Raw genomic sequence first — 72,089 nt, forward strand, 5'->3', positions numbered from 1 at the left:
TTCAAGATACTATTGATCAGAAATCTATGTTAGAACCAAGAATTCCTATTCCTGATTTGTTTTTTGGAGATAGAACTAAGTTTCTAAGTTTCAAAAATAATTGTAAGCTATTTCTGGCCTTGAAACCTCATTCTTCTGGTAATCCTATTCAACAGGTTTTGATTATTATTTCTTTTTTGCACGGCGACCCTCAAGACTGGGCATTTTCTCTTGCGCCAGGAGACCCTGCATTGAGTAGTGTCGATGCGTTTTTCCTGGCGCTCGGATTGCTGTACGATGAGCCTAATTCAGTGGATCAGGCTGAGAAAAATTTGCTGGCTTTGTGCCAGGGTCAGGATGATATAGAAGTATATTGTCAGAAATTTAGGAAATGGTCAGTACTCACTCAGTGGAATGAATCTGCGCTGGCAGCTTTGTTCAGAAAGGGTCTCTCTGAGGCTCTTAAGGATGTCATGGTGGGATTTCCTATGCCTGCTGGTTTGAATGAGTCTTTGTCTTTGGCCATTCAGATCGGTCGACGCTTGCGCGAGCGTAAATCTGTGCACCATTTGGCGGTATTGCCTGAGGTTAAACCTGAGCCTATGCAGTGCGATAGGACTATGACTAGAGTTGAACGGCAGGAATACAGACGTCTGAATGGTCTGTGTTTCTACTGTGGTGATTCCACTCATGCTATTTCTGATTGTCCTAAGCGCACTAAGCGGTCCGCTAGGTCTGCCGTCATTGGTACTGTACAGTCCAAATTCCTTCTGTCCATTACCTTGATATGCTCTTTGTCGTCGTTTTCTGTCATGGCGTTTGTGGATTCGGGCGCTGCCCTGAATCTGATGGATTTGGATTATGCTAAACGTTGTGGGTTTTTCTTGGAACCTTTGCGGTGTCCTATTCCATTGAGAGGAATTGATGCTACACCTTTGGCCAAGAATAAACCTCAGTACTGGGCCCAGCTGACCATGTGCATGGCTCCTGCACATCAGGAAGTTATTCGCTTTCTGGTGTTGCATAATCTGCATGATGTGGTCGTGTTGGGGTTGCCATGGCTACAAACCCATAATCCAGTATTTTATTGGAATTTCATGTCGGTATCCAGCTGGGGTTGTCAGGGGTTACATGGTGATGTTCCATTTTTGTCGATTTCGTCATCCACCCCTTCTGAGGTCCCAGAGTTCTTGTCTGATTATCAGGATGTATTTGAAGAGCCCAAGTCCGATGCCCTACCTCCGCATAGGGATTGTGATTGTGCTATCAATTTGATTCCTGGTAGTAAATTCCCTAAAGGTCGATTATTTAATTTATCCGTGCCCGAACACGCCGCTATGCGCAGTTATGTGAAGGAATCCCTGGAGAAGGGACATATTCGCCCATCGTCATCACCACTGGGAGCAGGGTTCTTCTTTGTAGCCAAGAAGGATGGTTCGCTGAGACCGTGTATTGATTACCGCCTTCTTAATAAGATCACTGTTAAATTTCAGTATCCCTTGCCATTGTTATCTGACTTGTTTGCTCGGATTAAGGGGGCTAGTTGGTTCACTAAGATAGATCTTCGTGGTGCGTATAATCTGGTGAAAATCAGGCAAGGAGATGAATGGAAAACTGCATTCAATACGCCCGAGGGTCATTTTGAGTATCTAGTGATGCCGTTCGGACTTGCCAATGCTCCATCTGTGTTTCAGTCTTTTATGCATGACATCTTCCGTGAGTATCTGGATAAATTCCTGATTGTTTACTTGGATGACATTTTGATCTTCTCAGATGATTGGGAGTCTCATGTGAAGCAGGTCAGAATGGTTTTTCAGGTCCTGCGTGCTAATTCTTTGTTTGTGAAGGGATCAAAGTGTCTCTTCGGTGTGCAGAAAGTTTCATTTTTGGGGTTCATCTTTTCCCCTTCTACTGTCGAGATGGATCCAGTTAAGGTCCAGGCCATCCAGGATTGGATTCAGCCGACATCTCTGAAAAGTCTGCAAAAGTTCCTGGGCTTTGCTAATTTTTATCGTCGCTTCATCTGTAATTTTTCTAGCATTGCCAAACCATTGACCGATTTGACCAAGAAGGGTGCTGATTTGGTTAATTGGTCTTCTGCTGCTGTGGAAGCTTTTCAGGAGTTGAAGCATCGTTTTTGTTCTGCCCCTGTGTTGTGTCAGCCAGATGTTTCTCTTCCGTTCCAGGTCGAGGTTGATGCTTCTGAGATTGGAGCAGGGGCGGTTTTGTCACAGAGAGGTTCTGATTGCTCAGTGATGAAACCATGTGCTTTCTTTTCCAGGAAGTTTTCGCCCGCTGAGCGTAATTATGATGTGGGCAATCGAGAGTTGCTGGCCATGAAGTGGGCATTCGAGGAGTGGCGTCATTGGCTTGAAGGAGCTAAGCATCGCGTGGTGGTATTGACTGATCATAAGAACTTGACTTCTCTCGAGTCTGCCAAGCGCTTGAATCCTAGACAGGCCCGTTGGTCGTTATTTTTTGCCCGCTTCGACTTTGTGATTTCGTACCTTCCGGGCTCTAAAAATGTGAAGGCGGATGCTCTGTCTAGGAGTTTTGTGCCCGACTCTCCGGGTTTATCTGAGCCAGCGGGTATCCTCAAGGAAGGAGTCATTGTGTCTGCCATCTCCCCTGATTTGCGGCGGGTGCTGCAAAAATTTCAGGCGAATAAACCTGATCGTTGTCCAGCGGAGAAACTGTTCGTCCCTGATAGGTGGACTAATAAACTTATCTCTGAACTTCATTGTTCGATGTTGGCTGGTCATCCTGGAATCTTTGGTACCAGAGAGTTAGTGGCTAGATCCTTTTGGTGGCCATCTCTGTCGCGGGATGTGCGTTCTTTTGTGCAGTCCTGTGGGATTTGTGCTAGGGCTAAGCCCTGCTGTTCTCGTGCCAGTGGGTTGCTTTTGCCCTTGCCGGTCCCAAAGAGGCCTTGGACACATATTTCGATGGATTTCATTCCTGACCTTCCCGTTTCTCAAAAGATGTCAGTCATTTGGGTGGTCTGTGATCGCTTTTCTAAAATGGTCCATCTGGTGCCCTTGGCTAAATTGCCTTCCTCCTCTGATTTGGTACCTTTGTTCTTTCAAAATGTGGTTCGGTTGCATGGCATTCCTGAGAATATTGTTTCTGACAGAGGTTCCCAGTTTGTTTCAAGGTTTTGGCGAGCCTTTTGTGGTAGGATGGGCATTGACCTATCCTTTTCCTCGGCTTTCCATCCTCAGACTAATGGCCAGACCGAACGAACCAATCAGACCTTGGAAACATATCTGAGATGTTTTGTTTCTGCAGACCAGGATGATTGGGTGTCCTTTTTGCCGTTGGCTGAGTTCGCCCTTAATAATCGGGCCAGCTCGGCTACCTTGGTTTCTCCATTTTTTTGCAATTCTGGGTTCCATCCTCGTTTCTCTTCAGGACAGGTTGAGTCTTCGGACTGTCCTGGTGTGGATTCTGTGGTGGATAGGTTGCAGCAGATCTGGACTCAGGTAGTGGACAATTTGACCTTGTCCCAGGAGAAAGCTCAACTTTTCGCTAATCGCAGACGCCGTGTGGGTCCCCAACTTCGTGTTGGGGATCTGGTTTGGTTATCTTCTCGTCATATTCCTATGAAGGTTTCCTCTCCTAAATTTAAACCTTGTTTTATTGGTCCGTATAGGATTTCTGAGGTTCTCAATCCTGTGTCTTTTCGTTTGACCCTCCCAGACTCCTTTTCCATACATAATGTATTCCATAGGTCGTTGTTGCGGAGATACGTGGCACCTATGGTTCCATCTGTTGAGCCTCCTGCCCCGGTATTGGTGAAGGGGGAATTGGAGTATATTGTGGAGAAGATTTTGGATTCTCGTGTTTCTAGATGGAAACTCCAGTATCTGGTTAAATGGAAGGGTTATGCTCAGGAAGATAATTCCTGGGTTTTTGCCTCTGATGTTCATGCTTCCGATCTTGTTCGTGCCTTTCATGCGGCTCATCCTGGTCGGCCTGGGGGCTCTGGTGAGGGTTCGGTGACCCCTCCTCAAGGGGGGGGTACTGTTGTGAATTCTGTGGCTGAATTCACTCCTGTGGTCACAAGTGGTACTGCAGCTTCTGAGCTTCCTCCCTCAGGTGTTCTGGTGAGCTCGTTAATTGCTTCATTACTTAACTCCGCCTGATGCTGCTATCCTTGCTCCTTGTCAATGTTTCAGTGTTGGATCTGAGCTTCTCCTGATTGTTCCTGTGACCTGCTGCTCTGTATAGCTAAGTGCTTTTTGCTATTTTGTTGCTTTTTTTCTGTCCAGCTTGTCTTTTGTTCTGCTGGAAGCTCTGAGACGCAAAGGGTGTACCGCCGTGCCGTTAGTTCGGCACGGTGGGTCTTTTTTGCCCCCTTTGCGTGGTTTTTGCTTTAGGGTTTTTGGTAGACTGCAAAGTTCGCTTTACTGTCCTCGCTCTGTCCTAGAATATCGGGCCCCACTTTGCTGAATCTATTTCATCCCTACGTTTTGTCTTTTCATCTTACTCACAGTCATTATATGTGGGGGGCTGCCTTTTCCTTTGGGGAATTTCTCTGGGGCAAGTCAGGCCTATTTTTCTATCTTCAGGCTAGCTAGTTTCTTAGGCTGTGCCGAGTTGCCTAGGTAGTTGTTAGGCGCAATCCACAGCCGCTTTTAGTTGTGTTTAGGATAGGATCAGGTGTGCAGTCTACAGAGTTTCCACGTCTCAGAGCTCGTTCTTGTGTTTTTGGGTATTTGTCAGATCACTGTGTGCGCTCTGATCGCTAAGCACACTGTGTCTCTGGATTGCCTTCATAACACTTGTCATTAGCAAACATAACAGGTACCGCATAGATAGAAACCTTTACAATCTAACCAGGTATTAGACTTAGATCCAGTTTTGGGCTGAAGTGAATTTGGGGCAATTATGTCACCAATCGTTTGAGCCCTCCTTGCAACTATATTTACTCCATCCTGTAGCAAATTTAGCAATGTGTCATCTTCATAAAGAATAGGTAATCTTTTATTAATGATTTTTTTAATCAAATTAAATTGAGGGGGAAATTGTAGACATAGATGTAAATTATTTGCATGTTTTTTATTTTTATTTTTATTATTTACGCAAGTACTATTTTTAATAGGGACTAATAAGTCCTCTCTTTGTTTTTTTTTTCACTATGTTCATAGCCCTATCTACTGTCCAATTCGGATAATTCCTAGCTTTAAATTTATTTTTCAATTCATGGAGTTCTTTCAATTTGTCCTCTTCTTTCCTACAATTTCGTTTCAGCCTAGTGAACTCCCCTACTGGTATGGATTTTATAGTGTCGGCTGGGTGACTACTGTCAGCGTGTAAAATTGTGTTGCCACTAATTGGTTTTATATGAGTTCGACTAGTGATTTCTTCACCAGCAATACCACTCAATTCTAGGTCTAAGAAAGAAATAGATTTTTGGTCCTGAACATATGTACATTTTATACCAAATTTATTAGAGTTAATGTATTCCACAAATCCCGGTATGGCAGACACATCACTCCCCCAAATAATGAGGGTATCATCTATGTATCTGCCATACCAGGAGATACCAGAACAGCCAAAGAAGATTGCAGTCACTGAATCCACTAAAAGTATCTTTATTACAAAACAATTTAAAATTACATACAGAAAACAAAACAAATAGTGCAAATGGGACCAGCAGATGACAAAGTACATGCCACAGGCAACATAAAGAAGCAGTCACCCAAGGTACGGTGACCCCGGCAACGGCCCAGAACCACCCAGCTAGCATAGTAAAGCACACATCGCCTCATACCAACCACCTACTGCTCATACAGTTATCAGCAGTGCTGCCATAAGAGGCTAAATAATGCTGCCAAAAAAGGCTAGATATTGTCATGGGTAGTATATAAGAATATAAACAGAGGCATGTGGACACAGTGGTCCACTATGCATATTACCTGCTGCAATGGGTCCGGACCAGCGCGGGGAACACCGAGACACCCCGACGCGCGTTTCAGTAGATGTACCTTCCTCAGGGGGCGCATGGTGTCAAATGGGCAAGGACCGGTCATTTATAGCAGACCGCAGTAAACATCGTGCCATGCAGCGCACCTCCGTCCGCCCCCAGCGTCCAGCCAGCACAACCGGAAGCACGTGGGGCCCCACGTCATCCGGAAGTGCATGACTATTGGCCGGGGCGGCAAGAATGGAGCGGCGCATGCGCACGTATCCAAAGAATATACGGCGGCCAATAGTGAAGTGGGCAAAAAGAAGGGCAAGGACATGGAGAGGCCAGACGGGCGCCAGAAAAGGTACAAGGGCGCAAATACGGCCGCCAGATTGAAGGCATGCCACAGATCAAGGATTATCCAAGGTACATAAAAAAGTACATCGCTAATGCCTAAACATATGCATATTGCTGAAAAGTGGCCTAATAGACACGAAACAACCCCTCCTCATGCTAAAGAACCTAAAGAGCCCTAATAGTGGAGTACATATAACATGCCAATTACAATGCCCCCAATACAGCCAAAAACATATAATATCAAGTAAGCGCAATATTAGTCATAACACACCCAATGGTAAGATATAATATTGGCAACATAATCACAACAAGAACAGGCATGTAGGAAGAAGACAGAATATAAGTACAAAAAAGTACGGGCATCCAATTTAATTGTGCCCAAGGGTTACAAGTTTCTGTAGAATTTTTCATGTCCACTTGTAGTGCCGTACTTCTTTCTTCATACTGCCGGTATAAAGTGAGCCACCAATATTCAGGGTAACAATAAATGAAACTACGGATCCTAAATAACAGAGAACAAAGAAATATTAAAATCAAATATAAAAACAAGATGCGGAGAGGCAAGACAATGTGCAGCAGTGCGACGACTACAGATAAGGGGCATAACTAATATTCTCGTTCAAGCCTGATAGGCACACTGTATTTAGTAGCCAAATCCAGCGTGTTTCTAATTGGCCGAGGCGCTTAAATAGATTCCCCCCGCGGATATTGACATTCAGTATGTCAATACCGCGGACCCTAAGGAGCGAACTATTGCTTTGATGTAGGGCTAAGAAATGCCTAGGGATGGTCTTCAATAAAGATGTATCGTTCAGGGTAGCAGCTGCCTCGATCCCTAGGACATGCTCCCTGATTCTGAACTTCAGCTGCCTGGTGGTCATCCCGACATAAATCAATCCGCACGGGCAGGTAGCATAGTAAATTACATATCGGGAGGTGCATGTAATGCGTCTCCTGATGGTATATTCTTTGGACCCATTAGAGTTTAAGAATTTGTCACATCTGTCCATGTTCGGGCACGCAACGCAACGGCCACATGGTACAGAGCCCCCCGGGGCCGGTATGTCGTCTAGGAAAGTTCTAGGACCCTGCCCGTCGTAGTGACTCCTAGTTAAAAGGTCTCTTAGATTCCTTGCTCGCCTATAAGTGAGAAGAGGTCTCTTTGGAAGGAATTTACCAATGATGGGGTCGGTTTGCAAAATAGGCCAAGCTTTGGTCAATGCCGATCTTACTCTGTCAGCCTGAGGATTATAGGTTGTAATAAACCGAAGTTGGTTACCACTAGTGTTGAGCGATACCGTCCGATACTTGAAAGTATCGGTATCGGATAGTATCGGCCGATACCCGAAAAATATCGGATATCGCCGATACCGATATCCGATGCCAATACAAGTCAATGGGACATCAAGTATCGGAAGGTATTCTCATGGTTCCCAGGGTCTGAAGGAGAGGAAACTCTCCTTCAGGCCCTGGGATCCATAGGGATGTGTAAAATAAAGAATTAAAATAAAAAATATTGATATATTTACCTCTCCGGCGGCCCCTGAACTCAGCGCGGGTAACCGGCAGGCTTCTTTGTTCAAAATCAGCGCTTTTAGGACCTGAGAATCACGTCCCGGCTTCTGATTGGTCGCGGGCCGCCCATGTGACCGCCACGCGACCAATCACAAGCCGTGACGTCATTCGCAGGTCCTTAACGCGCTCATTTTTTAAAAATGAGCGCGGTAATGACTTTCAAAGACGTAGCGGCTTGTGATTGGTCGCGGCCACGCGACCAATCACAAGCCGCGACGTCACCGCAAGCTATTAACGCGCTCATTTTTAAAAATGAGCACGTTAATGACTTTCAAAGACGTCGCGGCTTGTGATTGGTCGCGGCCACGCGACCAATCACAGGCCGCTACATCTTTGAAAGCCATTAACGCGCTCATTTTTAAAAATTAGCGCTTTAATAGCTTGCGGTGACGTCGCGGCTTGTGATTGGTCGCGTGGCCGCGACCAATCACAAGCCGCTACGTCTTTGAAAGTCATTAACGCGCTCATTTTTAAAAATGAGCGCGTTAATAGTTTGCGGTGACGTCGCGGCTTTTGATTGGTCGCGGCCACGCGACCAATCACAAGCCGCTACGTCTTTGAAAGCCATTAACGCGCTCATTTTTTAAAAATGAGCGCGTTAAGGACCTGCGAATGACGTCGCGGCTTGTGATTGGTCGCGTGGCGGTCACATGGGCGGCCCGCGACCAATCAGAAGCCGGGACGTGATTCTCAGGTCCTAAAAGCGCTGATTTTGAACAAGAAGCCTGCCGGTTACCCGCGCTGAGTCCAGGGGCCGCCGGAGAGGTAAATATATCAATATTTTTTATTTTAATTCTTTATTTTACACATCTCTATGTATCCGATACCGATACCTGATACCACAAAAGTATCGGATCTCGGTATCGGCATGCTCAACACTAGTCACCACAATTGGTTCTCTCCTCACCCTGGGGTTTATACAGTAGACGATTACGCGTGGAGTATTTAGCCCTATGATAGGCTTTTTTTATATTCCGTCTACTATAGCCCCGTTCACTAAATCGAGCGGACTGTTCCATAGCACGTTTCTCAAAATCAGAGTCTGTTGAACAGATCCTCCGCAAGCGGAGGAACTGACCCACCGGTATAGAGGACACCATATGTCTGGGGTGGCAAGATGATGCATGCAACACCATATTAGTTGATGTAGCTTTACGAAATATGTCAGTATGTATAGCCCCAGACTCGTCCCTATTGACCATTACATCAAGAAAGCTAATGCTGGACTTATCCCAGACACACGTGAGTCTGATATTCAGGTCATTGCTGCTGAGACGCTCGATGAACTGTCCCAGGTCGATGGCCTCACACTGCCAGACAAAAAGGATGTCATCGATCTACCGCACCCAAAAGGGGATACGGTCCATCGATGACAGCCTGTCTGACAGGAAGAGGTCCCTCTCCCACAGCCCCAGGAACAGATTCGCATAGGCCGGCGCAAAGGCCGCACCCATGGCTGTCCCCTGGAGCTGTAGGTAGAAGGACCCCTTAAACACAAAGAAATTGTGTGAGAGGGTGAACTCCAGTAGTCTCAGCAGGAGTCCCCTAAGTCCAATAGACATAGTAGATGTTTCTAAAAAGAACTTAACCGCAGCAATACCATCCTTGTGTCTAATGCTAGTGTACAGGGACTCAACATCTCCTGAGACTAGTAGAGATTCACCCTCAAAATGGAGGCCATCGACCCGACGGAGCAGCTCACCAGTATCCCTAAGATAGGACGGAAGAACCGTCACAAGGGGCTGGAGGTGGAAATCAATCCATGAGTTGACGTGCTCAAGATAGTTTCCCCTCCCTGAAACTATAGGACGACCGGGTGGTAACTTCAGGTCCTTATGGATTTTCGGGAGGAGGTAGAATGTGGCTATGGTGGGGTCATTCATGAGAAGGGAGGAAGCGAGTTCCTTTGTGATAATGTCATTATCCAAGGCTTCCTTAATAATAGATACCAACTGACCCAAATAGGCACTCAGCGGATTATAGGTCAGTTTTTTATAACAGGTGGAATTGTTGAGTTGCCTAAAAGCCTCCTTCTCATAAAGCCCCACCGGCCACAGAACCACATTCCCTCCCTTATCGGCAGGTTTTATTACCACATCAGGGAGTTTTTTAAGATGTTCCAAACGTTCACGCTCACTCCTTGAAAGATTGTCCGAACGAGAAAATCTCGGGATCTGATATAGGTCCTGAGTCACCACCCGGACGAAAAGATCAATAGAAGGACAAATAGCTAGAGGGGGAAACTTGGTAGACCGTGAGCGAATAGAGGGAGGGATCTTACCCCCCTCATGGACATGTTCCACCGCCAGCTCCTCCAGTATCCTCAGCGTAGGTCGTTGCTGCTGAGACGCTACTATTTTAATAATGAGAGTAACTCTCTTTTCCCTACAGAAAAAGAACAAGCTACGCTGAGGATACTGGAGGAGCTGGCGGTGGAACATGTCCATGAGGGGGGTAAGATCCCTCCTTCTATTCGCCCGGGTGGTGACTCAGGACCTATATCAGATCCCGAGATTTTCTCGTTCGGACAATCTTTCAAGGAGTGAGCGTGAACATTTGGAACATCTTAAAAAACTCCCTGATGTGGTAATAAAACCTGCCGATAAAGGAGGGAATGTGGTTCTGTGGCCGGTGGGGCTTTATGAGAAGGAGGCTTTTAGGCAACTCAACAATTCCACCTGTTATAAAAAACTGACCTATAATCCGCTGAGTGCCTATTCGGGTCAGTTGGTATCCATTATTAAGGAAGTCTTGGATAATGACATTATCACAAAGGAACTTGCTTCCTCCCTTCTCATGAATGACTCCACCATAGTCACATTCTACCTCCTCCCGAAAATCCATAAGGACCTGAAGTCACCAACCGGTCGTCCTATAGTTTCAGGGAGGGGAAACTATCTTGAGCACGTCAACTCTTGGATTGATTTCCACCTCCAGCCCCTTGTGACGGTTCTTCCGTCCTATCTTAGGGATACTGGTGAGCTGCTCCGTCGGGTCGATGGCCTCCATTTTGAGGGTGAATCTCTACTAGTCTCAGCAGATGTTGAGTCCCTGTACACTAGCATTAGACACAAGGATGGTATTGCTGCGGTTAAGTTCTTTTTAGAAACATCTACTATGTCTATTGGACTTAGGGGACTCCTGCTGAGACTACTGGAGTCCTCTCACACAATTTCTTTGTGTTGAAGGGGTCCTTCTACCTACAGCTCCAGGGGACAGCCATTCGTGCGGCCTTTGCGCCGGCCTATGCGAATCTGTTCCTGGCGCTGTGGGAGAGGGACCTCTTCCTGTCAGACAGGCTGTCATCGATGGACCGTATCCCCTTTTGGGTGCGGTACATCAATGACATCCTTTTTGTCTGGCAGGGTGAGGCCATCGACCTGGGACAGTTCATCGAGCGTCTCAGCAGCAATGACCTGAATATCATACTCACTTGTGTCTGGGATAAGTCCAGCATTAGCTTTCTTGATGTAATGGTCAGTAGGGACGAGTCTGGGGCTATACATACTGACATATTTCGTAAAGCTACATCAACTAATATGGTGTTGCATGCATCATCTTGCCACCCCAGACATATGGTGTCCTCTATACCGGTTGGTCAGTTCCTCCGCTTGCGGAGGATCTGTTCAACAAACTCTGATTTTGAGAAACGTGCTATTGAACTGTCCGCTCGATTTAGTGAATGGGGCTATAGTAGATGGAATATAAAAAAAGCCTATCATAGGGCTAAATACTCCACGCGTAATCGTCTACTGTATAAACCCCAAGGTGAGGAGAGAACCAATGGTGGTGACCAACTTCGGTTTATTACAAACTATAATCCTCAGGCTGACAGAGTAAGATCGGCATTGACCAAAGCTTGGCCTATTTTGCAAACCGACCCCATCATTGGTAAATTCCTTCCAAAGAGACCTCTTCTCACTTATAGGCGAGCAAGGAATCTAAGAGACCTTTTAACTAGGAGTCACTACGACGGGCAGGGTCCTAGAACTTTCCTAGACGACATACCGGCCCCGGGGGGCTCTGTACCATGTGGCCGTTGCGTTGCGTGCCCGAACATGGACAGATGTGACAAATTCTTAAACTCTAATGGGTCCAAAGAATATACCATCAGGAGACGCATTACATGCACCTCCCGATATGTAATTTACTATGCTACCTGCCCGTGCGGATTGATTTATGTCGGGATGACCACCAGGCAGCTGAAGTTCAGAATCAGGGAGCATGTCCTAGGGATCGAGGCAGCTGCTACCCTGAACGATACATCTTTATTGAAGACCATCCCTAGGCATTTCTTAGCCCTACATCAAAGCAATAGTTCGCTCCTTAGGGTCCGCGGTATTGACATACTGAATGTCAATATCCGCGGGGGGAATCTATTTAAGCGCCTCGGCCAATTAGAGACACGCTGGATTTGGCTACTAAATACAGTGTGCCCATCAGGCTTGAACGAGAATATTAGTTATGCCCCTTATCTGTAGTCGTCGCACTGCTGCACATTGTCTGGCCTCTCCGCATCTTGTTTTTATATTTGATTTTAATATTTCTTTGTTCTCTGTTATTTAGGATCCGTAGTTTCATTTATTGATACCCTGAATATTGGTGGCTCACTTTATACCGGCAGTATGAAGAAAGAAGTACGGCACTACAAGTGGACATGAAAAATTCTACAAAAACTTGTACCCCTTGGGCACAATTAAATTGGATGCCCGTACTTTTTTTTTTACTTATATTCTGTCTTGTTCCTACATGCCTGTTCTTGTTGTGATTATGTTGCCAGTATTATATCTTACCATTGGGTGTGTTATGACTAATATTGTGCTTACTTGATATTATATGTTTTTGGCTGTATTGGGGGCATTGTAATTGGCATGTTATATGTACTCCACTATTAGGGCTCTTTAGGTTCTTTAGCATGAGGAGGGGTTGTTTCGTGTCTATTAGGCCACTTTTCAGCAATATGCATATGTTTAGGCATTAGCGATGTACTTTTTTTTATGTACCTTGGATAATCCTTGATCTGTGGCGTGCCTTCACTCTGGCGACCGTATTTGCGCCCTTGTACCTTTTCTGGCGCCCGTCTGGCCTCTCCATGTCCTTGCCCTTCTTTTTGCCCACTTCACTATTGGCCGCCGTATATTCTTTGGATACGTGCGCATGCGCCGCTCCATTCTTGCCGCCCCGGCCAATAGTCATGCACTTCCGGATGACGTGGGGCCCCTCGTGCATCCGGTTGTGCTGGCTGGACGCTGGGGGTGGACAGAGGTGCGCTGCATGGCCCGATGTTTACTGCGGTCCGCTATAAATGACCGGTACTTGCCCATTTGACACCATGCGTCCCCTGAGGAAGGTACATCTACCGAAACGCGCATCGGGGTGTCTCGGTGTTCCCCGCACTGGTCCGGACCCATTGCAGCAGGTAATATGCATAGTGGACCACTGTGTCCACATGCCTCTGTTTATATTCTTATATACTACCCATGACAATATCTAGCCTTTTTTGGCAGCATTATTTAGCCTCTTATGGCAGCACTGCTGATAACTATATGTGCAGTAGGTGGTTGGTATGAGGCGATGTGTGCTTTACTATGCTAGCTGGGTGGTTCTGGGCCGTTGCCGGGGTCACCGTGCCTTGGGTGACTGCTTCTTTATGTTGCCTGTGGCATGTACTTTGTCATCTGCTGGTCACATTTGCACTATTTGTTTGGTTTTCTGTATTTAATTTTAAATTGTTTTGTAATAAAGATACTTTTAGTGGATTCAGTGACTGCAATCTTCTTTGGCTGTTCTGGTATAGTATTGGCAGTTATCCATATTGTCCATGGGTGGTGGGTGCATGTTGAGTGACATATACCATCATTTATATCGCAGCATTTTTTTGCACCAGCAATGATGCTTATTAGAATATTGTTGCATACCAGGAGATGTGGTCAACATATGGATTCTCAACAGAATAAATAAATTCTTGTTCCCAATACGCCATTGTCAGATTAGCTAGAGACGGCGAGTACTTCGCCGCCATTGGGACTCCCGACTTCTGAGAATACACTTCACATCAAATGAGAAAATATTATGTTTCATTAGAAAGAATATTACTTTTAATAAGAAATCTATCATATCTTGAGAATATTGACCATAGTCTTTTAAATGGAATTCTAGCGCTTTTATGGCTATATCATGGGGTATGCTTGTGTATAATGAGACTACGTTACAACTCAGCCAAGTATGGTTTTCTTCCCAATTCCGATTTTTGAATATTCTTAAAATTTATCTGGAGCCTTTAAGATATCCTGGCATTTTTCTTACCATGGGTTGTAATAACAAGTCTACCCATTCACATAGGTGTTCTGACAAAGAACCTATGCCTGATACTATCAGTCGCATGGCTGGTAAGCCTGTGCTTTTATGCACCTTAGGGAGACCATACATGATGGGCATTTTTGGGGCTTCTACATATAAATACTCAGCTTGTTTTTTATTAATGGCTGCTAGAAATACACCCTCTTCAATCAATTTCATAATTTTCTCATTGTATTCTTTAGTTGGATTCTTTTTCAATTTCTCATAGGTAGCACTATCAGATAAAAGTTCATACATTTTGTCCTTATAATCACTTTCATTAAAAATGACTATTAGACCACCCTTATCACTTCTCTTAACCCCTTCATGACCTTGGGATTTTTCGTTTTTCTGTGTTCGTTTTTCACTCCCCTCCTTCCCAGAGCCATAACTTTTTTGTTTTTCTGTCAATTTGGCCACGTGAGGGCTTATTTTTTGCGGGACGAGTTGTACTTTTAAACGACATCATTGGTTTTAGCATGTCTTGTACTAGAAAGCGGGAAAAAAATTCCAAGTGCGGTGAAATTGCAAAAAAAGTGCAGTCCCACACTTGTTTTTTGTTTGGCTTTTTTGCTAGGTTCACTAAATGCTAAAAATGACCTGACATTATGATTCTCCAGGTCAGTACGAGTTCATGGACACCAAACATGACTAGGTTATTTTTTACCTAAGTGGTGAAAAAAAATTCCAAACTTTGCTAAAAAAAAAAAAAAATTGTGCCATATTCCGATACCCGTAGCGTCTCCATTTTTCATGATCTGGGGTCAGTTGAGGGCTTATTTTTTGCGTGCCGAGATGACGTTTTTAATTATAGCATTTTGGTGCAGATACGCTCTTTTGATCGCCCGTTATTGCATTTTAATGCAATGTCACGGCGACCAAAAAAACGTAATTCTGGCGTTTCGAATTTTTTTCCCGGTACGCTGTTTAGCGATCAGGTTAATGCTTTTTTTTAATTGATAGATCGGGCGATTCTGAGCGCGGCGATACCAAATATGCGTAGATTTTATATTGTTTTTATTGATTTATTTTGATTGGGGCGAAAGGGGGGTGATTTAAACTGTTATTTTTTTTATTTTTTTAACATTTTTTTCAACTTTTTTTTTTACTTTTGCCATGCTTCAATAGCCTCCATGGGAGGCTAGAAGCAGGCACAACTTGATCGCCTCTGCTACATAGCAGCGATCTGATGTTCGCTGCTATGTAGCAGAAATGGAGGTGTGCTGTGAGCGCCGTCCACAGGGTGGCGCTCACAGCCACCGGCGATCAGTAACCATAGAGGTCTCAAGGACCTCTATGGTTACAATGGAGACGCATCGCCGACCCCCGATCATGTGACGGGGTCGGCGATGACGTCATTTCCAGCCGCCCGGCCGGAAGCAGTAGTTAAATGCCGCTGTCTGCGTTTGACAGCGGCATTTAACTAGTTAATAGGTGCGGGCAGATCGCGATTCTGCCCGCGCCTATTATGGGCACATGTCAGCTGTTCAAAACAGCTGACATGTCCCGGCTTTGATGCGGGCTTACCGCGGAGCCCTGCATCAAAGCAGGGGATCTGACCTCGGATGTACTATCCTGTCCGAGGTCAGAAAGAGGTTAATAATAATGTTCTTTTGAAATTGTAATTCATTAAGTGCTTTCCAATGCCGATGTGATAGATTTTTTCGCATTTTTTTAATTATTCAGACTATATTCCAATTCCTTTAGGTCCTTCTCAACAAGTTCTTGAAATTTATCCATACATTCCACTCTAGTCTGTATGGGGTAGAAGTATGGGTTATTGGTCTTAAATTTTTTTGATATATTTGTAGACCCTTCCGTTGATTCCGCTTGATTTTCTTTGGATAATTTCATTAAACAGTTCAACGTGACCTGTTCTTTGAAAGCTAAATTTTCAAATTCATTTATTTCCATATCATGATCTTGATTAATAGTTGTTATTTCGTCTGAAAAAAATGTTTTTCTAAAGTCAGATTTCTGACAAATTTGTTGATATCCAAAATGGTCATAAACAAATTAAAATCAGCATCTGGCACAAAATTAAGTCCCAAAGCCAATACGTCTAGTTGATCCTGTATCAAAGTTTGAGAAGATAAATTAACCACATTGCTTTTTTTTATTGTTTGTGTTTCTTTTTGTTGCGAGTCGTTACTTCCGGTGGATTTCTTGTGTTTTCTCCCAGCTCGTCTCTTACGTTTTTGACATTTTTCCAAATTTTCTTCTATTTTCCAGTGTGTAATTTGGTATAGATGTATCCAAGGTGCTAGCGTTTGTATCAGATGAGTCAAGCTCTGTAGACAAGAAATTCACCTGAGGTCTGGTAATAGATTTGTAATGAGCATGGCTATTTTTAAAGATAGATTTAGGAGATTTATAATTCCTTTCCCACCGACTCCAATCGTACACACTGTCTGTGGAGTAATCGTTGAGATCACTCTCAAATTTTCAAATATAAAGATGACCAGCAGCACTCACTACTCAGGACGCACGTTCCAAGTCCAGGGAACACTCCTGGAAAAACACGAGTTCAGCAGAGTGGGAAGAACAGCGTTCCAAACGGGTGTTTATCCAATCGAGAACAACTTTATTTCAGCCATAGTAAAATAGCAACGTTTCGGCTGCACATCCTGCTTGAAAATGGCTGGATGTGCAGCCGAAACCTTGCTATTTTACTATGGCTGAAATAAAGTTCTTCTCGATTGGATAAACACCCGTTTGGAATGCTGTTCTTCCCACTCTGCTGCACTCTCAAATTTTCGTCTTTTACGGTTCATTATATCGTCTTCCAATGTGCAGACATTGCCTCTAACTCTGTCCAAGGATGACTCATACTGTGGTAGTGATTTATATTCTTCCAAAGTATTTTTTTATCTTCTCCACATTTTCTTGAACGTCCTTCAGCTTAGTTTCCTCATTTTTTATTATAAGTTTCATTAGGTTCAAAGAGCAGTTAGTTAGGATCTGATTCCACTCTTTTTTAAAATCATCCGAATAGAATGTAGTATAGATTTTTTTGATCCTAAGACCTCTTGGAACCATCTCTTTTGCCACATAGTTCTGTAAAGTGTAAGGTTCCACCATACTCTCATTTCAGTTTTCATAAGTCTTTCAGATTCATTCAAGTGTGAGGTGAAATCACCACTCCCTACTGGGTCAGATCCTGCGTCTATGAACACCTGTGCCACTTTGGCTAATCTTTCTTGAGAATACATAATTAAAATAAACGAAACGAATATATAAACAAACACCTTAAGTCCACCTTCATTAGACAGTAGGAAAAAGGTTGGGAGACATCGGCAAAGTCAAATAGTTTCAGCACATAAATAGAAAAGCGGCTTACAAAGCCATAGCCAGCTCACCAACCAGACCAGCAGGTACGGAGCACGGGAGTTCGTCCTGACCTGGACGTCCAGCAGTAGAAATTATAAGGACAAAATGTATGAACTTTTATCTGATAGTGCTACCTATGAGAAATTGAAAAAGAATCCAACTAAAGAATACAATGAGAAAATTATGAAATTGATTGAAGAGGGTGTATTCCTAGCAGCCATTAATAAAAAACAAGCAGAGTATTTATATGTAGAAGCTCCAAAAATGCCCATCATGTATGGTCTCCCTAAGGTGCATAAAAGCAAAGGCTTACCAGCCAGGCGACCGATAGTATCAGGCATAAGTTCTATGTCAGAACACCTATGTGAATGGGTAGACTCGTTATTACAACCCATGGTAACAAAAATGCCAGGATATGTTAAAGACTCCAGATAAATTTTAAGAATATTCAAAAATCGGAAATGGGAAGAAAACCATACTTGGCTGAGTTGTGACGTAGTCTCATTATACACAAGCATACCCCATGATATAGCCATAAAAGCGCTAGAGTTCCATTTAAAAGACTATGGTCAATATTCTCAAGATCTAATAGATTTCTTATTAAAAGTAACATTCTTTCTAATTAAACATAATATTTTCTCATTTGATGGTGAAGTGTATGCTCAGAAGTCGGGAGTCCCAATGGGGGCGAAGTACTCGCCGTCTCTAGCTAATCTGACAATGGCGTATTGGGAACAAGAATTTATTTATTCTGTTGAGAATCCATATGTTGACCACATCTCCTGGTATGGCAAATACATAGATGATACCCTCATTATTTGGGGGAGTGATGTGTCTGCCATACCGGGATTTGTGGAATACATTAACTCTAATAAATTTGGTATAAAATTTACACATGTTCAGGACCAAAAATCTATTTCTTTCTTAGACCTAGAATTGAGTGGTATTGCTGGTGAAGAAATCACTAGTCGAACTCATATAAAACCAATTAGTGGCAACACAATTTTACACGCTGACAGTAGTCACCCAGCCGACACTATAAAATCCATACCAGTAGGGGAGTTCACTAGGCCGAAACAAAATTGTAGCAAAGAAGAAGACAAATTGAAAGAATTCCATGAATTGAAAAATAAATTTAAAGCTAGGAATTATCCGAATTGGACAGTAGATAGGGCTATGAACATAGTTGGCCAGCTCTCACCATACCCCCTGTATTTCCTTAGGCGATCTTACCTACTCCTCCGTCCGCCACATGGAGACTTCACTTTGACCTATTACCCTGCACCATCTATGTTGCTCCTTCTTACCAGCTTGATGCATATCGTTATTTGACCATCAACAGGTTGTATATACTTGGATGACTCTGGTTATGATTATCACGCTGTATATACATACGGATAGTAAGGGCACTTGTTCAGACACACCTTATTTGGTGTGCGATAGATATGTCAGCAGGTTCCGTCTTTAGGGTGTTTCCATGTATGGAGTATATAAATTGATTTGGAGGTATATATTATGCCATTGGCACATTCATTAGGCTTTCATCTGCCTTGGGGTATGGTGTATGTATAGATTTGTATATCTTGTTTTAAATGTTTTTATGTCTTTTTGAGGTGTAATAAAGGTTTTTGTGATGTTTACATATACATGATTTCTTCATCTTATTTTGTGTGGTTGTGCATACCATATGAGTCTGTCTTTTCTTTGGTTCTCTATTCTTTATGAAGGTGACACATTGCTACATTTGCTACAGGATGGAGTAAATGTAGTTGCAAGGAGGGCTCAAACGATTAGTGACATAATTGCCCCGAATTCACTTCAGCCCAAAACTGGATCTAAGTCTAATACCTGGTTAGATTGTAAAGGTTTCTATCGATGCGGCACCGCAGCGTGCAGTACATGTGCCCATGCGCAGCTGGGGAGTAAATTTTGGAACTCCGATAAAACTAAGAGTTACAATATAAACAGCTTTATCAACTGTCATACGAAAAATGTAGTTTACAAAATAGACTGTACCATGTGTCAAATATCTTATGTGGGCTGCACGTCGCGTAACCTGAAAACACGCATAACGGAGCATCTTAGAGATGTCAATATGTGCAATACTACTAATAGAAATGTATCAATGGCTGCAAAACATTTCTTTACAATACATAATGGGGACATTTCATCTTTTAAAGCGCATGGCATTGAAAAAATCTATCCGCCTAATCGAGGAGGAGATATTAAGAGACGCCTACTCACAAGAGAGGCGTTTTGGATTTATAATTTAAATACTCGCTTTCCCAAAGGTTTAAACAAACGAAACAAAATATTATATCACTATTGCTAATTATTTAGTGTTATTTTTTAATTTGTATGTCAAATGTATATATATGCTTGCAGGACCTTCCGTATGAAATCATGTGATGTTAAGAGGGCGGAACCTTCACTATATATGTAGCTCTCATTTGTATTGTGACACAGGCATGAGTAAGACCGATCTAGGTTGAAACGCGTTGCCATAACTATTACAAACACCTGTCTGGTCCACCGACTGTAAGGATTATGTTTTAACCATTTTGGATTAATAAAGACTTCATTTTTTTATCGTAGCTGGAGTACCCACTTTCTATTGGGGACCCCGGTCACTGACAATTTTGTCCAGCATACCGTGTAGGCGGAAGATGTGTTTTATGAACAACGCTGCCAAGGCCCGTGCAGAAGGTAACCATGGTAGCGGCACCAAATGCACCATATTCGAGAAATGATCGGTGATGACCCAAATGATGGTACAGCCACAAGACTTGGGTAAACCCACAACAAAGTCGATCCCGACCATCTCCCAGGGCCTGTCTGCCACTGGCAAGGGATAGAGTAACCAAGCTGGCCGTTGAAGAGGAGATTTATTTTTGGCGCAGGAGACACACGCCTGAATATAATCTCTGACATCTCGGACCATATGTGGCCACCAGTACGTCCTCGCCAGCAGCTCAGATGTCTTCTTTGTCCCAAAATGTCCACCCACCCTGGACGAATGAGCCCAAAAGAGAACATCCGGTCGCAAATTAATGGGCACAAAAGTCTTGCCCGGAGGCACAGACTCTACCAAAACCGGTGCTACGGTTCTCAGGCTCTCTGAAGGGACAATAAGCCGAGGCTCCCCTTCCTCCTCCTCAGATGACACAACAGAGCGAGAGAGTGTCAGCACGAATGTTCTTCTCCCCAGCGAGATAATGAAGGGTGAAGTGGGACTGGGAGAAGAACAAGGACCATCTGGCCTGGTGAGAATTTAGCTGCTGGGCTGTTTGCAGATATAACAAATTTTTGTGGTTCGTGGAGACTTGAAAGGGAAAACGAGCCCCTTCCAAGAGATGTCTCCACTCCGAGAAAGCCAGCTTCATCGCTAGCAACTCCCTGTCCCCGATTGAATAATTCCTCTCCGCTGGTGTGAAGGTCTTGGAGAAGAAGAAGCACGGATGCTTCCGACCTTGAGCATCCTTTTGGAAGAGGACTGCTCCTGCACCAACAGAAGAAGCATCCACCTCCATTATGAACGGCTTATCAACATCGGGACGATGTAGGATGGGAGCACTAGCAAAATGAGACTTAATAGAAGAAAAGGCCCTGGAGACCTCTTCAGACCACAATTTGGGATTTGCTCCCTTCTTGGTGAGGGCTACCAAGGGAGCTACCAAAGTTGAGAATTGGGGAATGACCTGGCGGTAATAATTAATGAACCCCATAAAGCGCTGCACTGCTTTAAGAGATTGGGGTTCCTGCCAGTCCATCACAGCCTGTAGTTTGGCAGGATCGATTGCCAATCCCTGGGCTGAGATGATATAGCCCAGGAAAGGTAGAGACTCCTGCTCAAACACACACTTCTCCAACTTTGCATAAAGAGAATTTGCCCGTAAGAGGTCGAAGACTCTGCCAACATCTCTCCGGTGGGAGTCAATATCTGGTGAGAAGATGAGAATATCATCCAGATAGACTATGACCAAGGTGGAGAGCATATCCCGGAAGATGTCGTTGACAAAGTCTTGGAAAACGGCTGGGGCATTACAGAGCCCGAAGGGCATCACCAGATACTCATATTGCCCATCTCTGGTGTTAAAGGCCGTCTTCCATTCGTCCCTCTCACGGATGCGAATCAGGTTATAAGCACTCCGCAGATCTAACTTGGTAATTACCCTTGCTCCCCGAAGCCTATCAAAAAGCTCAGAAATCAGGGGCAGAGGGCACTTATCCTTAACGGTGATGACGTTAAGACCCCTGTAATCTATGCAAAGACGTAACTCTTCACTCTTCTTCTGCACGAAGAAGAACCTTGCCCCTGCTGGTGACACTGACTTAATAATGAACCCTCTTGCCAAATTCTCCTGGATGTATTGGGACATAGCCTCCGTTTCTGGGAGAGAGAGGGGATAGACACGTCCCCGAGGAGGTTCTGCACCAGGCAAGAGATCTATAGGACAGTCATAGGGACGGTGAGGCGGAAGCGTCTCCGCAGCCTTTTTGGAGAAGACGTCTGCATAGGACCAATAGCATTTGGGAAGAGAAGAGAGATCTGCGGGTATCTCAGTGGTGGAAACCTGAACGCACTCTTTCACACATCTGCCCTTACAAGAATCACTCCAACCCAATATCCTCCCAGAGGACCACTCAATATGTGGGGAGTGAATACGGAGCCAGGGTATTCCTAACAGAATCTCATCCATTCCCTTGGGAAGGACTAGAAGGGAAATAATCTCCTGTGGGATGGGGACATGGTTAACATGAAAGGGACAGTCTGATGTGTGATTTGTAACGGAAGTGTCGACCCATTCACCACTCTAACTGTTATGGTATGACAAGCATTACCAGAGGTATTGGTGGCGCAGAGCAAAAGCAGAGGACATGAAATATCCCTCTGCTCCTGAATCCACACAAAGCTCAACTGTATGAGTGGAAGAGCCTAACAGGATTGTCCCTTTAAAGGACAACTTGGAGGAAAATGCCACTGTGTCCAGTGAACCTCCTCCAATGGTCACTAGACACGATCGTTTCCCGACCACCGTGGACATCGATTAGCGTAATGTCCCAGTTGCTGGCAATTTTTACACACCACAGGTACTCGAGCGGTCTGAGACCTAGCTCCCGCTTGAGAAACCTCCATGGCCTCAAGGGAGTCGGACGCCAAAACAGGAGATTCTAGAGATTTGGCAAAGGTGGGAGCCAGCCGAAACCTCTGCCTACACTGGGTTCGCTCCAACCTCCACTCGTTAAAACGTTGGTCAATGCGGGTAGATATGGAAATGAGCTCCTCCAGTGTGGCGGGAATCTCCCTGGTGGCTAAGGCATCTTTTACATGATCCGCCAGTTCTTTCCAGAACACCGGAATAAAGACTTTATCTGGCCATTCTAGCTCAGAGGCTAGAGTCCGGAATTGGATGGCAAACTGGCTGACCATGGATGAACCCTGAGTAATTGCCAAAAATTGGAGCGCGGTATCATGGGTGACACGAGGTCCCAAAAAGACCTGCCTCAGAGCATCCAGGAAGAGAGGAGCACTCTGTACGACATGATCATCATGCTCCCAAAGCGGCGTTGCCCACTCCAACGCCCTGCCCGACAAAAGAGATAAAATGAATCCCACTCTCACCCATTCCATAGGAAAACGTGCAGCCAGGAGCTCGAGGTGTATGGAGCACTGGCTCACGAATCCCTGACATAGCTTACTGTCACCAGCAAACTTGTCTGGAAGCGGGAGATGGGATATAGTCAGAGAAGGGGTGGCAGCGGACAAACTGGCTGCAGCTACGCTTGCAGCCTGAACAGTGACAGCAGTGACGTCCACAGCTGAGGTTGTACGCTCTAGAGCCGCCAACCTACCCTCCAGATGTACCACTGTAGACGCTGATCATCCGCCATTTGCTGGCCAGACCCTGGCGCTAGTATACTGTTAGGGCTAGCGGAACGCACCGAATAAATATAGATGTTTTACTGTAGTTGATGCGTTCGCAGCCTGGGGTCCACCGTGCAGGAGAATCTACTGCTAGCAAACGGCGGCACTATATGGCGGTATGAACTAGCTTGGTTACTTCACAGAGTAGCCATAAAAGCTAAGCACTGCGCCCTGTTAGACTTTCATAGAGGCACAGGCTAACTACCCCAATTGAGAGCAGTCAATGATCATGCACGCAAACAAAACCCCTCGCCGGAGGTGCCAGCATTCTAGGGGCTTATTTCAGCCTGGTCCCTGAATACATACAAACACAATCTCCTCGCCGGAGGTGCCAACATTCTAGGGGCTTATTTCAGCCGGGTCCCTGAACCCAGTCTTACATAACCACACAGGCGCAAAGCACATAACTTAGAAAGATACTAGCGCATGGCCGTGCGGCCATGTGAGCATTAAATAGTTGCAGCACGTACAGGACATTCCTAGAAGGACCAATGAGAAGCTGCTACAGAATATGAGCACCTACAGGACCTTCCTAGAAGGACCAATGGATTTAGCTGCAGAATCTGAACATGTGACCCTCAATCTCCACTGAGAGATCTTACTCTGGGTATGCTCAGAATGAGAAAAGCAGGACTTAGTCTTAGAAGCGTCTGCTCGCCGCTGCCCAGCACTGACTTCAATGGCAGAAGCAGGAAAAGCAGCAGTAACTCTTTGTACAGACTCAGACCTAGCAAGACGCTGGGACCAACGTCTCTGCCGAGCAGGCTCCACTGCAGCAGGAGAAGAATGGGAGACTGCAGTGGAGATGGCCCGAGATTCCCCCTGTGCAGAGGCGGGAACTAGACCCCTAACAATCTTCTTCAGGGTCATCTTCTTGGTCTTCTTTGGGGTGGTCTTCAGGGTTGTTGTCTTGAGGGGCGTCGTCTCCAGGGTCGTCATCTTCTTCGGGGTGGTCTTCAGGGTCATCATCTCCGGGGGTCATTGTCTTCTTAGGGGTGGTCTTCAGGGTCATCGTCTCCGGGGTCATCATCTCTGGGTTCGTCATCTTCTTTGGGGTGGTCTTCAGGGTCATCGTCTCCAGGGTTGTTTCCTCCAGGGTCGTCGTCTTCGGGGTCATCGTCTTTTTCAGTGTGGTCTTTAGGGTCATCGTCTCCAAGGTCGTCGTCTTCTTCGTGGTGGTCTTCAGGGTCGTCATCTTTAGGGTCTTCGTCAGGGAGATCCAGAGTGATTAGCAAAAACCATTTCCAAAAAGCTTGAACTTGGAAATGCAGCAGAAGGTACAAGAAGGCTGAGGAACTGCTGAGAACCGGCTGACTGTACTGGAACCCGGATGGCTACCCAGAAGGTACAAGAGCCAATGGAACTACTGAGGACCAGCTGACGGTACTGGAACCCGGTTACTAAGCAGGAGGTACCCGTGCCAGAAAACACTACCAAGGACCACCAGACAAAGGCTCTGCCTGGAACCAGCTGATGGTACTGGAACCAGGATGGGGAGCAGAAGGTACAAGAGCCAAAGACTCTGCCAAGAACCAGCTGACGGTACTGGAACCCGGATGGGTAGCTGAATGTACAAGAGCCAATGGACTTTACAATTTTTGCACCTGACCACATCTTTAAAAGTAACTTTTTTACTTATAACTTTCTGGGACACATAACTTTTTATTTTTCTATAGTATGCTGTGTCAAAGCATTGATAAATAAGCTGTAGCTCTTATTGGTATCATTTTGGAATATCAGATGAGCAAAAAAAGCAACTATGGCATTATTTTCCATATTTTTCATGCCATTTATCATGCTGGATAAACAAAACAATGAGACCAATTCATTATTGCATATGTGCCTATTTTTTGCGCAGTCTTTTTTTGTTTTAAGACAGACTTTTGTTTTGGGCCATATTCTTTTTTTATGTTGTGCGTATTTTGAAGCCTAATATCTACTTGTCTTTTTTTTAATCTCAGTTTGCTATTGTGGGCCAGGTTTAAGCATCCAGATTTTTGCGGTCAATCCATTATTTGGAACCTTTTAAATAGTTGTAACGATTTTTCTGAAATACGCTCCAAAATTAAAAAAATACAATTTTGTACAAAATTCATGACATTAATTTTTGAAAATTTTGTTGGAAAAAATAACGAAAAATATAACACAAAATTAAAAGTGTCTTAAAAATGCAAATTCTGAATTATTAAAGATGTGGTAATCCCCATCTTGGGGACATTTGTTTTTTTACTAAAATACAGCATTTTTTAAATATTTTTTATTAGTAAAACACGTTTTTATTACAGTTTTATTACTCAAAAACTGTATGTTTTTGTGTTGTTTAATGCAATGTTTGCAATTATTTTGTAGCTCTGACCATTCAAGATCATAAAGTTTATGTCAAGGCATCACCATTACTGGTAGAAGCTTATGTAAAGATAGACAATACTACTGAATTTATATTGTTTTCCCCTGAACTCTGTATTATGTTAAAATAAGTACAAAATGAATCATTTATTTTGCTGTACCTAAAAACTGCCAGAAAAAGCACTGTGAAGCTCATAACCACTTTTGTGATAAATAACTTCCTAGCCAGCAATCACCAACAGCTAGGGATTGCCTTACTGATGATGCCAGACTCCCAGTTTTAGAACTGTTTGACTAGATAGTACACTGAACTACTCATGGACTCAGGTATTCTTTTGACTGGCTATCAGGTCTCCCTAGACCGGTGAGCGGTGTTCGAGTCAAACTGTTCGCCAATTTCAAATTCGAGCTGTTTCGGGCGGTGTTTGAGTCGTTTGACGAACTCGAACAATTTGCTTAAAATTCGGCTGTTCGAGTTTCTGTTCAATAACTGTTCGTTCACCAAAAGCCTAACTTGATTTTCAAATTAAAACTGTTTATCAATGTTAATAGACTGTTTCAGTGTATAGTGGGCGGGGGATGATAGATATGTACTGAAATAATGCCGATCTCCATTTTTCTTTCTTACCTGCATTTACAGTGGGGCGGTGCAGTCTCTCAGCCTATCAGCAGTGCACACACACAGCAAAGTGCATGTGATGCACACAAGTAAGGGCATGTGTCATTGGCTGTGTATATCACATGTCCTTGCCCTATAAGAACCAGCCATTTTTCCCGTCGCCACCATTTCCTCACTGCTGCAGCTTAGTGTTAGATTGCACCGCTGCTGCTGTGGGCGCTATACAGTTTACGAGTGTTTTTTGCAAGCAAATTTTCAGTTAGATAGAGATAGGTTTAGGGAGTCGGGAGTACTAGTTGTAATATCAGCCCTTTTCAGGGTAGGTAACAGCAGTTCATAGCACTTTTTGCCAGGCAGCTCTGTGCCAGTGCTGTGAAAATGTTTGTCACAGCATTTGGTGTAATCCAGCTCAGCCAATCCTTTTGGGCTAGTAGCATTGTCTGGTAGTCATCTGAGTAGCCCACCTGTGAAGCTAGCTACACCGCCTGTCTATCTAAATTTTTACCGCATCTAACCCAGTAAATCGTTTTGGACTTAGTAGCAATGTCTGCACCTCAGGGGAGTAGCCCGCCTGTGAAGCTAGCTACACTGCCTGTTTATCTAAATTTTTACTTCATCTAACCCAGTGAATCGTTTTGGGCCTTAGTAGCAGTGTCTGCATGTCAGAGGAGTAGCATGCCTGTGAAGCTAGCTACACCGCCTGTATATCTAAAGTTTTACCGCATCTAACCCAGTAAATCATTTTGGGCATAGGAGCAGTGTCTGCACGTCAGCGGAGAAGCCCGCCTGTGAAGCTAGCTACATCGCCTGTGTATCTAAAATTTTCCTGCATCTAACCTATTAAATTGTTTTGGGCCAAAGAGCAGTGTCTGCATGTCAGCGGAGTAGCCCACCTGTAAAGCTAGCTACACCACCTTTGTATCTACAGTAATTTTTTACTGCATCTAACCCAGTAAATCATTTCGAGCCTAGGAGCAGTTTCTGCACGTCAGCGGAGTAGGCCGCCTGTGAAGCTAGCTACACCGCCTTTGTATCTAATTTTTACTGCATCTAACCCAGTATATCGTTTTGGGCTAGTACCACAGTTTGGCCACTCAGCTCTGCTCGGTTTCCATCCATTGTTTTTTGTGCCAACAACTACAGAGTTGCCAATTTGTTAAGCAACAAAATGAGTGGCAAAAGGTCTGCTGCTGGTGGAAAGGGGAATATGCGTGTTTGAAAGAGAAAAAAAGGTTGAGTCCATGGGGTAGGTGGTAAAGCAACAGTAACATCTGCAGAAGAAAGACCATCTTCCAGCCAAAGTAAGATGTCTACTTCTTTTTGTGGACAATCTGATATGATCCCTTTCTTATGACCATTGCTACGAGCATCGCTACAAATTCCAGATGAGGCACAAAAACATCAGGTGCTTGAACGGATATCAAGTGCTCTTTCAAGTGGGACCTCCTCCACCTCAACTTCAACATCACACATACTCCAGTCCTCAGAGGTGTCACACCAATTGCACTTGCTTCCTCACAGCTCCCATGTATCTAGCCGCCCATCTGAGTATGGGGTAACACAGATGGTTGAGTCTGCAGAGCTGTTTACTCATACTATAGCCAAAAAATGAATAGTTTGAGTACTTCATGCATGATCCGTCACATGGATATGAGGCATAAGTTGCAATGGGAAGCTCACTGTGCTACAATGTGGCCTAGTGGGCCGGGCCAACCACTGTCTGCCCCATGAAGTGCATCCTTGGCCTCTTCATCCTCTATGACTGTGGGAAGAGCAGTCGCACATGGCTTTGGAAGCAGACCTTCCACCTCTTTACCCTCAACAGCCAGTGTGATTGGCATGTCGTCAGTAGATTTGCAAGTGGAAACACCTACCGGTGTTGAGCGCTCTCCGACATCGAGACCACCACATTTTGATCAAGGCAACATAATATCTCCACCTGCACCTTCCTCACAGAATAGCAGTTTGCCGGGGACACCCTACTCAACCCAGTCTAAGCACAGCAGCCAGCCCTCGGTCCTTCAGATGTGGACAAGTAAAAGACCATTTCCTCCTAGCCATGACAAAGCTAAGAGGTTGAATTTCACCACCTGCAAGCTGTTGGCTACAGAAATGCTGCCTTTCCGCCTGGTGGACACAGAGGATTTTCGAGACTTTATGTTCGTCGCAGTGCTCCAGTACCAGATGCCCAGTCACCACTACTTCTCAAAGAAAGCTGCGCTACACCAGCATGTTGCACACAACATCACTGCTTCCTTGAGAAACTCTGTGTGTGACAGGGCGCATTTCATCACAGACACTTGGACAAGTAGACATGGACAGGGGCGTTACATGTCGGTGACTGGGCACTGGGTAACTATGGTGACATCAGGAGAAGGGGCTGCTGTCCAAGTCTTGCTGTCCCCACGAGTTGCGCGTCGATCCTCTGTATCTATAAGTTCCTCCTCTGCTTCTGCCTCCTCAACTTCCTCTCAGTTCTCCACCTGCACCCAAAGCCTTTCTGGTAATGCCACCCACGTTCTAACTGCGCAGAAGGAATCCTGCACACCTCCTTACTATGCTGTCACCAGGGCTCAACTGCATTAGGTGGTGTTTACCTTGAAATGTCTGGGAAATGGGAGTCACACAGCTGAGGAATTGTGGTTAGCTCTGGAGACCGAGTACCATCAATGGTTGTCTCCACTGAACTTGCAGCTAGGGAAGGCCATGTGCGACAATGCTGCAAACCTGGGTGCGGCCCTTCGCCGGGGCAATGTCACACACATGCCTTGTATGGCTCACGTTTTGAACCTGGTTGTCCAGCAATTTTTATTCCACTATCCCGGACTAGATGGGCTTCTGCAGAGGGCACGGTCGCTGTGTGCTCACTTCCGCCGTTCGCATCCCGCAGCTCAGCAACTTACATCTCTACAGAAGTCATTGGGCCTGGCAGTTCACTGGCTGAAATGCAATGTGCCCACACAGTGGAATACAATTCTGCACATGTTGCAATGACTGTGGCAGCACCGACGAGCCCTCGTGCAATATGTTATGATGTATAGCCTGGGCTAACGAGATCCAGAGGTGGGGCAAATCACGCTGCAGAAGTGGTCTCAGATCAGGGACCTATGCACCCTTCTGCATAGTTTTGAAATAGCGACGAAGATGTTTAGTGCTGACGATGCCATTATCAGCATGACTATTCCAGTGATTTACATGCTGGAGCACACCTTAAACAGTATTCGGAGTCAGGTGGTGGGACAAGAGGAGTAGGAGGAACAGGAGGAGTCATATGCGGAAGGGATAATATCTCCAAGGTCCAGACAGTCGGCAGCACCAAGGCGGCTGGCATTGGAGGGTGGGGGAGAGGGATTACCAAGGGCACATGGTAGCAGCCAAACTGTTGAGAAAGGTGCAGGAACTGAGGAAGAAGTGGAGGATGAACTGGCGCTGGGCATGGAAGACTCATCAGATGAGGGAGACCTTGATCAAATTTCTGTTGTGCAAGGTTGGGTGGAGAGGGCAGAGGAAGAGGAAGCATGATCCCCACCTCTCCACAACCAAGACAACAAGGACTTGGTCCTCCTGGATGTGCAAGGCACATGAGTGCCTTCTTGCTGCACTACCTGCAACATGACCCTCGGATTGTCAGAATCCGAAGTAATGCCTACTACTGGGTTGCCACACTCTTAGATCCCCAGTACAAAAGTAAATTTGGAAAAATAATTCCTGCCATAGAAAGGGATTCATGCATGCAGGAGTATCAGCAGAGACTGTTCCAAAATCTTACATCTGCTTTTCCACAAAACGCCAGTGGTGCCACCGTGGGACTGTCGAGTCATCACTCAAACCGTAACAGTAACATCGTATCTGGTGGTAACAGCAATTTTTTCCAATCGTTTCAAGAGTTTTTTAGACCATCCTTTGCAAGGCCACAGGAGACAAGAAGTCTGACGCATAGCCAACGCCTAGAGAGGATGGTACTGGAGTATCTCCAAGTTAACATCGATGCCATGACTATGGAACTAAACCCTTGCTAATTTGGGCTTAAAATCTGGAAAAATGGCCTGAGCTCGCCACTTACGCCTTGGAGATCTTGTTGTGCCCCGCAGCCACCGTTCTCTCTGAATCTGTGTTCAGCGCTGCTGGTGGTGTGCTGACAGATAAGCGCACACGGCAGTCCAGTGACAATGTAGACTGACTAATAATCATCAAGATGAACAAATCTTGGATCCGCAAGGAATTTTCTACCCCTGTGTCATCTTGGGGAGACTAAAAGCTTTATGAGTTTTGAAAATCAACTCACCAACCATTTTAAGAAACTCTCATGAAATTGATGCCACTTAAGTGGTGTTTGTGGCCCAATTTTTGGAAAAAATGGAGACTCTTTTTGGGGTCCCCTTGCTGTGTTTTACATGACGGTGCCATCGTCAATTCCAGGTGGGTGGGGTCGCTCCCCCTTTTAACCTTTAGAAACGACATACACTATGGCTTGGGGTAACACAGATGGATGAGTCTGCAGAGCTGTTTACTCATACTATGGCCTGGGAATCAGAGGTCTGCTCCATAGCATCAGTGTCTGCTAGTCAGCAGAGTAGCCCACCCATGAAACAAGCTACACCGCCTGTTTATCTAATTACTAATTTTTAACTGCACCTAGCCCAGGCAATACTTTGGGCCTAGTAGGAGTGTATGCTACTCAGCAGAGTACCCCACCCATGAAGCAAGCTACACCGCTTGTATATCTAATTACTAATTTTTAACTGCATCTAGCCCAGGCAATACTTTGGGCCTAGTAGCAGGGTCTGCTATTCAGCAGAGTACCCCACCCATGAAGCAAGCTGCACCGCCTGTTATCTAATTACTAATTTTTAACTGTATCTAGCCCAGGAAATCCTTTTGGGCCTAGTAGCAGTTTTTGCTACTCAGCAGAGAACCCCACCCATGAAGCAAGCTACACTGCCTGTTTATCTAAGTACTAATTTTTAACTGCATCTAGCCCAGGCAAAACTTTGGGACTAATAGCAGTTTCTGCTACTCAGCAGACTAGCCCACCCATGAAGCAAGCTACACCACCTGTTTATCTAATTACTAATTTTTAACTGCATCTAGCCCAGGCAATACTTTGGGCCTAGTAGCAGTGTCTGCTACTCAGCAGAGTACCCCACCCATGAAGCAAGCTACAGCGCCTTCTTCCTTTCTCAGCCTAACCCCTCAGCTCTGGAGTGTCCCCTCTCCCTCCAGCTCTCTCCTTCTCACAGGTGGACTATCGCGTGTATTCACACTGTGATGAATCTTTTGGGTCCAGGCATAAGAAGTCGTCGAGGTAATGGATAATATGTGCCCCCTTAGAAACGTCCATGGAGCACCCCAGGGATAAACAGCGATCTATGTAGTATGCTCCTTCACAGAAGAAGCCCATTAGGCGGAAACTATTCAGAGGCACAGGTAGTAACTGGAACGCCCCCTCAATGTCTTTTTTGGCTATTAGGGTGCCCCTTCCCAACATCTTGACCCGTCTGATTGCCTCATCAAAGGAGGTACAGTATAGTACTGTACATGGTTCCGCATCGATATTGTCGTTTACTGACCTGCTCCTTGGATTTGACAAATGGTGGATTAGTCTGAATGTATTGGGTTCCTTTTTTGCCACAACTCCCAATGGGGATACCACTACATCTTCAAATGAAAGTGTTCTGAATGGACCCGCCATTCTACCTAAACATATTTCATTTTTAATTATTTTGTCACAACATCTGGGTGTTGGTAGGCAAATTTTAGATGTTTACTTCAGCCTTTCTAGATTTTAGAAGGGCATGACATGACTACAGTATATCTGTGTCTCCTCCTCCTTTTACTCATTTACCTCTTTTCTTTTCGCATGACTATATGTACTTGTGACTTTTCCATGTGTTTGTTGTGTCTTCTGAGCAGTTTGTCAGCTTTTGGACACCTTTTAAGGTGTTTTCTACGTGCTTTCTATGTGTTTGTATGTGTTTGTGTTTGCATGCTATTGATTTCAATGGGGTTCGATGGTGTTCGTCGAATGTTCGACGAACATTCGTCGAACATGCCCCAATTCGATGAACCGATCAGAACATGAACTGTTGTGAATTCTGTGGCAGAGCTCCCTCCTGTGGTCACAAGTGGTACTTCGGCTGATTCTCTCTGTGAGCTTCCGTTGGTGGAGGAAAGTGGTACTGCGGCTTCTGAGTTTCCTTCCTCAGGTGATGTGGTGAAGTCGTTAGGTGCTGCTCTATTTAACTCCGAAAAAGAAAATCCAGCTCACCATAGTAACAGTTCCACTCGGAGCACGGAAACGCTGTGTCAAGGCGTGGGGAATCCAAAAAGCAAAAAAAAGAATATCCAGCTCAACGAGACAGTGAAAAGTAAAAACTTGGTACTTTATTCACTTCATATAGAAGCAGAGGATAAAAACATCAGCACAATAGGGATAAAAACACTATCTATCTAAGCGTTTCAGGTGGCAAAGCACCCTTAATCATGATATCTAGTGTCTGGCCTGTTCCGTGCTTTTTATGTAAGAATCCATTGAACACACCGGTGCAATGATCAGGTGGAAAAGTAATCCACTGAGAATGAAAACACCTGGTGGTGAATGTGAACCAGCAATTGGCCACATGAAACAAAAAGTTCACGGAATAGGCAGAAATAGAAAAAAAAAAAAAAGGAAACACATATGTACTTTAACTAAACATAATACAAGAATATATGGAACACAACAAATCTTGTCACTAAATAATGTAACAATAATGATCTTATGCCACGACAAATGTCCAAAATGCATAAATACGCAAACTGCATGATGGTAAATTTTTCTTGAGTTGGAAAAAAGCAGAACTTGAGCGGAATCCGAAGAGGAAGACTTCATTGGATAATCAGCATGCATGTCACCTTAATCAGTGTTTGTTTTTTTTTTCCCCTTCCCTGCTTTGCCACCTGAAACGCGTAGATAGATAGTGTTTTTATCCTTATTGTGCTGATGTTTTTATCCTCTGCTTCTATATGAAGTGAATAAAGTACCAAGTTTTTACTTTTCACTGTCTCGTTGAGCTGGATATTCTTTTTTTTTCTTTTTTTTTGCTTTCTATTTAACTCCACCTAGTGCTTTGATCCTGGCCTCCAGTCAATGTTCTAGTATTGGACCTGTTTCCTCCTGGATCGTTCCTGTGGCCTGCTGCTCTGCATAGCTAAGTTCCGCTTTGCTATTTTGTTTGCTGTTTTTTTCCGTCCAGCTTGTCTATTTATTTTTTCCTGCTTGCTGGAAGCTCTGGGACGCAGAGGGTGTACCTCCGTGCCGTTAGTTCGGTACGGAGGGTCTTTTTGCCCCCTTTGCGTGGTTTTTGTAGGGTTTTGTGTTGACCGCAAAGTTACCTTTCCTATCCTCGCTCTGTTCAGAAAGTCGGGCCTCACTTTGCTAAATCTATTTCATCTCTACGTTTGTCTTTTCATCTTAACTCACAGTCATTATATGTGGGGGCTGCCTTTTCTTTTGGGGTATTTCTCTGAGGCAAGGTAGGCTTATTTTCTATCTTCAGGCTAGCTAGTTTCTCAGGCTGTGCCGAGTTGCATAGGGAGCGTTAGGCGCAATCCACGGCTGCCTCTAGTGTGGTTGGAGAGGATTAGGGATTGCGGTCAGCAGAGTTCCCACGTCTCAGAGCTCGTTCTATGTTTTTGGGTTATTGTCAGGTCACTGTATGTGCTCTTGCAGGTAAAGAAGCTGCGGAGACACCATCACGTGTTTCTCGACGCAAGCAGTGAATAGCCAGGTCTTTCCCCGGGAAGGAAGAACCACGGGAAGGGCAGCATCCTATGAAGGAAAGCCACCTATGCCAAGCATGGTATCCATCCACAGACAGCTGTTTCGGGGTGTTTGCCCCTCATCAGTGTGGAGTAGGAATCTGGCTATTAGGAGCAGTGCCTAGTAAAAAGGCTATAAAGGCACAGATGATTGGCCTCGGGGAGACCAAAACATCCAACACTGCGGAGACACCATCACGTGTTTCTCAACGCAGTGATTCCAGAACACTGCCCCCATCCCTTATGGGAAATATGCAGATGCAGGTAAAGAAGCTGCGGAGACACCATCACGTGTTTCTCGACGCAAGCAGTGAATAGCCAGGCCTTTCCCCGGGAAGGAAGAACCACGGGAAGGGCAGCATCCTATGAAGGAAAGCCACCTATGCCAAGCATGGTATCCATCCACAGATAGCTGTTTCTTTTTTTTTTTTTTTTTTTTTTTCCCTCAGATGGGAAAATCCACGGTCCAGAAATCCAAGACCAAAGAAAAATCCCAAACAGCTGCGTCAAATCCAAAACACAAAAGCTGTTCCCATCATCATCGGAAAATTTCAGTTTAATACAACATCAGAAAAAACAAATCAAGACATATTTACAAGGTATCTCCACTTCTTCACCTTCCAAATCCCTTCGGCATCCACCTCCCCCCTTCTTCTTTTATCCCATAGAAAACACACATACATCTTCCCCAAAATCACTTTTAGACTATTCTTTACTACAATTTCCTTTCTCTTAAAAACATACACATTCCTCACATCCCATAATACTTCCTTTATACATGCAACTATTAACCACAACACTCTCTCCTTCACTCCATCACACATTCCCAAGCCAAACATGAACAACTCGAATGATAACAAGCTCACACCACACAATTCTTTACACAATGGTCCCATTCTTCCAATCACCTCCCTAGCATAATGACAATTCCAAAACACATGTATTACACTTTCCCTTCCACCACACCCACCTCTCGGACACATATCACTTCTCCCCAACCCACGATTCTTCTGAAATTCTCTAACTGGTAACACTCCATGCAAGGACTGCCACACAATCTCACTCTGCCTATTCGTCATACCGTCCAACCGCACTTTCTTCCATACTTTTTCTATATCATTCCCTCTAACCATGTTTATTCCACACTCTGTCTCTCTACATTCAATCATCCTATACACAGCCTTCTTATTACTCAACAACCTAACATCCACATCACACAACTTATACTTCACCAAAAATTTATAAACCCACACATACCATCTAGGCACGTCAAAAGCAACCGGATACCTCAGATCCCTCTCTCGCCACTTCAAACGAAATAAATACGCCCCAAACAAAAACCTACACAGACAAGAAAACTTGCCATCCATCCTAATCATCCTCAACACAAAACCCACAATATTTACACCAAAAAACACCTCAAGGTTTGGAAAACCCAACCCACCTTTTTCTAAATGTTTCACCAAAACCTCCCTCCTAGCCCTCTCCATTCTAGAATTCCACAAAAACACAAACAGAATCCTATTTAACCCCCTCATACACATATACCCCGGCGGAAAGACCACTGCAATATATAAGAAAATAGGCAAAATCACACTTTTAATAACTAAGATTTTTCCAAAAAACGAAAGACTTCTCATCTTCCAAAAACATAGCTTCCGCTCAACCTTTCCTTTCGCATCCTCCCAACTTTCTTTTCCATCCAAACTCTCTGAAAATTTCACCCCCAAAACCTTAATAGACCCAGTCACCTCATTCACTCCTACATCCTTACTTAAAACCCCTCCCCCAAAAACCTTACACTCACTCTTCTCCCAATTCACCTTAAATGCTGACGCACCACAAAAAATAGACGCTAATAACTTCACCCGCCTCACAGAATACTCTGAATCACACAACACACACACGTCATCCATATAAGCACTAACCTTCCATTCCCTCCCTCCACCTCCTGGCACTTGTACTCCTCTAATCACTTTATCTTTCCTCAACATACAAAGCAATGGTTCAATCGCACAAATAAAAACCACAGGAGACAAAGGACAACCTTGTCTCACACCTGAAAAAACATTCACTCTTCTACCCACAGAACCATTCATCAAAACACAACTATAAATGTCTTTATATAAGCTCCTCACCCTCCAAACAAAATCAGGCGGAAACCCCATTCTCAATAATACCCGGAACAAAAAACTATGTGATAACCGATCATATGCCTTTTCAAAGTCCAAACTCAAAACAAATACACTCTTCTTCCGACTCATACAGTCCCACAAACAATCTCTCAACATACACACACACTCATGTATACGTCTCCCAGGCACTGCACAACACTGTTCATCCCCAATCACACTCTCTATCACATCACACATCCTATTCGCCATTACTTTCGCATAGATCTTATAATCGCAATTCAACAACGTTATCGGTCTCCAATTTTTTAAACTCTTCAAATCTCCTTTTTTAGGTATTAACACAACCATCCCTGCACGCATACTCTCAGCCACCTCCATACTAGACCACATATACTTACACACATCCACAAAATCCTTACCAATCACATGCCACATCACCCTATAAAACTCTATAGGAAGACCATCCTCTCCTGGAGTCTTATTTAACGCCATGCTATTCATTACCTTCCATACCTCATCACCTGTCACCTCACCCATCACTCTCTCTCTCTCCATCTCACTCAATTTATTTTCTAATACACTTAGTACATCCTCCTCCAAAGCCTCATCCCTCCACTTCACTGCATACAGCTCCTCATAAAACTTAGCCACATGTTCACACATATCCTCCCCACTTACCTCTCTTCCATCCTCTTCATTCAAAACACTCATACTCTGCTTTTTCCCAAAAACCTTTTTGAAGAAAAACCTTGAACACCTTTCATCTTGCTCCATTCTATCAATTTTTGCCCTAAAAATAATACTCTTCCCTTTCTCCTCCAAAAACTCATTAATTTCTTTTTTAACCTTTTTTATCCCCTCCTCCACCTCCATTCCTCCTTCCCTCAATTTATACAATAAACATAAACGGGCATTCAACTTAACAAACTTTTCCCTCTTAATTGCCGCAAATTCATACCCCACACTTTTAAAAAACTTTTTTGTCTGCCTCTTGACCCAATCCCACCACTCACAAACATTCCCAAAACTTTCCTTACTTTTACACCACTGTTCATACTTTCTCACATACTCCTTCCTCACAGCTTCATTTTCCAACAATTTCACATTTAATTTCCACAAACCCTTTCCAAACACACCACTAACATTAATAACTAACTCGCACAACACACAAACATGGTCCGAAAAAACGACCCTATCCTGCTTATATCCAACAGGAATAATATTTTTAGAAATAAAACAATAATCCAACCTGGACTGTGCTCTTCCACTATCAGAAAAAAAGGTATCTAACAAAGGGTTAACCTTACACACACGCTGCATATCACTCAAATCAAAGTCAGTAACTAACTCCAGCAAAACGTTTCCAGACACATCCACATTCACTCCCCCCACATCACAATTCATATCACCCACAATCACCACAGGCACTCTTCCTGGAACAAAAAGCTTCACTTTTTCAAATAATAACTTACCCTCATTTTTTTCTACTGGCGCATAAATATTGATAACACAAAACTTAGCATTTTTATATTCAAAATTTGCTAAGATACACCTCCCCACCTCCACCACCAAATAATTATTCAAAACAACCTCCTGCCCCTTAACTAAAATACCCACACCATCATTTCTATTATTTGCACTACCAGACCATACAGACGCACCATAAGACCACTCATCCCCTTTCACACCATCCACAATCCCACATTCTTGCAAACAAAAAATAGATGCACTCTGCATAGCTAAAAAATCCAAAATTGCTGCTCTCCTCCTTGCTTTCTTAAAAACTCTCACATTTTGAGAAACTATAGAAAAACCCATACTATAAAAACAAAAAACAATGCAAAAATTACCACAAAACTACACACATTACACAAAAAGCCCTTGACAAAGGTCAAGACTCACAGACAGGAGAGAAAAAAAAAAAAAAACAGATCCACTGAGCTTTCATTTTACCCAGTATCACCATTGTCCTCCTCTGCCATTCGGACTGAACAGCAAGTCTCTGAACCACTAGCCCCTTCGTGCTCACTCCATTTTTTTATAGCCGGCCCAATTTTTCTCTTAGGCATGCTAGTGCATGCCTCATCACTTTCCCCATCCTCCTCCCTCTGACACTTATTCCCACCCCTGTCCTCATCTGAAGAAAGCCCTCCAATATTCTGAGGATCTGAGGGGTGCACAGGGCTCTCAGCTTCAGAAATGCGCACGTCTTCCTCCGTTGCATCCATTGCTTCCTCAAGAGAAAACATTTCAGGCACAGTAGAGTCATCATCTTCTTCCTCATCTTCTTCCTGATCTTCTTCCTTCTTCTTAAACCCCTTCTCTACTTTTTTTGCCGCCAACCAAAACTCCTTATCTTCCTTCTGTACATCACTCATAGCACCACGGGGTGCTAGCACAATGTCATCTGGAGTCACAGAGCGTCTTTCCCTCTCCCTCTCCCTCCTTTCCTCTCTCTCCATTCTTTCAGATTCCTTTCTGATAATCGCCAACCTCCTCCTTCTCTCCTCCTCCTCTCTCCATTCACTCTCTGAGCGTCTAGGCGCTCTCTGCGGACAATCCTTATATATGTGGTCACTACTACCACACACATCACAGGTCTTAGCCATCGGGCAATCACCAGCCATATGCCCCTCCTTCTTGCAGTTTCGGCAACACTGCCCCTTCTGGCAGTCTGCCTGGACATGTCCAAAAGAGAAACATCTCCTGCAAAACAGAGACTGCCCAGGGTACGTGAGGAAACCCCTATGCCCTGCCACAGAGAAGTTCGCCGGAGGGTGTCTGAACCCACCCACACTGCCAGGATCTCTTCTGAACCTTACACGATACTTGTATCGACAATTAAAGATTCCTAAGCAGTTCACTTGCTTCTCTCCCCTTGAAACAAAGTCACAATACTGTGAGAGGAAGCTCTCCAACAATGCAGGTTCAGTAAAGGGGTTATAGACAGTGATAGTCACCTGCCTTTCCTGAAGACCAAACAGTGGTTCACATTTCACTCCCTTCAAACAGGGATCTCTGGCATGATTCCGGAACCACTCATAGATGTTCAGGCAATAATGCTCTGACATAAAAGTAATGTCGTAGTTACCTTGATTAGGGAACTCATTGATACTAAAGATGTTTTCTCTCTTTCCTCCAGCCTTTTCCTCAATAAGGTCACGAACAATAAAGACCACGCTGTTCCTTGCCCGGATAGATGGCTCCAACGTCACTCGGATGGTGTTCCTCACATAACTCATCTTCAAAGCTGTCGGTACAAATGACCACAGAAAAAAACAGAATTCTCTGCAAAAGGGTCTGGATTGCTCCAGAAAACCTCACTCCAGACAGCTGTTTCGGGGTTTTTGCCCCTCATCAGTGTGGAGTAGGAATCTGGCTATTAGGAGCAGTGCCTAGTAAAAAGGCTATAAAGGCACAGATGATTGGCCTCGGGGAGACCAAAACATCCAACACTGCGGAGACACCATCACGTGTTTCTCAACGCAGTGATTCCAGAACACTGCCCCCATCCCTTATGGGAAATATGCAGATGCAGGTAAAGAAGCTGCGGAGACACCATCACGTGTTTCTCGACGCAAGCAGTGAATAGCCAGGCCTTTCCCCGGGAAGGAAGAACCACGGGAAGGGCAGCATCCTATGAAGGAAAGCCACCTATGCCTGAGGCCAATCATCTGTGCCTTTATAGCCTTTTTACTAGGCACTGCTCCTAATAGCCAGAGTCCTACTCCACACTGATGAGGGGCAAACACCCCGAAGCAGCTGTCTGTGGATGGATACCATGCTTGGCATAGGTGGCTTTCCTTCATAGGATGCTGCCCTTCCCGTGGTTCTTCCTTCCCGGGGAAAGGCCTGGCTATTCACTGCTTGCGTCGAGAAACACGTGATGGTGTCTCCGCAGCTTCTTTACCTGCATCTGCATATTTCCCATAAGGGATGGGGGCAGTGTTCTGGAATCACTGCGTTGAGAAACACGTGATGGTGTCTCCGCAGTGTTGGATGTTTTGGTCTCCCGAGGCCAATCATCTGTGCCTTTATAGCCTTTTTACTAGGCACTGCTCCTAATAGCCAGATTCCTACTCCACACTGATGAGGGGCAAACACCCCGAAACAGCTGTCTGTGGATGGATACCATGCTTGGCATAGGTGGCTTTCCTTCATAGGATGCTGCCCTTCCCGTGGTTCTTCCTTCCCGGGGAAAGGCCTGGCTATTCACTGCTTGCGTCGAGAAACACGTGATGGTGTCTCCGCAGCTTCTTTACCTGCATCTGCATATTTCCCATAAGGGATGGGGGCAGTGTTCTGGAATCACTGCGTTGAGAAACACGTGATGGTGTCTCCGCAGTGTTGGATGTTTTGGTCTCCCCGAGGCCAATCATCTGTGCCTTTATAGCCTTTTTACTAGGCACTGCTCCTAATAGCCAGATTCCTACTCCACACTGATGAGGGGCAAACACCCCGAAACAGCTGTCTGTGGATGGATACCATGCTTGGCATAGGTGGCTTTCCTTCATAGGATGCTGCCCTTCCCGTGGTTCTTCCTTCCCGGGGAAAGGCCTGGCTATTCACTGCTTGCGTCGAGAAACACGTGATGGTGTCTCCGCAGCTTCTTTACCTGCATCTGCATATTTCCCATAAGGGATGGGGGCAGTGTTCTGGAATCACTGCGTTGAGAAACACGTGATGGTGTCTCCGCAGTGTTGGATGTTTTGGTCTCCCCGAGGCCAATCATCTGTGCCTTTATAGCCTTTTTACTAGGCACTGCTCCTAATAGCCAGATTCCTACTCCACACTGATGAGGGGCAAACACCCCGAAACAGCTGTCTGTGGATGGATACCATGCTTGGCATAGGTGGCTTTCCTTCATAGGATGCTGCCCTTCCCGTGGTTCTTCCTTCCCGGGGAAAGGCCTGGCTATTCACTGCTTGCGTCGAGAAACACGTGATGGTGTCTCCGCAGCTTCTTTACCTGCATCTGCATATTTCCCATAAGGGATGGGGGCAGTGTTCTAGAATCACTGCGTTGAGAAACACGTGATGGTGTCTCCGCAGTGTTGGATGTTTTGGTCTCCCCGAGGCCAATCATCTGTGCCTTTATATACTGTATGTGCTCTGACCTCTATTTCCATTGTGGTACTGAATTACCTTATCATAACAGTACTGGAGGCCAAAAGTACTAATGATTCTAAATAGAGGGAAAAAAGAAGTTCTGAGACCATTTTTTTTTCTCTGCACTGTGTTTTGCCTTTTTTTTCCCCTAGACATTTGGGTGGTTCAGGACACAGGTGTAGCGATGGACATTAAAGGTCTGTCTTCATGTGTGGATCAGCTCACGGCAAAAGTACAAAACATTCAAGACTTTGTGGTTCAGAATTCTATGTTAGAACCGAGAATTCCTATTCCTGATTTGTTTTTTGGAGATAGAACTAAATTTCTGAGTTTCAAAAATAATTGTAAACTATTTCTGGCTTTGAAACCTCGCTCCTCTGGTGACCCATTTCAACAAGTTAGGATCATTATTTCTTTATTACGTGGCGACCCTCAGGACTGGGCATTTTCTCTTGCGTCAGGAGATCCTGCATTAAGTAATATCGATGCGTTTTTCCTGGCGCTCGGATTGCTGTACGATGAGCCTAATTCAGTGGATCAGGCAGAGAAGAATTTGCTGGCTCTGTGTCAGGGTCAGGATGAGATAGAGGTATATTGTCAGAAATTTAGAAAGTGGTCCGTACTCACTCAGTGGAATGAAGGTGCGCTCGCAGCTATTTTCAGAAAAGGTCTCTCTGAAGCCCTTAAGGATGTCATGGTGGGATTTCCTATGCCTGCTGGTCTGAATGAGTCTATCTCTTTGGCCATTCAGATCGGTCGACGCTTGCGTGAGCGTAAATCTGTGCACCATTTGGCGGTATTACCTGAGCTTAAACCTGAGCCTATGCAGTGCGATAGGACTTTGACCAGAGTTGAACGGCAAGAACACAGACATCTGAATGGGTTGTGTTTCTACTGTGGTGATTCCACTCATGCTATCTCTGATTGTCCTAAGCGCACTAAGCGGTTCGCTAGGTCTGCCACCATTGGTACGGTACAGTCAAAATTTCTTCTGTCCGTTACCTTGATCTGCTCTTTGTCATCGTATTCTGTCATGGCATTTGTGGATTCAGGCGCTGCCCTGAATTTGATGGACTTGGAGTATGCTAGGCGTTGTGGGTTTTTCTTGGAGCCCTTGCAGTGTCCTATTCCATTGAGAGGAATTGATGCTACGCCTTTGGCCAAGAATAAGCCTCAGTACCCAGCTGACCATGTGCATGGCTCCTGCACATCAGGAGGTTATTCGCTTTCTGGTGTTGCATAATCTGCATGATGTGGTCGTGTTGGGGTTGCCATGGCTACAAGTCCATAATCCAGTATTAGATTGGAAATCCATGTCTGTGTCCAGCTGGGGTTGTCAGGGGGTACATGGTGATGTCCCATTTCTGACTATTTCGTCATCCACCCCTTCTGAGGTTCCAGAGTTCTTGTCTGATTACCGGGATGTATTTGATGAGCCCAAGTCCGATACCCTACCTCCGCATAGGGATTGTGATTGTGCTATCGATTTGATTCCTGGTAGTAAATTCCCAAAAGGTCGACTGTTTAATTTATCTGTGCCTGAGCACGCCGCTATGCGGAGTTATGTGAAGGAGTCCTTGGAGAAGGGGCATATTCGCACGTCATCATCGCCATTAGGAGCAGGGTTCTTTTTTGTAGCCAAGAAGGATGGTTCACTGAGACCTTGTATAGATTACCGCCTTCTAAATAAGATCACGGTTAAATTTCAGTACCCCTTGCCGTTGTTATCTGATTTGTTTGCTCGGATTAATGGGGCTAGTTGGTTCACCAAGATAGATCTTCGTGGTGCGTATAATCTTGTGCATATTAAGCGAGGCGATGAATGGAAAACTGCATTTAATACGCCCGAGGGCCATTTTGAGTATCTAGTAATGCCATTCGGACTTGCCAATGCTCCATCAGTGTTTCAGTCCTTTATGCATGACATCTTCCGAGAGTACCTGGATAAATTCCTGATTGTGTACTTGGATGACATTTTGATCTTCTCGGATGATTGGGAGTCTCATGTGAAGCAGGTCAGAACGGTGTTTCAGGTCCTGCGTGCTAATTCTTTGTTTGTGAAGGGATCAAAGTGTCTCTTTGGTGTTCAGAAGGTTTCATTTTTGGGGTTCATCTTTTCCCCTTCTACTATCGAGATGGACCCTGTTAAGGTCCAAGCCATCCATGATTGGACTCAGCCGATATCTCTGAAAAGTCTGCAAAAGTTCCTGGGCTTTGCTAATTTTTATCGTCGCTTCATCTGCAATTTTTCTAGTATTGCTAAACCATTGACCGATTTGACCAAGAAGGGTGCTGATGTGGTCAATTGGTCTTCTGCTGCTGTGGAAGCTTTTCAAGAGTTGAAGCGTCGTTTTTCTTCTGCCCCTGTGTTGTGTCAACCAGATGTTTCGCTTCCGTTCCAGGTCGAGGTTGATGCTTCTGAGATTGGAGCAGGGGCTGTTTTGTCGCAGAGAAGTTCTGATTGCTCGGTGATGAAACCATGCGCCTTCTTTTCCAGGAAGTTTTCGCCTGCTGAGCGAAATTATGATGTGGGCAATCGAGAGTTGCTGGCCATGAAGTGGGCATTCGAGGAGTGGCGTCATTGGCTTGAAGGAGCTACGCATCGCGTGGTGGTCTTGACTGATCATAAGAACTTGACTTATCTCGAGTCCGCCAAGCGGTTGAATCCTAGACAGGCTCGTTGGTCGTTGTTTTTTGCCCGTTTTGACTTTGTGATTTCGTACCTTCCAGGCTCTAAAATTGTTAAGGCGGATGCTCTGTCTAGGAGTTTTGTGCCTGACTCTCCGGGTTTATCTGAGCCGGTGGATATCCTCAAAGAGGGAGTAATTGTGTCTGCCATCTCCCCTGATTTGCGGCAGGTGCTGCAAAAATTTCAGGCTAATAAACCTGATCGTTGCCCAGCGGAGAAACTGTTTGTCCCTGATAGGTGGACGAATAAAGTTATCTCTGAGGTTCATTGTTCGGTGTTGGCTGGTCATCCTGGAATCTTTGGTACCAGAGAGTTAGTGGCTAGATCCTTTTGGTGGCCATCTCTGTCGCGGGATGTGCGTACTTTTGTGCAGTCCTGTGGGATTTGTGCTCGGGCTAAGCCCTGCTGTTCTCGTGCCAGTGAGTAGCTTTTGCCCTTGCCGGTCCCGAAGAGGCCTTGGACACATATCTCTATGGATTTTATTTCAGATCTTCCCGTCTCTCAAAAGATGTCAGTCATTTGGGTGGTCTGTGATCGCTTCTCTAAGATGGTCCATTTGGTACCCTTGTCTAAATTATATTCCTCCTCTGATTTGGTGCCATTGTTCTTCCAGCATGTGGTTCGTTTACATGGCATTCCAGAGAATATCGTTTCTGACAGAGGTTCCCAGTTTGTTTCGAGGTTTTGGCGAGCCTTTTGTGGTAGGATGGGCATTGACTTGTCTTTTTCCTCGGCTTTCCATCCTCAGACTAATAAACAGACCGAACGAACCAATCAGACCTTGGAAACATATCTGAGATGCTTTGTTTCTGCTGATCAGGATGACTGGGTGTCCTTTTTGCCTTTGGCTGAGTTCGCCCTTAATAATCGGGCCAGCTCGGTTACCTTGGTTTCGCCGTTTTTCTGCAACTCTGGGTTCCATCCTCGTTTCTCTTCAGGGCAGGTTGAGTCTTCAGACTGTCCTGGTGTGGATACTGCGGTGGACAGGTTGCAGCAGATTTGGACTCATGTAGTGGACAATTTGACCTTGTCCCAGGAGAAGGCTCAACGTTTCGCTAATCGCAGACGCTGTGTGGGTCCCCGACTTCGTGTTGGGGATTTGGTTTGGTTATCTTCTCGTCATATTCCTATGAAGGTTTCCTCTCCTAAGTTTAAACCTCGTTTCATTGGTCCGTATAGGATTTCTGAGGTTCTTAATCCTGTGTCTTTTCGTCTGACCCTTCCAGATTCTTTTTCCATACATAACGTATTCCATAGGTCATTGTTGCGGAGATACGTGGTACCTATGGTTCCATCTGTTGACCCTCCTGCCCCGATTTTGGTGGAGGGGGAGTTGGAGTATATTGTGGAGAAGATTTTGGATTCTCGTGTTTCAAGATGGAAACTCCAGTATCTAGTTAAGTGGAAGGGTTATGCTCAGGAAGATAATTCCTGGGTCTTTGCCTCTGATGTCCATGCTCCCGATCTTGTTCGTGCCTTTCATATGGCTCATCCTGGTCGTCCTGGGGGCTCTGGTGAGGGTTCGGTGACCCCTCCTCAAGGGGGGGGTACTGTTGTGAATTCTGTGGCAGAGCTCCCTCCTGTGGTCACAAGTGGTACTTCGGCTGATTCTCTCTGTGAGCTTCCGTTGGTGGAGGAAAGTGGTACTGCGGCTTCTGAGTTTCCTTCCTCAGGTGATGTGGTGAAGTCGTTAGGTGCTGCTCTATTTAACTCCACCTAGTGCTTTGATCCTGGCCTCCAGTCAATGTTCTAGTATTGGACCTGTTTCCTCCTGGATCGTTCCTGTGGCCTGCTGCTCTGCATAGCTAAGTTCCGCTTTGCTATTTTGTATGCTGTTTTTTTCTGTCCAGCTTGTCTATTTGTTTTTTCCTGCTTGCTGGAAGCTCTGGGACGCAGAGGGTGTACCTCCGTGCCGTTAGTTCGGTACGGAGGGTCTTTTTGCCCCCTTTGCGTGGTTTTTGTAGGGTTTTGTGTTGACCGCAAAGTTACCTTTCCTATCCTCGCTCTGTTCAGAAAGTCGGGCCTCACTTTGCTAAATCTATTTCATCTCTACGTTTGTCTTTTCATCTTAACTCACAGTCATTATATGTGGGGGCTGCCTTTTCCTTTGGGGTATTTCTCTGAGGCAAGGTAGGCTTATTTTCTATCTTCAGGCTAGCTAGTTTCTCAGGCTGTGCCGAGTTGCATAGGGAGCGTTAGGCGCAATCCATGGCTGCCTCTAGTTTGGTTGGAGAGGATTAGGGATTGCGGTCAGCAGAGTTCCCACGTCTCAGAGCTCGTTCTATGTTTTTGGGTTATTGTCAGGTCACTGTATGTGCTCTGACCTCTATTTCCATTGTGGTACTGAATTACCTTATTATAACATTGAACACTAGGGAGGTGGCTCAACACTACCTAGCCCCACAGCGCACACAATCACCTACTTTGAGACAAAACACTGTCACTGTTATATGCATCTGTACCCAGGGCCGAACTGGCCCACCAGAGAATTGAAGATTGTCCGGTGGGCCCAGCCACTGACACATGCTGGCATACAGAGTCGGCAGCTGCCTAGGGTCTCAAATGTGGCATGGGCACTCAGCAAGTGGACTGCCGCTAATAGAGGCACACTCCACAGCTGCCATGGGGCCCCTGAGGCAGGGGGGCCCACTCAGTGCAAGCAGAGCAGCAGTGGGTGACAGAAGGCAGAAGCCAGCTGGTGCGGCTGAAGCCTGTCCTCACTGCTAAAGAGAAATTAATATTCACTCTTCCCCACACCCCCATGGGCGTGGAGAGGGGTGAAAATTCATTTCACTTTACTAGTGGGCAGTGTAAGCCGCAGTCTAACACTGACCGCTATCAGGGCCGGTAGACTAAGGCCCACTCCCCATATGGCCAGTATAGGGTCCTTTACTAAAAAGGGTGCCAGTGCATTCTGCATTCAACTGCATCAGCATAATAGATGACAATACAGTTGAAAACAATAATGGAGGAGAGGGCAACAGCTGATGATCCCTCTCCCATAATTCCCCTCTACTTCTGACACAGCGGGTACACGATGATGTTACTTCATCACTAGTGTTGAGCAATACCTTCCGATATTCGTAAAGATCGGTATCGGATTGGATCGGCCGATATTAAAAAAATATTGGATATCGCAGATACCAATGCAAGTCAATGGGAAAAAAATATTGGAATTAAAATAAACCCTAAAATAATAATAAGAATAATGTGGGATGTATTGGGGGAGGTGGAGGAGACATTAAAGGCATAGAGGTTTAGCCCAATCAAATGGAATAGCAGGAATTTTTTTTTTAAGACGTTCGGAGTTACAAAGCTATTGACTATGTTAAGATTTTTTATATTTAGTCAGATATTTATGTTTGACTACTTCCATGCTGTTCACCTTCTTTTTAACTTCTCCCACACTTTGTTCTTCATCATCCTCAGCAACATCATCTTTTTCACCAACTTCTCCTTCACCTTATTCATCTTCTTCTTCTTCTTCACCTTTTTCGTATTATTTTTTTTTTACATTCTTCTTTTTTTTCATCTATTATTCTTCTTCATAATCAAATTCTTCATCTTTTTCATATTCTTCTTCATCATATTCTTATTTGTGACAGGGCTTCCTGTAGTTGTTATCTATAAAAGTTTGAAGATTACACCTTCTGTTCTGCCTGTCACAAAAGATTTACAAACGGATTTGTCCGCGTTCAGTTTGGCCTGCAGCAGCAGGTTTTTTTCAGGGGCACCACGAGGAGGAACGGACTCACCCCCATACACTGCTTAGTATTCTTCTGCTTATATAATATAGATAATATCTTTTGCTCTGATTTTTAGTCTTATGCTTAACCCCTTTCTGACATCGGACGTACTATCCCGTCGAGGTGGGGTGGGCCCCTATGACCACGGACGGGATAGTACGTCCAGCGCGATCGGCGGCGCTCACGGGGGGAGCGCGGCCGATCGCGGCCGAGTGTCAGCTGCCTATCGCAGCTGACATCCGGCACTATGTGCCAGGAGCGGTCACAGACCGCCCCCGGCACATTAACCCCTGGCACACCGCGATCAAAGATGATCGCGATGTCCCGGCGGTGCAGGGAAGCATCGCGCAGGGAGGGGGCTCCCTGCGGGCTTCCCTGAGCCCCCCGCAGCAACGCGATGTGATCGCATTGCTGCGAGGGTCTTACCTCCCTCCCTGCCTGCTCCAGACCCAGATCCAAGATGGCCGCGGATCCGGGTCCTGCAGGGAGGGAGTTGGCTTCACAGTGCCTGCTCAGAGCAGGCACTGTGAAGGCTGTACTGCTCTAAGTGAGATCAGTGATCTGACAGAGTGCTGTGCACACTGTCAGATCACCGATCTGTGATGTCCCCCCCGGGACAAAGTAAAAAAGCAAAAAAAAAAATGTTTCCAAATGTGTAAAAAAAAATAAAAAAAAATATTCCTAAATAATGAAAAAATATATATATATTATTCCCATAAATACATTTCTTTATCTAAATAAATAAAAAAACAATAAAAGTACATATATTTATTATCGCCGTGTCCATAACGGCCCGACCTATAAAACTGGCCCACTAGTTAACACCTTCAGTAAGAAAAAAAAAAAAAAAACGAGGCAAAAAACAACGCTTTATTATCATACCGCCAAACAAAAAGTGGAATAACACGCGATCAAAAAGACAGATTTAAATAACCATGGTACAGCTGAAACCGTCATCTTGTCCCGCAAAAAACGAGCCACCACACAGCATCATCAGCAAAAAAAAAAAAAAGTTATAGTCCTGAGAATAAAGCGATGCAAAATAATTATTTTTTCTATAAAATAGTTTTTATCGTATAAAAGCGCCAAAACATTAAAAAAGATATAAATGAGGTGTCGCTGTAATCGTACTGACCCGAAGAATAAAACTGCTTTATCAATTTTACCAAATGCGGAACGGTATAAATGCCTCCCCCAAAAGAAATTCATGAATAGCTGGTTTTTGGTCATTCTGCCTCACAAAAATCGGAATAAAAAGCGATCAAAAAATGTCACGTGCCCGAAAATGTTACCAATAAAATCGTCAACTTGTCCCGCAAAAAACAAGACCTCACATGACTCTGTGGACCAAAATATGGAAAAATTATAGCTCTCAAAATGTGGTAATGCAAAAAATATTTTTTGCAATAAAAAGCGTCTTTCAGTGTGTGACGGCTGCCAATCATAAAAATCCGCTAAAAAACCCACTATAAAAGTAAATCAAACCCCCCTTCATCACCCCCTTAGTTAGCGAAAAATTAAAAAAATGTATTTATTTCCATTTTCCCATTAGGGCTAGGGTTAGGGTTAGGGCTAGGGCTAGGGCTAGGGTTAGGGTTAGGGCTAGGGTTAGGGTTAGGGTTAGGGTTAGGGCTAGGGTTAGGGCTATGGTTAGGGCTAGGGTTAGGGTTAGGGTTAGGGCTAGGGTTAGGGTTAGGGCTAGGGCTAGGGTTAGGGCTAGGGTTAGGGCTAGGGTTAGGGCTAGGTTTAGGGTTAGGGTTAGGGCTAGGGTTAGGGCTAGGGTTAGGGCTAGGGCTACAGTTTGGGTTGGGGCTAAAGTTACAGTTAGGGTTTAGATTACATTTACAGTTGGGAATAGGGTTGGGATTAGGGTTAGGGGTGTGTCAGGCTTAGAGGTGTGGTTAGGGTTACCATTGGAATTAGGGTTAGGGGTGTGTTTGGATTAGGGTTTCAGTTATAATTGGGGGGTTTCCACTGTTTAGGCACATCAGGGGCTCTCCAAAAGCGACATGGCGTCCGATCTCAATTCCAGCCAATTCTGCGTTGAAAAAGTAAAACAGTGCTTCTTCCCTTCCGAGCTCTCCCGTGTGCCCAAACAGGGGTTTACCCCAATATATGGGGTATCAGCGTACTCAGGACAAATAGGACAACAACTGTTGGGGTCCAATTTCTCCTGTTACCCTTGGGAAAATACAAAACTGGGGGCTAAAAAATAATTTTTGTGGGAAAAAAAAAGATTTTTTATTTTTACGGCTCTGCGTTATAAACTGTAGTGAAACACTTGGGGGTTCAAAGTTCTCACAACACATCTAGATAAGTTCCCTGGGGGGTCTAGTTTCCAATATGGGGTCACTTGTGGGGGGTTTCTACTGTTTAGGTACATTAGGGGTTCTGCAAACGCAATGTGACGCCTGCAGACCATTCCATTTAAGTCTGCATTCCAAATGGCACTCCTTCCCTTCCGAGCCCTCCCATGCGCCCAAACGGTGGTTCCCCCCAACATATGGGTTATCAGCGTACTCAGGACAAATTGGACAACAAATTTTGGGGTCCAATTTCTCCTGTTACCCTCGGGAAAATACAAAACTGGGGGCTAAAAAATAATTTTTGTGGGAAAAAATTTTTGTTTTATTTTTACGGCTCACCATTATAAACTTCTGTGAAGCCCTTGGTGGGTCAAAGCGCTCACCACACATCTAGATAAGTTCCTTAGGGGGTCTACTTTCCAAAATGGTGTCACTTGTGGGGGGTTTCTACTGTTTAGGTACATTAGGGGCTCTGCAAACGCAATGTGACACCTGCAGACCATTCCATCTAAGTCTGCATTCAAATGGCACTCCGTCCCTTCAGAGCCCTCCCATGCGCCCAAACAGTGGTTTCCCCCCACATATGGGGTATCAGCGCACTCAGGACAAATTGGACAACATATTTTGGGGTCCACTTTCTCCTGTTACCCTCGGGAAAATACAAAACTGGGGGCTAAAAAATAATTTTTGTGGGAAAAAATTTTTGTTTTATTTTTACGGCTCTCCATTATAAACTTCTGTGAAGCCCTTGGTGGGTCAAAGCGCTCACCACACATCTAGATAAGTTCCTTAGGGGGTCTACTTTCCAAAATGGTGTCACTTGTGGGGGGTTTCTACTGTTTAGGTACATTAGGGGCTCTGCAAATGCAATGTGACACCTGCAGACCATTCCATCTAAGTCTGCATTCAAATGGCACTCTTTCCCTTCCGAGCCCTCCAATGCGCCCAAACAGTGGTTTCCCCCTACATATGGGGTATCAGCGCACTGAGGACAAATTGAACAACAAATTTTGTGGTCCAATTTCTCCTGTTACCCTCGGGAAAATACAAAACTGGGGGCTAAAAAATAATTTTTGTGGGAAAAAAATTTTGTTTTATTTTTACGGCTCTCCATTATAAACTTCTGTGAAGCCCTTGGTGGGTCAAAGCGCTCACAACACATCTAGATAAGTTCATTAGGGGGTCTACTTTCCAAAATGGTGTCACTTGTGAGGGGTTTCTACTATTTAGGTACATTAGGGGCTCTGCAATTGCAACATGGCGTCTCATCTCAATTCATGTCAATTTTGCATTGAAAAGTCAAACGGCGCTCCTTCCTTTCCGAGCTCTTCCATCCGCCCAAACAGTGGTTTACCCCCACATATGGGGTATCAGCATACTCAGGACAAATTGTACAACAACTTTTGGGGTCCAATTTCTTCTCTTACCCTTGGGAAAATAAAAAATTGGGGGCGAAAAGATAATTTTTGTGAAAAAATATGATTTTTTATTTTTACGGTTCTGCATTATAAACTTCTGTGAAGCAATTGGTGTGTCAAAGTGCTCACCACACCTCTAGATAAGTTTCTTAGGGGGTCTACTTTCCAAAATGGTGTCACTTGTGGGGGGTTTCAATGTTTAGGCACATCAGTGGCTCTCCAAATGCAACATGGCGTCCCATCTCAATTCCAGTCAATCTTGCATTGAAAAGTCAAACGGCGCTCCTTCCCTTCCGAGCTCTCCCATCCGCCCAAAAAGTGGTTTACCCCCACATATAGGGTATCAGCGTACTCAGGACAAATTGTACAACAACTTTTGGGGTCCAATTTCTTCTCTTACCCTTGGAAAAATAAAAAATTGGGGGCAAAAATATAATTTTTATGACAAAATATGATTTTTTATTTTTACGGTTCTACATTATAAACTTCTGTGAAGCACTTGGTGGGTCAAAGTGCTCACCACACCTCTAGATAAGTTCCTTAGGGGGTCTACTTTCCAAAATGGTGTCACTTGTGGGGGGTTTCAATGTTTAGGCACATCAGGGGCTCTCCAAACGAAACATGGCGTCCCATCTCAATTCCAGTCAATTTTGCATTGAAAAGTCAAATGGCGCTCCTTCGCTTCCGAGCTGTGCCATGCGCCGAAACAGTGGTTTACCCCCACATGTGGGGTATTGGCGTACTCAGGACAAATTGTACAACAATGTTTCAGGTCCATTTTCTCTTGTTACCCTTGGTAAAATAAAACAAATTGGAGCTGAATTAAATTTTTTGTGAAAAAAAGTTAAATGTTCATTTTTATTTAAACATTCAAAAAATTCCTGTGAATCACCAGAAGGGTTAATAAACTTCTTGAATGTGGTTTTGAGCACCTTGAGGGGTGTAGTTTTTAGAATGGTGTCACACTTGGGTATTTTCTATCATATAGACCCCTCAAAATGACTTCAAATGAGATGTGGTCCCTAAAAAAAATTGTGTTGTAAAAATGAGAAATTGCTGGTCAACTTTTCACCCTTATAACTCCCTAACAAAAAAAATTTTGGTTCCAAAATTGTGCTGATGTAAAGTAGACATGTGGGAAATGTTACTTATTAAGTATTTTGTGTGACATATCTCTGTGATTTAATTGCATAAAAATCTAAAGTTGGAAAATTGCGAAATTTTCATAATTTTCGCCAAATTTCTGTTTTTTTCACAAATAAACGCAGGTACTATCAAAGAATTTTTACCATTGTCATGAAGTACAATATGTCATGAGAAAACATTGTCAGATTCACTGGGATCCGTTGAAGCGTTCCAGAGTTATAACCTCATAAAGGGACAGTGGTCAGAATTGTAAAAATTAGCCTGGTCATTAACGTGCAAACCACCCTTGGAGGTAAAGGGGTTAATGTTCTTCTGCTTCTTGTTCTACAGCTTCTTGTTCTTCTGCTTCTGAATCTTCAGGGTCATCATCTCCTGGGTCGTCGTCTCCAGGGTCGTCGTATTCTTCGGTGTGGTCTTCAGGGTCGTTGTCTCAGGGGTCGTCGTCTCCGGGGTCATCGTCGTCATCGAGGTGGTCTTCAGGGTCATCGTCTTTAGGGTCTTAAACTTGGAAATGTAGCAGAAGGTACAAGAAGGCTGAGACACTGCCGAGAACCAGCTGATGGTTCTGGAACCCGGATGGCAAGCCGAAGGTACAAGAGCCAATGGAACTACCGAGAACCAGCTGACGTTACTGGAACCCGGTTACTAAGCAGGAGGTACCCGTGCCAGAAAGCACTACCAAGGACCACCAGATGTTGGTGGAACTCAGATACCCAGAAGGAGGCACCTAAGCAACAGTCTCTGTCCGGAACCAGCTGATGGTACTGGAACCAAGATGGGGAGCAGAAGGTACAAGAGCAAAAGACACTGACGAGAACCAGCTGATGGTTCTGAAACCCGGATGGCTAGCCGAAGGTACAAGAGCCAATGGAACTACCGAGGACCAGCTGACGTTACTGGAACCCGGTTACTAAGCAGGAGATACCCGTGCCAGAAAGTACTACCAAGGACCACCAGACATTGGTGGAACTTGGATACCCAGAAGGAGGCACCTAAGCCAAAGGCTGTGCCCAGAACAAGCTGATGGTACTGGAACCAGGATGGGGAGCAGAAGGTACAAGAGCAAAAGACAGTGCCGAGAACCAGCTGATGGTACTGGAACCCAGATGGCTAGCCGAACGTACAAGAGCCAATGGAAATACCGAGGACCAGCTGACGTTACTGGAACCCGGTTACTAAGCAGGAGATACCCGTGCCAGAAAGCACTAAAAAGGACCACCAGACGTTGGTGGAATTCAGATACCCAGAAGGAGGCACCTAAGCCAAAGGCTTTGCCCGGAACCAGCTGATGGTACTGGAACCAGGGGGACCTATTCAAGCTTGTGTTCCTAAGAACCAGCTAATGGCGCTGGAACTCAGATAGGCAGCAGAAGGTCCACAGGATAAAAAAAATTGCTAGGCCACGAGCCGCCGTAGTTTCCGAAAACCCACAGTCCTACAGTTGGGAGCTTGTCCTATTGGCACAACGGAACCAGCCTTCATTGCCAGTTCCCGCAGCCCACATAGGAAGCACCTAAAATGCAGGCACCATAGAGTCAGCTAACCAGACCGCAACATGACAGGACAATGTATTAGAGGAAAAGTGACCTTGACACTACCCGGAAACAGCTGGCGTGCTGGAACAGGGCTCTGCAGGAGGGAATACCCGTGCCAAAGGTACTTCTGAGCAGAAACTGGCTGTGTTGGAACCCAGGGAATGCAGGAGAAGCACAGTATAGGCTGAGGCCTAATTGGAGCAAGTTGAAAGGGAACCTTTAATCCCCCAGGTGTTTGGAACTAAAAGAGCCACCTTGTGCAGCACTAATGCTGCACAAGGAAAAGGTGGCTCTTTTAATTATGCTCCTGCACACGCTGAAGTTAACACTTATAACATATGTCCCCTCATACCCTGAAAAACCATCCTGGAAGCGGGACTTTCCTTCTTAATGAGATGCAGCACAGCCTTCATTCACACCCCCTTGGCGCCATGCGCTGCCTCCTCAGCACTGTTTGAATCTGTCCCGGAGCCTGCGCTGGTATATTTTCCCTTGGCCATGCGCAGTTAGCGCTGCCCATCTTCAGACATCATTTGTTGTCAGGCTGACTGCGCCTGTGCGGCCGCCCTGCCAGAGGTCCCGCCCCGCAGTGTCTTCTGATTTATTCACACTGCGGGCCTGGGATACATGGGCATGTGCAGTGCATATCTTGGCCTCTCACGCATCTCCTTCCACCTACTTCAGACTGTGCCACGTCAGCTGATCCCAAATCGCATGCCACGGCCGTGACGCGGCACAGTCTGAAGAAGGCGGAAGAAGATGAGTGAGAGGCCAAGATATGCACTGCGCATGCCCATGAATCCCAGGCCCACAGTGTCTTCAGATTTATTCACACTGCAGGCCTGGGATTCATGGGCACGCGCAGTGCATATCTTCGCCTATTACTCATCTCCTTCCACCTTCTTCAGACTGTGCCGCGTCAGCTGATCCCAAATCGCATGCCACAGCCGTCACGCGGCATAGTCTGAAGAAGGCAGAAAAATATGAGTGAGAGGCCAAGATATGCACTGCGCATGCCCATGAATCCCAGGCCCACAGTGTCTTCAGATTTATTCACACTGCGGGTTTGGGATTCATGGACATGCGCAGTGCATATGTTCGCCTCTCACTCATCTCCTTCTACCTTCTCCAGACTGTGCCACATCAGCTGATCCCAAATCGCATGCCATGGCCATGACGCGGCATAGTCTGAAGAAGGTGGAAGGAAATGAGTGAGAGGCCAAGATATGCACTGCACATGCCCTTGAATCCCAGGACCGCAGTGTGAATAAATAAGACACTGCGGGGCGTGATCTGAGGAAGGGCGGCCGCACAGGCCCAGCCAGCCTGACACCAAATAATGTCAGAAGACGGGCAGCACTAACTGCGCATGGCCAAGGTTTAACATAACAGCGCAGGCTCTGGGACAGGTTCAAAGAACGCCGAGGAGGCGGCGCCCGGCGCCAAGGTGGTATGAATGACCGCCGTGCTGTGTCTCATTAAGAATAAAAGTCCCACCTCCGGGACAGTTGGAAGTTATGAGGGGACACATATTTTATAAGTGTTTAGTTCAGCATGTGCAAGGAGAATAACTAAAAGAGTCACCTTGTCCAAATGCAGCATTATTGCTGCACAAGTTGGCTGTTTTAGTTACAAATGCCTGGGGGGATAGGTTCCCTTTCATTTCTGTCTTAGTGTCAGCATGGAGGCCGCAGGACACATTGCTGGATACACAGCAGGGGAGCAGCTGATGTTACTGTACCCCAAAAGCACGGCAGCAAGTGTTGACTGTGCAAACGGCACTTCTGGGCAGCAAGTGGCGGTGTTGGAGCCCAGGGATTACATGAGAAACACAGTGCAGGCCGAGGCCTAATTGGAGCAAGTTTCAAATCTGTAGTAGTGTAAATGTGGAGGGAGCAGGTGAAATTGCTGCACAAACAGCTGGGGATCAGCTGGCGTTAATGAACCCAAATAACAGAGGATCAACTGTTGACTGTGCAGACAGGACTTCCGAGCAGCAACTGGCGGTGTTGGAGCCCAGGGTCAATGTAGGAGGAGCAGGCTTGAGCTATTGCCGCACACACAGCAGGGAATCAGCTGGCATAACTGAACCCCCAATAACAGAGGAGCAACTGTTGACTGTGCAGACAGCACTTTGAGCAGCAACTGGCAGTGTTGGAGCCCAGGGAAAGCAGAAGGAGCAGACTTGAGTTATTGCTGCACACACAGCTGGGGATCAGCTGGCGTAACTGAACCTCCAATATCAGAGGAGCAACCGGTAACTGTACGGACAGCACTTCCAAGCAGCAACTGGCGGTGTTGGAGCCCAGGGTCAATGCAGGAGGAGCAGACTTGAGTTATTGCCGCACACAGCTGGGGATCAGCTGGCGTTACTGAACCCCAATAACAGAGAATCAACTGTTGACTGTGCGGACAGCACTTCCGAGCAGCAACTGGTGGTGTTGGAGCCCAAGGTCAATGCAGGAGGAGGAGACATGAGTTATTGCCGCACATAAAGCTGAGGATCAGCTGGCGTTACTGAACCCCTATAACAGAGGAGCAACTGTTGACTATGTGGACAGCACTTCCAAGCAGCAACAGGCGGTGTTGGAGCCCAGGGTCAATGTAGGAGGAGCAGACTTGAGTTATTGCCGCACACACAGCTGGGGATCAGCTGGCGTTACTGAACCCCAATAACAGAGGAGCAACTGTTCACTTTGTGGACAGCACTTCCGAGCAGCAACTGGCGATGTTGGAGCCCAGGGAAAGCAGGAGCAGACTTGAGTTATTGCCGCACACACAGCAGGGGATCAGCTGGCATAACTGAACCCCCAATAACAGAGGAGCAACTGTTTACTGTGCAGACAGCACTTCCGAGCAGCAACTGGCAGTGTTGGAGCCCAGGGAATCCAGGAGAATCAGGGTGTAGGCTGAGGCCTCATTGGAGCAATTTGAAAGGGAATCTTTAACCCCCCAGGCATTAGTAACTGAAAGAGTCACCTTGTGCAGCAGTTATAATATGTGTCCCTTCATATCGTGAAAGTCCTGGAGGTGGGACTTTCCTTCCAAATCAGATGGGGCACAGCCGTCATTCATTTCCCCTTGTCGCCCCCTTCTTCAGACTGTGCAGCATCATGGCCGTGGCATGTGATTAGGGATCTGCTGACGGTGCATAGTCAGAAGAAGGCGGAAGGAGATGAGTGACAGGCAAAGATATGCACTGCGCATGGCCATGAATCCCAGCCCCGCAGTGTGAATAAATCAGAAGACACTGCGAGGTGGGATCTCGAGCAGCGCGGCCGCACAGGCACATTCAGCCTGACACCAAATGATGTCAGAAGAGGGCCAGCGCTAACTGCCCATGCCCAAGGTTTAACATAACAGCGTAGTCTCAGGGACCTATTCAAACAACGCTGAGGAGGCGGCGCTCGGTGGCAAGGGAGTATGAATGACGGCTGTGCTGCGTCATTAAGAAGGAAAGTCCCACCTCAGGGACAGTTTCACGGCATGAGGGGACACCGCATCAGTGGTGAGGTGGACCTTGCTACTGATGGCGTTTAGTAGCGCATGTTTAATGTTTCCCTCCACATGCTTTTGCAGGGCAGGGATGGCTTGCTGCTAAATTAAAAGCGGCTAGGCATGTTGTATTGTGGGACTACCAATGCCATCAATTTACGGAAGTTGTCAGTCTCCACCAGCCTGAATGACAGCATTTCAAGGGACAGTAGTTTTGCAAAGCTAGCATTCAGAGCCTGTGCTCGGGGGTGGTTTGCCGAGAATGGCCGCCTTTTCTCCTATGCCTATGCTACCGATTGCTGTAGACTGGGCAGGGAGTGTTAGGATGACTGGGAACGTGGTGCTGTGGGTGGAATTACACTGGGTCTCTGGACAACAGTGCCAGAGGTTCTTCCATGGCGATCCTGTGAGGAAGCCGAACCAGCTGTGTGTGAGCTGGAGGAAGAGGCTACAACTCGAGCTGAAGAGGTGGTAGGTGCCGCTGTTGGTTGGTGCCTAGGTATTCAATGTGTTTTTCTAACTCCACCACGTGATTGGTCCGCACATGTTTCCACATATTTGTGGTTTTGAGGTTGCTGACATTTTTCCCTCTTTTGACTTTCTGTTGACACAGCTTGCATTTGACAAAGCAAATGTCATCTGCAACTGTGTCAAAAAAGGACCAGGCACTGCAAGTCTTGGGAGCCCGCGTTTTGGCTTTTGGAAGAGGCATGCTCCTAATGGGTGCCAAAGTGGAGGCTACAGGCAATGCTGTCTTCCCCCTCCCTCTCCCTCTTTGGGCCGTTCGGGGAATCTCTTCCTCAGAGCTGCTCTCACTACCTTCCTGTACCTCACGCCATGATGGGTCAAGGACCTCATCCTCTTCATTACCCTCTTCCAACAACTGCTTCTACTGGGTAGTCTCGGCAGCACAGTACACACCAGAAAGTGACACCTTTGTCTCATCATCAAATGCGTGCTGAGGTGTTTCTTTCCGGAGCCACTGGCCCACCCGCCTCTTCAGATTCAGAGAGACAAAGCTGTTGGGCATCACTGCATACTGCCTCTTCTTCCATTTCTCCAATGCTGCTTGGCTGGCCCCCTCTTTCCAAGCCAAGAGGTTCAGAGAACAGACGTAGAGATGGCTCCTGTCCTGTTCTTCATCTTGGTAGACTGATAAAGATAGGCAGAAAAGTACTAAGGGCTTAGTGTGCTTATTCCTGAACAGCTCCTAACAGGTATAAGAAACACTAATTTTCTAAAGTGTGAACTAGACTTTAATATGAGCTAATATGGCCTACACACCTGTAAAGTGGAGTGTTTGGTGAACTTTATTAACTTTTTTTTTTTTTTTCACACAACAGACTACAGAGTGAACTGCACTCACACAGAGACTGTGCAGACAGCCGTGAACAGCGCTGCAAGGCCAAAAAGAGCTCCTCTATGTAATCCTATATAGTGTTTTTCCACAAACTAGCAGGATATGGATGGAAAGCCACTAATAGGATAACATTTAAAAAAATGTGCAGCAGGCTGCACTAATTGAGAAACAGACAATGAAACGCTATGAGGCAGTGACGCACCCTGAGCTGACTACAACCGGCTGTGGTGGCAGAACAGACTACAGAGTGAGCTGCACTCACAGAGAGACCATGCAGACAGCCGTGAACGGCGCTGCTAGGCCCAAAAAAGCTTCTCTAAGTAATCCTATAAAGTGTTTTTCCACAATCTAGCAGGATACGGATGGAAAGCTACTAATAGGATACATTTGAAACAAAAGGTGCAGCAGGCTGCACTAATTGAGAAATGGACAATGAAACGGTATGAGGCAGTGAGCTGACTACAACCAGATGGTGGCTGCGGACCAGACTACAAGTGAACTGCACTCACACAGACACCTTGCAGACAGCCGTGAACAGCACTGCAAGGCAAAAACAAGGTTCTCACACAGCGGTTGCTAAATTAGCCTGGGTAAAGCACAATGAAGCAAATCACTATCTTTAAACTGGCCCCCAGTCAGAATACAGCATCCTGTCCCTAACTGAATTCACAGCAGAGTGAACCCAAAATGGCGGAGACTTTTATAGTGCATCATGACATCATTACTGCAGCCAGTCACAGCCATGCCAGTAGTTACATGCCTACCATGCAGAACAGGATGTGCCCACACTTCTAATCATTCCTCATTGGCTGAATTCTGGCTCTTTAAATTATGGGAACTTCTGATTCCAGTATCCGATATACTGAAAGCATTGGAACTCGGTATCAGAATTCTGATACCGCAAATATCACCCGATACCTGCGGTCTCGCAATGCTCAACACTATTCATCACACATCCGCTGTGTGTCAGGCAGACGGAAGTGCAGCTGCTGATGCTGGAGCAGCGCCGAAATCAGTGTGGGAACAAGGAGGAGATGTGAATATTGTGTTTTTTTATATATATATGTATATCATTGAGTCATGGTGGACATAAGACTACAGGGCTGGATGATATTCTATGGGGGGCTAAATTTTACTCAATGTGGGGCTGCACTATATTCTGTAGCGGGAGTCTGTATTATGCCCTATGAGGGGGCTGCATTATACCCTATGAAGGGGATTGAATTATACCCTATGAAGGGGGCTACATTATACTCTATGAGGGGGCTGCATTACTCTCTATAAGTAGGGCTGCATTATACCCTATGAATTTGACTGCATTACACCCTGTGATTGGCGCTGCATTAGACCCTATCATGGGGGCTTGATTATACCCTATACGTGGGGCTGCATTATACCCTATGAGGGGACTGCATTATACTCTGTGGGGGCTACATTGTATTCTCTGGGTGGGCTATATTACACTATATGAGGGGGCTACATTATAGCCTACGAGGGGTCTACATTCTATTCTATCGGGGGGCTGCATTATACCTTATGAGGGGGTTACATTATACTCTGAGGGGGCTACATTATATTCTGTGGGGGGCTGCATTATACCCTATGAGGGGGCTACATTATATTCTATGAGGGGTCTTCATTATATTATATGAGGGCTGCATTGTATTCTATAAGGGGGCTACTTAATATTCTTTGAGGGGGCTACCCTGATATTAGTGTTTTACTGCACAATTGGTGGTCTTGTATTTGTTTCTATGTAGCTACATAGTGGGCCCCAAGAATGATTTTCTCTGTTGGGCCCAAGGTGCTCCAGTCTGATGCTGTCTGTACCCTTACCTTAACAATTTTTAACAGAACATATCGGTGTCACAATGCTCACAGTCATGTCAGCTTAGAGTTTTTAGCATTTTGTTTCCTGCTGACTGACACCTTCCCCACCTGTAAGTTCGCATCCAGGAAACAGGACCAATTATTAGATGGCACATGACAACAGTGGTCCACCATCCCATTGCAAACATGGGCTTTGATTATATGGGATACATAATCAAATAATACATCATCACAAAACAATAACAAAAATTTCTTAAAGAATCGCACATACAACAATATTGAAGGGAGTCAAATACATTTAATGGAACCTGTCATCACGATTTAGTTTGTTAATGTAAATGTATAGCCATAATGGTGCTGTTATACTAATCGAATAGATCCCTGTAGGAAAGAAACAGACAGGCTGTTTTTCATTCACAGTAGAAATTTTAGTGCAATATCCTTTTCGTGCATTGGAGCAGGACTGCTTGGCAAAATAATGGGTAAGGTTTTCGGCTCTTCTTCAACCCCTTCTCATTTGTAGAAGCCTCCATTGTTAAATTGTCTGCTAGGGCCACCCTTGCCACAGGCAGTGCTTGCACACATTTACTCCTGAAGGTCTTAACATTTACCTCCTGGAGGTCTTTAAGACCTTAGCTCATTTTGTCGAAGACCATAGGATGTCAATCTGTGCAAGCACCACCATTTTGCTGAAGAATGCCATCATTAGCATCCGATGGTCTTCAACAAAATGGTTCCAATGGCAGCGCAAGTGTAGACTGAGATCTCGGGGCAGAGGCAAAAACCCTACCCAAAATCCCACACCACAGTTTCACCCCAATGCACAAAAAAGGAAATTGCCCCAAAACTTCTAACGTGAATTAAGCAAGAACCATACTGCAGAATATTTTCTTACAGGTATCTATTAAATTAGTATAACAGCGCCATTATGGCCATACCTTTCCTTTAATATGCTAAATCATGATGACAGGTTCTCTTTAAGTATAATAACCTGAGATTGAGATAAGCGATGAATTAAAATAGAAGCCTAAGAAATCACAATATATACGTAAATTGCATTTAGCACAGTGGGAATAATATAATGTTCTACGTAGAATCTTGATATGATTGATTTTTTGTTACAGAATGGACTAGCTTTTTTCAGAAAAGAATCTTCCATAATAATAATCCCTTTTAAGGCATAATCCCTTTTGGAGTTTGCATTTTTGTGACTTTTTCTGACATTTATATAACTTTTGAAAGCCAAATAGACCATTGAAACCAGGCAATGCTGAATCACGTCAGGAAAATTGTTTTAATTTGTGTTAACATTTTCTTGTTTGGATGACTCCAAAACTAATTTGTGAGATAAAATTAATACATTTGTTAAACCATTTTAATCAAGTAATACAAAGTATTTTAAAGAACTACTGAATGTGTAAAATGATTAATTAGTTTTTCTCATGCATTTGTTATTGTTCAACAAGAAGCAATTTGTGAAATAAAACTTATATGTCTAATATTGGGCAACTGATGTCTAGTTAAGAGAGAAATCTGTGTTTGGAATTTAGGACTTTTATAATTAGGCAGAATAAAGGATTGTTTTCATGTGCTGGATGCTCTTAAAACAGTGTCCAATGTGTATCTAACAAAACAATTAGCATTGCACAAATAATTGTAAGTATTTGCAGCAAAAGTGTCTTTAGTGACAAATGAAGACAGTAAAATGATTAACTATATACTGTTCCATTATGTAATGCTAGACAATTTTACAAAGAAAGCCATATCAAATTACTAGTGAAAAGATCATAAAAGCAAAGCTTTCTTAAATAGGGTTAACTGTTCAGTTTCAGAAGCCGAATAAAGTTTCATGAAAGGCTACAGTGCAGTCAATCAACAAATATTTAGGCTGTGGAGCAATCATAGCCATGTCAAGTATTGTCATGTCTGTGATTGGCCGATTCACCACTTGACCCGTACTGTATAAATGCCGGAACATGAGTGCTACCATCATTCTCCTCTGCTTAGCGTAGCGACAAGATGCAGCTGTAGTGAGGGATAGTATAAGATTTTCTGTGCATGCAGTTTTCAAAAAAGCCTCTCTGTGTGTACTCTGCACCTGTGTCAATGGGAGTAGTGTGCCTAAACAATTTTTTCTACTCTACACCCATGTCTGTGGGAGTAGTGTGGCTAACCAATTTTTTCTACTCTGTACCCAAATCTGTGGGAGAAGCTGTGACACAAATGGGACAAGATTGATTGTATGGATATAATGATCAATATGGTTTATTACTTTAGAATATGTGTATAAGGTTATTATAGGACAACATATGGTTGCAGAAGGAGAATAGTCTATTTGCACAAAACAGGAGTATAATAACCTTGAAAAAGAATAAAATAAATGACCTTAAAAGGTAATCAGTAGTGTTGAGCATTCCGATACCGCAAGTATCGGGTATCGGTTGATATTTGCAGTATCGGAATTCCGATACCGAGTTCCGATACTTTCAGTATATCGGATACCGGAATCGGAAGTTCCCATAATTCAAAGAGCCAGAATTCAGCCAATGAGGAATCCTTAGAAGTGTGGGCACATCCTGTTCTGCATGTTAGGCATGTAACTACTGGCATATCTGTGATTGGCTGCTGAAATTATGTCATGATGCACTATAAAAGTCACCACCGCCATTTTGGGTTCACTCTGCTGTGAATTCAGTTAGAGACAGGATGCTGTGTTCTGACTGAGGGCCAGTTTTGAGATAACGATTTGCTTCATTGTGCTTTACCCAGGCTAATTTAGCAACTGCTGTGTGAGAACCTTGTTTTTGCCTTGCAGCACTGTTCACAGCTGTCTGCAAGGTCTCTGTGTGAGTGCAGCTTACTCTGTAGTCAGGTCTGCTGCACCGCTGGTTGTAGTCAGCTTAGGGTGCATCACTGCCTCATACAGTTCCATTTTCCGTTTCTCAATTAGTGTAGCCCGCTGCACATTTTTTCAAATTTATCCTATTAGTGGCTATCCATCCGTATCCTGCTAGATTGTGGAAAAACACTATATAGGATTGCATAGAGGAGCTTTTTTTGGCCTTGCAGTGCCGTTCACAGCTGTCTGACGGTCTCTGTGTAAGTGCAGCTCACTCTGTAGTCTGCTCTGCGAAAAAATGAAAAGTTTATAAAGTTCATCAAACACTCCACTTTACAGTTGTCTAGGCCACATTAACTCATAGTCCATACTTGATTAAATTAGTATTCCTTATACCTGCTGGCAGCTGTTCAGGAATAAGCACACTAAGCCCTTAGTACTTTTCTGCCTATTTTTATCAGTCTACCAAGATGAAGAAGGCAGGGAGTATGGCCCGGGGGCGTGGAGGTGGAGCAGGGAGAGGACATGGGGATTCTGTGCCTGCTGCAGGCACCGGCAACTCATCATCCCCCAGTTTTAGAAGGGAACAGTCCTTCATGCGCAGCTTTGCAGGAGCTCGCCGTACCCCGCTGCTGCACGACAAACAAATTGAGGCCATTGTCCGATGGCAGCTAACGCATCGACTTCAATTAGTGCAACATCCTCTCAGGCACAGAGCACTGAAGAGCACTCATCTGTCTCTTCACCACCTGCCAAATTGCCCAGGCAGTCAGAGAGCCCAGGACAGGAGCCATCTCTACTTCTGTTCTCTGAATATCTTGGCTTGGAAAGAGGGGGCCAGCCAAGCAGCATTGGAAAAATGGAAGAAGATGCAGTATGCAGTGATGCCCAACTGCTTTGTCTCTCTGAATCTGAAGAGAGGGGTGGGCCTGTGCCTCCGGTCAGCATACCTCAGTACACATCTGATGATGAGACTCCGGTGCTACTTTCAGGTGCAAACTGTGCGGCCGAGACTCCCCAGGAGAAGCAGTTGGTGGAAGAGGGTAGTGTAGATGATGAGGTCCTTGACCCATCATAGCGTAAGGAACAGGAAGTTGGTGGGAGCAGCTCTGAGGAAGAGATTCCCCGAATGGCCCAAAGAGGGAGAGGGAGGGAGAAGACTGCGGTGCCTGTAGCCTCCACTTCGTCACCCATTAGGAGCATGCCTCTTCCAAAAGCCAAAATACACAAGGAATACAAAGCATCTGGCTACAGCCTATTAATAACGCCCTATGGCGGGCTGCCCAGTGCTAAAATGCATCCCGTGTGAACAGAGGCCACAGTGTACAGAACAACCATAGGGCATTATTAAAAGGCTGTAGCCAGATGCTTTGTATTCCCTGTGTGAACATGCCACATACAGAGTATTTTATCTTAGTGCATTGGTGTACCACACGGCCAAACCCTTATTGAAGGCTGGCTGTTTCATTAGGTATTGCACCTGTGCATCTGCTATTTTGTTTGGGTCCGCTGCACCCTGCTTGTGCATTTGTATTGAGGCCTATTTAGACAGGTAAGCATCTTTGCCTGTTTTTGGTGTTTTTTCCTCCTCCAAAAGCCAAAATGGGCGCTCCCAAGACTTGCAGTGCTTGGTCCTTTTTGACACATTTGCAGATGACATTTGCTTAGTCAAATGCAAGGTGTGTCATCAAAAAGTAAATAAATATCACAAATATGTGGAAACATGTGCGGACAAAGCACACGGTGGAGATACAAAAACACACTGAAGATGTAGGCCAACCTACAGCGGCACCTACCACCTCTTCAGCTCGTGTTGTAGCCTCTTCCTCCAGCGCACACACAGCTGATTCGGCTTCCTCACAGGATCGCCATGGAAGAACCTCTGGCGCTGTTGTCCAGAGACCCAGTGTAATTCCACCCACAGCACCACGTTCCCAGTCATCCTCACACTCCCAGCCAAGTCTACAGCCATCGGTAGCACAGGCATGGGAGAAAAGGCAGCCCTTCTCGACAAACCACACCCGAGCACAGGCTCTGAATGCTGGCATTGCAAAACTACTGTCCCTTGAAATGCTGTCATTCAGGCTGGTGGAGACTGACACCTTCCGTAACTTTATGGCATTGGCAGTCCCACAATACAATGTACCCAGCCGCTTTTATTTCAGCAAGCAAGCCGTCCCTGCCCTGCAAAAGCATGTGGAGGGAAACATTAAACACGCGCTACTGAACACCGTCAGTAGCAAGGTGCACCTCACACCGATGCGTGGACCAATCACCATGGACAGGGGCGATACCTTTGCCTCACTGCCCATTGGGTAAATGTTGTGGAGCCGGGTGCAGATCGTGCGAGTGGCGCAGGACGTGTTCTGCCAACTCCAAGGATTGCAGGAATCCAGTCTGTACACATTGACTCCTCATACTCAAGTTCCCCTGAATTAGCGCTGCAGGAGCCGTCACAGTCCACCTCAACATGGACCTGTGAACGTTTACCTGTTACGACCGATATGAGCACAGCCGTGACCAAACGTCAACAGGCCATATTGAAATTAATTTCTTTGGGGAATCAAAGTCACACAGCGCAGGAGCTCTGGAATGCCATCAAGCAGGAGAGCGACGTGTGGTTTGTGCCAGCGAATCTCCAGCCAGGCATGGTAGTGTGTGACAATGGCCGAAATCTGGTGGCAGCTCGGGCCCTAGGCAACCTTGCTCACATCCCATGTCTGGCACATGTGCTCAACTTGGTTGTGCAGAGTTTTTTGAGGGACAATCCGGATCTTGATGTACTGCTGAACAAGGTCCACCTAGAGTGTGCTTACTTGCGGCGTTCCAGCATGGCCAGATCACGCATTGCAGCTCTGCAGCGCCGATTCCACCTTCCGGAACATTGCATCATATGTGACCTACCTACCAGGTGGAATTCCACATTACATATGTTGGAGCGGTTGTGTGAGCAGCAGCTAGCAGTAATGGAGTACCAGCTGCATCAGCCGCAAAGAAGTCGCACTGCGCGCCGTTCAGACTTCACAACCACTGAGTGGGCCACTATGAAGGACATCTGCCAAGTATTGCATGCCTTCGGTGATTCCACGCGGATGGCGAGTGCAGATGATGCATTAGTCAGCATGACTGTCCCCCTTATCTGCCTGCTTGAAAGAACACTGCAAGCGCTAAGGGATGAAGTTGTGGAAGAGGTGGAGGAAGAGGAGTCACAAATGCCATCTGCTTCTGCACAGTCTGCGCGACGTGGTTCCTCACAAAGACATAGGCAGGGGACACGTTGTGAGGAGAATGAGGAGGAGTCAATGGAGGAGGAAGACATCTGTCCAGAGGAGGGAGTTACACAATGCTCCAGTAGTCAGTATGTAGAGCGAGGGTGGGGTGATGCAGAGCAGGCAGAGATCACACCTTAAGCAGGGGACAGCGTTTCTTGGCCAGCTGGCAGTCTGCAGCACATGGTTGATTTCATGCTGCAGTGCCTGAGAAACGACCGCCGCATCACCCACATTCTCAACAAGGCTGATTATTGGGTTTACAGCCTCCTAGATCCTCGCTACCGGGACAACTTTAAAAACCTCATTACACCGTTGAACTGGGAGCGTAAAATGCAGGAGTACCAAGACACACTGGTGCAGTCCATCATCTTCTCCAGTCCAATCAAGAGCAGTGCTGCTAGTGCTTTACAAAGCAGCTCAGTGGGTCGAGGCAGTGGAGGAAGCTCTGCACAAAGAGGGAGCAGAAGCTGTGCCTCAGCACAAGGCAAGACCAGTGTGGCCCAACTGTGGCAAAGTTTTGTGTGCCCACCACAAATGTCTACACCATCACAGACGGCTCCAGTCAGCAGGAGGCAACGTTTCTGTCAGATGGTGAAATACTATATGTCTTGCCCTCTCAGTGTACTCCCAGATGGCTCTTCCCCCTTCAAGTGTTGGGTCTCCAAGCTGGATACATGGCCAGAGCTTAGCCAGTATGCATTGGAGGTGCTGGCTTGCCCTGCTGCTAGTGTATTATTGGAAAGCGTCTTTAGTACCGCAGGTCATGTACTAACAGACCGTCGCATGCGACTATCCTCCGATAACGTTGACCGGCTTACTTGTCTGAAAATGAACAAGGCCTGGAACTCGCAAGAATTTGCCACTCCTCTTCCAGATTAAATGATTGCTTGGCTACAGTAGCCAGGTCTCTTGCTGTGTTCATGTTTCTACCACCTGAACTGTAATCCTTGGGCTCCAACACCGCCAGTTGCTGCTCAGAAGTGCCGTCTGCACAGTCAACACATGACCCAGTGTTATTGGGTTTCAGTAACGTCAGCTGATCCCCAGCTCTGTATCCGGCAATGTGTCCTGCTACTTCCACGCTGACACTACATCAGAAATTTAATGGAACCTTTCCCCCCCAGGCGTTTGTTACTGAAAGAGACACCTTGTACAGCAGTAATGCTGCACAAGGAAAAGGTGGCTCTTATAGTTATGCTCCTTGCCCACGCTGAACATAACACTTAAAAAATGTGTCCCCTCATATTGTGAAACCGTCCCAGAGGTGGGACTTTCCTTCGTACAGCCGTCATTCCTACCCCCTTGGTGCTGGGCACCACCTCCTCAGCGTTGTTTGAATCTGTCCCGGAGACTGCGCTGTTATGTTAAACCTTGGGCATGCGCAGTTAGTGCTGCCCATCATCTGACATCATTTGGTGTCAGGATGACTGCGCCTGTGCTGTCCAGTTGCTGCTCGGAAGTGCCATCTGCACAGAGAAAAACACTCGCTCCTGTGTTAGTGGGGTTCAGTAACATCAGCTGCTCCCCTGCTGTGTATCCAGCAATGTGTCCTGCGACTGCCATGCTGACACTACAACAGATATTAAAACTGCCTCGAGTGCAGGCCTCGGCCTACACTCTGCTCCTTCTGCGTTCCCTGGGCTCCAACACCGCCAGTTGCTGCTCAGAAGAGCCGTATGCACAGAGAAAAACACTCACTCCTGTGTTAGTGGGGTTCAGTGACGTCAGCTGCTCCCCTGCTGTGTATCCGGCAATGTGTCCTGCGACTGCCACGCTGACACTACAACAGATATTAAACTGCCTCGAGTGCAGGCCTCGGAATACACTCTGCACCTCCTGCATTCCCAGGGCTCCAACACTGCCAGTTGCTGCTCGGAAGTGCTGTCTGCACAGTCAACACTTGCTGCCATGTTATTGGGTTTCAGTAACGTCAGCTGATCCCCAGCTGTGGATTCGGCAATGTGTCCTGCGACCGCCACGCTGACACAACAACAGATATTAAACTGCCTCGAGTGCAGGCTTTGGCCTACACTCTGCTCCTCCTGCATTCCTTGGGCTCCAACACCGCCAGTTGCTGCTCAGAAGAGCCGTATGCGCAGAGAAAAACACTCACTCCTGTGTTAGTGGGGTTCAGTAACGTCAGCTGCTCCCCTGCTGTGTATCCGGCAATGTGTCCTGCGACTGCCACGCTGACACTACAACAGATATTATGCTGCCTCAAGTGCAGGCCTCGGCCTACACTCTGCACCTCCTGCATTCCCTGGGCTCCAACACTGCCAGTTGCTGCTCGGAAGTGCTGTCTGCACAGTCAACACTTGCTGCCGTGTTATTGGGTTTCAGTAACGTCAGCTGATCCCCAGCTTTGTATCCGGCAATGTGTCCTGCGACCGCCATGCTGACACAACAACAGATATTACACTGCCTCGAGTGCAGGCTTCGGCCTACACTCTGCTCCTCCTGCTTTCCCTGGGCTCCAACACTGCCAGTTGCTGCTTGGAAGTGCTGTCTGCACAGTCAACACTTGCTGCCATGTTATTGGGTTTCAGTAACGTCAGCTGCTCCCTGCTGTGTATCCGGCAATGTGTCCTGCGACTGCCACGCTGACACTACAACAGATATTAAACTGCCTCGAGTGCAGGCCTCGACCTACACTCTGCACCTCCTGCATTCCCAGGGCTCCAACACTGCCAGTTGCTGCTCGGAAGTGCTGTCTGCACAGTCAACACTTGCTGCCATGTTATTGGGTTTCAGTAACGTCAGCTAATCCCCAGCTGTGGATTCGGCAATGTGTCCTGCGACCGCCACGCTGACACAACAACAGATATTAAACTGCCTCGAGTGCAGGCTTCGGCCTACACTCTGCTCCTCCTGCATTCCCTGGGCTCCAACACCGCCAGTTACTGCTCAAAAGAGCCGTCTGCACAGAGAAAAACACTCGCTCCTGTGTTAGTGGGGTTCAGTAACATCAGCTGCTCCCCTGCTGTGTATCCGGCAATGTGTCCTGCGACTGCCATGCTGACACTACAATAGATATTAAACTGCCTCGAGTGCAGGCCTTGGCCTACACTCTGCACCTCCTGCATTCCCTGGGCTCCAACACTGCCAGATGCTGCTTGGAAGTGCTGTCTGCACAGTCAACACTTGCTGCCATATTATTGGGTTTCAGCAACTTCAGCTGATCCCCAGCTGTGTATCTGGCAATGTGTCCTGCGGCCACCACGCTGACACAACAACAGATATTAAACTGCCTTGAGTGCAGGCTTTGGCCTACACTCTGCTCTTCCTACTGTCCCCGGGCTCCAACACAGCCAGTTGTTGCTCGGAAGTGCCATCTGCACAGAGAAAAACACTCGCTCCTGTGTTAGTGGGGTTGAGTAACATCAGCTGCTCCCCTGCTGTGTATCCGGCAATGTGTCCTGCGACTGCCACGCTGACACTACAACAGATATTTAACTGCCTCGAGTGCAGGCCTCGGCCTACACTCTGCACCTCCTGCTGTCCCTAGGCTCCAACACCGCCAGTTGCTGCTCTGAAGTGCCGTCTGAACAGAGAAAAACACTCGCTCCTGTGTTAGTCGGGTTCAGTAATGTCAGCTGCTCCCCTGCTGTGTATCCAGCAATGTGTCCTGCGACTGCCACGTTGACACTACAACAGATATTAAACTGCCTCAAGTGCAGGCCTCGGCCTACACTCTGCTCCTCCTCCGTTCCCTGGGCTTCAACACCGCCAGTTGCTGCCCGGAAGTGCTGTCTGCACAGTCAACACTTGCTTCCATATTATTGGTTTCAGTAACGTCAGCTGATCCCCAGCTGTGTATCCAGCAATGTGTCCTGCGACCACCACGCTGACACAACAAAAGATATTTAACTGCCTCAAGTGCAGGCTTTGGCCTACACTCTGCTCCTCCTGCTGTCCCTGGGCTCCAACACCACCAGTTGCTGCTCGGAAGTGCCATCTGTACATAGTAAAACACTCGCTCCTGTATTAGTGGGGTTCAGTAACTCCAGCTGCTCCCCTGCTGTGTATCCTGCTGTATGTGTCCTGCGACCGCCACACTGACTATACAATAGAAATTAAAGGGAACCTGTCCCCTCCCCCCAGGCGTTTGTATCTGAAAGAGCCACCTTGTGCAGAAGTAATGCTGCATAGGAAAAAGGTGGCTCTTTTAGTTATGATCCTTGCACACGCTGAACTTAACACTTATAAAATGTGTCCTTTCATACCGTGAAACCGTCCCGGAGGTGGGACTTTCCTTCGTAATGAGACGCAACACAGCCGTCATTCCTAGCCCCTTGGCGCCAGGCGCCGCCTCCTCAGCGTTGTTTGCATCTGTCCCGGAGCCTGCGCTGTTATGTTAAACCTTGGGCATACGCAGTTAGCGCTGCCCGTCTTCTGACATCATTTGATGTCAGGATGACTGAGCCTGTGCGACCGCGCTGCCCGAGATCCCACCACGCAGTGTCTTCTGATTTATTCACACTGCGGGGCTGGGATTCATGGGCATGCGGTTCGTACCTTCCCGGAGGTGAGACTTTCCTTCGTATTGAGACGCAACACAGCCAAACATGTGCAGTTAGCGCTGCCCGTCTTCTGACATCATTTTTGTCAGGCTGGCTGCGCTTGTGCAGCCACCCTGCCCGAGATCACGCCCTGCAGTGTTTTATTTATTCACACTGCGGGCCTGGGATTCATGGGCATGCGCAGTGCATATCTTGGCCTCTCACTCATCTCCTTCTGCCGTGGCATGTGATTAGGGATCAGTTGACGCCACACAGTATGAAGAAGGCGGAAGGAGATGAGTGAGAAGCGAAGATATGCACTGCGCAAGGCCATGAATCCCAGCCCCGCAGTGTGAATAAATCAGAAGACACTGCGGGGCTTGGATTTATGGGCATGTGCAGTGCATATCTTCGCCTCTCGCTCATCTCCTTCCGCCTTCTTCAGACTGTGCGGCATCACGGCCATGGCATGTGATTAGGGATCTGCTGACGCCGCACAGTCTGAAGAAGGTGGAAGGAGATGAGTGAG

The sequence above is a fragment of the Ranitomeya imitator genome, chromosome 6 (assembly GCF_032444005.1).
Source record: "Ranitomeya imitator isolate aRanImi1 chromosome 6, aRanImi1.pri, whole genome shotgun sequence".
NCBI lineage: Eukaryota > Metazoa > Chordata > Amphibia > Anura > Dendrobatidae > Ranitomeya > Ranitomeya imitator.